We start from the raw sequence: 71285 nt of genomic DNA, 5'->3' as shown, positions 1-71285 counted from the left end.
CAACTAAAATCGTTGAGGGCAAAGACAAAGACACTTCTACTTTCATAAGACTTTTCCGCGGATCTGAAATGGATGTAATCATGTGGAAAACTAAGGTTGACTTGGAAACATAAAGATTTTCTCAAAGGAATTTCTTACTGCTGGCTGGCTGTATTTATTGACTACTTTTTTCCCCCTGCACGTTACATTCAGACTCCAGAGTTGTTTGTAATTGCACAGCACAGATGAAAACTACTGCTTGCCTTGGTGTCACCTTGAAGGGTTTTTTAGATAGTCCAAACCTGTTATTGTATAAAATCTGGCATGATGTGGTGTCTGAACATAGCCCACCAGCCTGGATGTTTAGGGAGCTGTGTTAGACTCATGTCTGGGGAGAAAGACGATGGGTGGCCCTCTGCTCAATCCACCGTGCAACCTGCAGAGGGCTTGTGCCCAAAGTAACAGGGTGTGACATAAGCAACAGGGAGTGATGTAAGCAAGCATAGCTACAAAGACTAAGATTAATGTTTCCTGCTGAAAATGTGTTGCTTCATGACTCCCTATGAAAGGACCTGGAAAACACTGAAGCTTAATCCCAATGATATGCATCCCACTGCAGCTAACGCTGTCCAATTATTCAAGCTACCAGCGTGTTTTTTCTCGTGGGCAGCTCTCCGTGCCTTTACCATTCCCTAATCTTCTTTTCCCTAAATCCTGTTCTAAACAACTACTTAAGAGAGAAAGCGGTACCAGGTAAAGCAGGATTTAAATACTGATCTTCTCAATGAGCTGAGACTCAGGAAAATGAAGTTATCTCACAAATATGAAAGTCACTAAGGCTTAGCTTACTTCTGCTGAATAGGATTAAGAAGAATTTGACAACCTGCTGATGTTTTGCCTAAGGCTTTCCTCCCCACACAGTACCCTGGACGATTGTCTGATGTAGGGAACTGCAGAAACCTATTGAAGAAATGCAAGAGTACTCTGAGTTTGAAGTTTTAAAATAAATATATGACTGGGGAGTAAGTGACTCATAGATCTCGTGTATAAAAAACACTGAATATTTCTCAGTGACGGAAAAACTTTGTGATGTGGTGAAAACTTGTTATTCAAGAAGAGACTCTTTAAACAGTGGTTTTATCATCCTTAGGGCACAACAGTCCAAATACTCTTCCCACACCTTCACAAGACATGTGCAGTTTGCCCTTGAGAACTTACCTGGAAAAATACATGCACCTTCCAGTATCTGATGGGAGTCTTACATGTGCAGGCAGGGCTGGCTGATAAAAGCCTCAGATGTACCAGGAAGGCTGGCAGATTGCTGCCACAGCATTTTCTTTCCGGGGAAGTGAAGGGTTTTTTTTCCAAATGCAGCAGGTGCCTTGCTAAGAAAAGCAATTCAAGATGTGCCAAAGCCCTGACATAAATTGATGATGAAAAATAGTTTGTAGCTGGATAGCTTCATCTTTGGTGAGTGTAACTGCTCTGGAAGCCATGTCACTGCTAAGATTGACCAGCTGTGAATTTAAAAAAAAAAGGAAAGAAAAAATTTTTAAAAAGTACCTTACCATTTATCTTCCCCGGCAAAACAGGATTTATCATGCTATGTGCAACAAAAGAGCGAGCACTTCTTGCCTTCACAGAAGGAGATGTGCAATTCTGCCATGTGCTGATGCATTCTGCCATTCAGCTTATATTTCTCAATATGGGTTATTCTGTGTTATCATAAACTGGGTTTGAAAAGCATACAAAACCAATCAAAGCACTACAATAAATCTGACCTTTCTTATAGCTTTCTTTAGAATATGTTTTTTGGAAGAAATGTGACTGTTTTCTGATTCCATCATTCCATAGTACCTGCACAGAATATTTCTGCTATTAGTGTTGCCAGCTGATGGGTTTACCTGCATCTTTCAACATTCAGTAACTTCTTTAAGTCCCATGGGAGACAGAATCTTTCATTTAAAATCTGAGTTTATGGCTTGGCTAACTTAGGGAAAAAACCAGCCAAACAAACAACAAAACCTGAAAATGTGTAATGGAAAAGAAGTAACACCTAATTTATTGATTCAATGTACATACATATCAAATTAGCTATATGAGCTCATGGTTGGTTGCTGGGTTTTTTTAATGTTGGGGATTGATACACTGAATTTCTTCATATATATTTATTTATTTATTGTATGCCTTATCAGATCTTGGTGTTGATGGGCTGACTAACTATGTCTATGCTAATATCAGTTGTGTGATATCTCCAACTAAAGAGGAGACCCAGTCTCTTTGTACCATCAGGAGACTGTTAATTTCTGCTGACCCAAACCTGTGAAGACATGTAAGACCGTGGCAGGGTTTGCAAGGACAAGAACAGTATTTACAGACCAGTTGATTTTTGGAAAAAAATGGACTAGCTTCCGAGCACACCAGCTCTCCCAAGGTTGTCATTGATTTTCAGTCTTTTATGTACACAGGACTGCAGGTGCATCAGCCCTGTGAGCTACTGCCCATTAGACAAAAGCCACATGTGGTCGCCCCCTGCCGAAAATCACCCAAACTCTAACAGCAGTCCCAAAACTTGTGGTTTTGTCAGTTTGTCCAGGAGTTCTGCAGGCTGTAGCGAGCTCCTGGTGAGCTGGGTTGCTCACTTCTACTTGGAGGGCTTCCCATCAGGCATTAGGGCTGGACATGGCACTGGCTCATTCACAGGAAATTACATGTTAGCTCCCAGACCTGGATAGGTTCCTGGCAATGGGCCATGTGGTCATCCTGAACAACTCTGATGCCAGCACTACCGGAAGCATTGGCCACCTGTATTATTGCCATGGTAGTCACGACTCTGGCCTTTTGTCCCCTCCTGGCTTTCCCAGATCACACTTGCAGTGCGAGCTGTGCATGGCATCTCACTCCCATCACCCATCGCTCTGAGGCATTGCAACCTCTGCTGCAGAATGAGGTCTCCTGAGGACAGGTCCCAGATCCAGGGGCAGGATCAGTGAGCAGGTAATAGAAAGATGGTGAGCAGACAAGATAACCTTCCCAAGGACCTCTAATCTTATGGACCCATTTTCCAAGGAACCTTAAAGTTACTAGTGATACAGCAATACTTTTCTGATATCATCATAATGACAGATTCAAAAGGATTTCTCACCCTCATACATTGTGCATATATACGCATGCACAAATAGCTGGGTGGATTATTTGGAAAACACTTCCCAGTCTCTTTAAACTTGGCCTTCTGTTCCTACATGAAAACTAAAACTACAGGGCCCAGGCTACATCTTTCTAATTTTGTCCAGTAAGGGAACAGAAATTTTTGAATTTTAGAGACAAACTGTGACAGAGCACTCAGAAAACAGAAAAAAATAAACCCACAACTATTCACCAGTAGCCTGCTTCCTTGCTTCTGTCACTGTCCCCTAAAATGAGATGCCTTTAAAATAAATTCAATTTCAATAATATAGTTTGGTTTCTTTCCATTTACTTCTGGGTCTCCAGAGTATTCTGAATTTCCCTGCATCTAGGAGGGTGAAAAACACACTGTTCAGACAGAAGTTATATGTGTAATTTCTTCTCTTCTGACAGAGTTTTGAAAAAAAAAACAAACTTCAAAACTAAGAAAGAAAATACACAAATTTATGAAACATTCTGCAGCTTGAAACAAGTTCACAGTTAGCTGTACTGCAGCCACTAAAAAAAGGCAGCAGATCTTTAGGAAGTCCAATGATGCTGTTAGACTGATGACTTAGGCAGAAAAAGAAGGTTTTGTTTTTTCACGGTAAACAAGATGTATGTTATTGTCAAACTGACATAGCAAAAGCAAAGGAAAGGCACTAGAGAAAGGGCCTGGTTCACTGTGACTGAATTATAAAATACCTAGACAGGGAAAGGCCTCTAAGAACATGTGAATAACAGCCACCATGCTGAGTGAGGGCTGCCTAATCCAGGCAGAGAACACACATACAAAAGTGAATTGAGTGCGATTTCCTTTGGAAATTATTGATGTGGTTAGTTTTAAAAGTCCTGCAAATCGAAGGATCTAAACTCAAGAGGGTCCTACAAACCCCCATCTCTGCCTTCATTTTACACGCTAGTACTACTGAGCATCTATCACACTCAGTATCACCGACTTGGAATTAAACAGTTTGTAGCTAAGAGCAACAGATTTCAGCAGCATTTTTAGGAAGAAACATTTTCCTAAAAATAGCAGAGGCCCAAAGATCTTAACCAGTAATTTTCAACTCCCCTTCTTGGCTCCAAAATGTGGTTCATACACAGCAGAACATCATCAGGGAGATAGGCTGAGACAGTTGGCTTCCACAATGCCCTACAGCTTTTCAACTAGGTCATCAGTCTTAAAAGGAGGCCTTGCTGTGCCAAGTTAGGGGTAGAAAGTAATTTAGCCTGGGTTTCCCATTTCAAACTGTGCCAGATATAGAGATTCTAGATTCCTTGCTACTTGTTTTCTGGCATGAGCCAGAAATTATTTGACTCTAGGAAAAGAACTGATCTTTGACTGGATGGATGAGACCTGGGTAAAAATCAGGTAAACCTGAGCTGCATGGGACTTCTTCCACTCCTTGCCTACTTTGAGTTGCCTCCAACCACACTCAGTTACTCTTCTCTCTGTGTGCTGGCTTTTGTGGGTGCCATCCCTATGAGCCTACCTTTGCCTCCTATTCTTTGCTCCTAGCACTCTCAGTTGCCTTGTAAAAGAAGGAGACCTGAGATAAGACACTACATGCTCCAGGCAGCTGGAATTAGAGTCCCTGGATCCTGCTGGGACACACGTTGGTCACCCTGTGTGCTGGTTTTGGTTGAGATAGAGTTAATTTTCTTCACAGTGGCTGGTATGAGGTTCTTGTTTTGGATTTGTGCTGCACACAGAGTTGATAATATAGAGGTGTTTTTGTTATTGCTGAGCAGTGCTTACACAGAGCCGAGGCCTCTTCTGCTTCTTTTACTGCCATGCTGGCAAGGAAGTTGGGGGTGCATGGTAGTCTGGAAGAAGACACAGCTGGGCCAGGTCTCCAAAAGGCTATTCCATAGCATATGACATCGAGCTCAGTATATGAAGTGGGAGGGGAAGTTTGGAATGATGCCGTTTGTCTTCCCAAGTAACTGTTATACGTGATGCGGCATGCTCTCCTGGAGATGGCTGAACACTCCCTGCCCATGGGAAGCAGTGAATTAATTCCCTGTTTTTCTTTGCTTGTGTGTGTGGCTTTTACTTTCCCTATTAAACTGTCTTTAGCTCAACCCACAAGTTCTCTGGCTTTTACTCTTCCAATTCTCTCCCTGATCCTATTGGTGGGGGAATGAGTGAGTGGGCTGTGTGGTGCCTGGCTATTGGCTGGGGTTAAACCACAAGACCCTGCCGAGGTGTGCACTTGCATTTCTGTGTACATCAGTTCCTGCTTTGCAACTTGGGGCCTATTTCTCCTTTTGCTCAGTGTGACCCCATGAGCCTTCTTAGCTCAATCCAGCTGCCCCAGAATACTTGTAAAATTCCAGTTTCAAAATTTTTTTAGATCAGCATGACCCTGGAAAATTGTATTTTTTTTAATTTTTTTTTTTTTTTTAGAAAAGCATCTTTTTATTGCATTGCATAACAGGTAGAGAATTTGGTTGCATTACAAAATGCCTGGGTTGGGCCACTTGCATTTTGCTGCAAAAGTGGCTCAGAGTAGAGGGAGAATGTCCAAAAAGCTGAGATCAGAAATCAGCAGGTCTTGTTTTAACAAGCCAGTTGTATGCATTACAGGCTTTTTGCTGAGTGTACAGGCAGCAACAAAGAAAAAACTTCAGTGCTCAGGTGGTGTAACAACTTCATGCTCTTCTTTGGTGGCTCATGTCTGACAACTCAGGATGAGCTCACCTGAGAAACAAATGGGACACCTTTGGCTGTCTTCATGAATGTCTTAACAACAAGTTTTCCCACCCTCATCTGGACAAAAACCAAACCACTGCATCTGATGCAACATACCTCTTCAAGATCAGGATTTTCTGTATGTGACCTCAATTCTACGATTTTGTTAGAGGTCTAACTAACGCCATAATTAATAGCTAAGGTCTTGATGGGTGCTGTCATTAAAACTGTTGGACTTTTGTAGTGATGTATACTGATGATTGGAGAAGCTCTCCAGTCTCTGCTGGTGCCATCACAGATAATGAGAAGTCTACTTTTACCTGTTACTATTAATATTTATACATCTTCCAACTCTGTAACAAGCCCAAGAGTAATGCAAGTAGATTCTGTTTCCAAGTATCATTGCATTTACCATGTAAGCAAACGTTTTGGTTTCTGCTTTTTGTATTCAGACACTGCCCTAGGGACCTTCCAGTCTCCTGAGACAGAGCAACAAGGGAGAGGAACCTTTACAAGTTTTTAGATGGATTTTCCTTCAGTTTCTAATGTATCCTGTCAAATCTGCATCTGTTTTGTATCTTATCGTAGAAGTACAGGCAAATAGCTGGAAAGAACTTTGAGAAGTCATTCGCCCTGAAGGGATGAGCACTAACATCACATGTCTGATGGATGTTCTTGACAACTTGCAAGCAGCTATTTCCCTATCTCTCTGAGATTTTTTTTCTAACGAGAATAATCTTTCGTGCCTCACTTTAAATCTATGTTTTCTTGTTCTGTCTTCACCAAATATTCGTTCCTTTATTATTTACAGCAGCTGCCTGACTATTTCAGATAATAATAAATAATAAATATGCCCTAGTTTTCTCATCTTTGTTTAACAACCTCACTTCTTCACAGCCCAAGTCTTTCAGGTGCCTGATCTTTCCTCTTGCCTTTTTCTGATCTGCCTCTGACAAACACAGTAAGATGGGTTTCTCTAAACTCGCTGCTTCTTCAATGCTTAGCACACTACTCAGTAATGACCAACAAAAAAACCTTCAGTATGACTCTGTGGCTGGTCCTTCTGCAGAAACTAGTTTAAAATATTCTTTTATTCTGAGATATATAAAAGCAGCTTATGAGGGTAACTACAGTGTTTGGCTTTGTTTTCTTAGTCATCCTTCTGGCAGAAATACAACAGCATTTGTGCATAAGCAGCTCCAAAATCTTCCATGTACAGACCTGCAAGTAGGAGGAAAGGCCTATGATCCATGTATGTGTAGAAAGAGAGGCAGGTTCTTTGTGAGTAAATTGAGCAGAATTTGGCAAGATGGCTTTCTGAATGAGGCATTAATGATCCTAACCAGAGAGATTTAGAGGTAGCAGCACATGGACACAGAGGGTGCTGCTTTGAAGCTGTATGGACAGAGTACTGCCTACTGAGAACTCAGCAGACATGACAATTTTTTCCAGTGTGATTTATCTGCTGCCAGAACACAGGGCTAACTTCGTTGCACTGTGGAGGTTTTAGATGCTGTTTTCACTGAATAAACTTTTACGAAGTGTGAAGCTGCAAGTGACACAGTAGGTTTGCATCTAGCGCTGTTATCAGGATCAAGAGGCTATTATGCACACACAGTGTGAAGCAATCTTTACAGTCAGAACTGTCTGAATCATAGAAAATTACAGCTGGAAAGGGCTTCTGCAGATCAACCATTCTACCTCCCACCTAGACACTGGATAAACTCTACCTACAACTTTCCTGGCAGATATTTGTCTTATGTCTTGGTAAAAGTCTCCCATGATAAAGCTTTTCACAGATTTCCTCAGGCAATTTATTCCAGTGTTTAACTACACTCATTCATTTTCCTAATGTGTAATTTAGACAGAACTTATCTTTAGAGAAGAAAGTAGTATGATCAGAGAAAGGTAATGTTTTATTTATCTCTAGTACAACTGCCATAAGAGAGTGACACACATAAATATCTTGAAAGCATGAACCCAAAGAGACCTGTGTATATACATTTGTGTACCTGAGCATAACAGCAGCAAACCTGACAGGGAGTTATGCAAATTAGGTGGCTGTAAGTGCTGAAGTCTAACATTTTACTTAAGTTCCTCCCTCTCTGGGCCATTTATGTTCGAGCCAATGCTATGAAGTGATGTTTTCCTCCATGCAGGTTTCAGAGCTCTGAGTCTTCACCCAGAGCCTCTCCTTTGGCATCAGATGCAGAGCTCATTCTCCTTCTTCAAAACAGATTGGCAGGAGGAACAAACTCTCTTTATAAATCACTCTGTAGTGGAGCCCTCATGCAAGATGAGGAAAATTGGTTCAATGTCCTCTTTTGCCTAGTGAATGCAGGCTCATAATTTGCACTGTGGTACCTTGCCTGCAGATTGTTCACAGTTTTCCTCTTTTGCAATGCCCTGCTTGATGTGAAAAAGAGTTTCATTGCACAGGAAAGCAAGACTGTGACTTTTATTCTTGCAATTAGCTCCTTATGTCAAAGCTTGGAACAGTCGGTTTGGGTCTGGTCACGAGGATTGCATAAATATTTTATGCAATATTTGTTTCATGCAAAATGCATACACAAACTTTGGCTGAAAGAGCAAGCATGACTCTCCACCCCTAACTGCTTTCCTCGGGAATCGTGCTTACTTTCTGTGACTCACTGTGCATTTAACTTTTCCACACAGTGAAACAAGTTCAGCAGGTGAAGCAGAGCCTTCCCTGCCCTCAGTTACACACCCTTTGGAAGGTGAGTAATGGTGGTTTGAATCTTTTCCCACAAAGAGAAGAACAAACCCTGTTTCACACTTCTTGATGGTTGCTGCAGAACATTTAACATTTTGCCTCCATTTTGAAGGAAAGCAGCAGCTTCCATTGGGCTTTATGCGGATCCAAATTTGAGAGCTCAGCATGACCTTACCCACAAGGCAGGCAGGGGAGTGTCTGGAGGGATACAGAAAAGAGAGGGCAGGGGCTGAGCTACACATGGCCATCCCAGTGGGCCCAGAAATGGATCTGCAGAATGGAGGTCATGGCAGAAACCTGCCTCCCTTTATGATGAAATACTAATGAACAAAGATCTGGAGTTAAATTTAAATTGTCCTCCTAAGAACATGCAAGAAAACTATAAATCTGGAAACTCCTTGTGTCCTGGTGCCATGAGCTATCTCCCAAATGAAACTCAGTCCTATTACACAAATAATGTGTTAAGGGATGTTGACTCCTTTTTAAGTTTTTAAATTGCATCTTAGAGAACAGGGAACCAATTAATTAACATAACCTTCTTACTATTATTCATCAAAGAAATTGTATCTAATTATGGTAGTTTACTACAAACTTTTCCCCAGGGAGTTTCAGACTGCTGTATTGCTAGGTGTGCTCCTGGTCGACAGCAAGTTGAATATGAGTCAGCAGTGCCCTGGCAGCCAGGAGGGCCAACCATGTCCTGGGAGGCATCAGGCAAAGCATCGTCAGCTGGTCGAGGGAGAGGATTGTCCCACTCTGCTCTGCACTGGTGTGGCCTCACCTGGAAATATTTTGTGCAGTTTTGGCCATCGAAATATAAGAAAGGTATTAAGCTCTTAGAGGGTGTCCAAAGGAGGGCTACGAAGATGGTGAAGGGCCTTGAGGGGAAGTTGTATGAGGAGTGGCTGAGGTCACTTGGTCTGTTCAGCCTGGAGAAGAGGAGACTGAGGGGAGACCTCATCAGAGTCTACAATTTCCTTGTGAGGGGAAGAGGAGAAGCAGACACTGATCTCTTCTCTGTGGTGACAGGACCCAAGGGCATGTCAAGGGAGGTTTAGGTTGGATATTAGAAGAGATTCTTCATCCAGAGGGTGGTTGGGTTCTGGAACAGGCTCCTCAGGGAAGTGGTCACAGCACCAAGCCTGACAGAGTTCAAGAATTATTTGGACAATACTCTTGGGCAGCTGGTGAGACTCTTGGGGGTGGTCGTGTGCAGGGCCAGGAGTTGCACGTGATGATCCTTGTGGGTCCCTTCCAACTCAGCATATTCTGTGACACTGTGAAAATAAGGATGCACATTTCTAATTCAGCCATTCAGGAGTATTGTAGTGCCTAATTCTCACAGATTTTCTTATCTCTGTTGTTTCAATTTCAGTTGTCATTAAGTTAATTCTGTAAATTACTTAACAACCATTAGAGAGAATCTGATATTGACATCAGCTTGCATGAAAGTTGCCAAAATAAGGAGAATACACAATTAAGAGGTGAAGAAAAAGGCTGACTGGCAAAGCAAAACAACAGACCTTGGAAAAGGTAGATTTGACTAAATTCAGGTACTGCATCACTAAAATTTCATGGGAAGTTGATGAGAGGGAAGGTTAAGCTAAGGAGGATGGCTGTCACTCAAAAAGGAACAATAGGAAGGACAGATATAGAAATATTGAGCCAGGACACAGGCAGCCTGCCTCTCTGTCATTTCACCTCTGTCCTCAAATGCAAGAGAAAAAAAAATGGAAAGGAGGTCATATTCTTAGTTACAGGAAAAGAAGAATGAACTTGAGCAATTAGGGACAGGATACAAAAGACCAAGGCATAAGAAAAATGGCAAATAACAAGGAATTTCGCTAAAAACAGCCTTAGTAAGGGAAGAACCAGGCAAGAAGGTGGCCCCTGCTTCATTTGCAAAACAGCTTGATGTGGAGAAGGTCAAAACATTCAGTTCTTTCTTTTGTTTAGCTTTCTATAAAAAGTTCAATGATAAGCATCTCTGTAATAATTAATAGTTCAGAAAGTGTAAAATTTCAGCCTGGAGTAGATGAAGGATGGGATAGGGAGATCTTGGAAGGTAAAATTCTTAGATGTTTGATGTTTCAGCATGCCTGATAAATTGTCCAGTATAATATTAAAGTCAGGCTGAAGAAACATCGGTGGAGAATATATAGGAGGGGAACAAGAGTTCAGTGAAAACACCCGCCTTAGTGGAGAGGGAAAGAATTGGAGAGGAGATAGGGAATAACGGGCCCTACCAACAACAATTGAAAAACTAATTTTAAGTATCTGAGTGTTGAAAAAAATTCTGGCCAAGATAGATGTCAAGAGCAAATTATGTAATTTCAACTGTATATTCTTTTTCAAAAGGATAATTGGTCTTATGGTTAGGGAAGAAGTAATACACCATCCGTCCTGACTTTAATGGGGGTTCTGACACTCCCTTTCAATGCTCTTACAGGGGTGTTAAGGAAGCACAGATAGGATGAAATCAGAAGAAAAGCACAAGAAAACTATTTCTCCATGATTCATTGTCAAAATGGAAGGACTAGTTTTTCTATTCATCTGTACCTTTTATCTTCATTTCTAACAGCTGTAATCATAATTAAATTCCAGCATTGCTGTTGTGGTTCATGTTAAAGTTTCTTGCTTTGCAGTGGCATGGCTAAGACACCTAATAGTCTCTGGTGCTGTTAATTAAATGATGAACATTCATTGCAGGGAGTATAAAAAAGGTGTTTGTTGTAGGAGACTGAATGTTAAACAGAAATACAGGCACTTATCAGGAGAAGCAGTAGCAACGTGGAGAAAATAATTTCAACAAGTGAACATAACAAAAGAGCACTTCATCAGATACAGTTGTTGAAAAAAAATGTCAGTGTTGCCTCCTCAGCCTCAACATGTGCACTGGTGCCTGCTGGGATGGAGGGCTCTGCTCCAGGAACACCCTCCAGCCTTTGTATGTCCTGATGTGAACAGCCGTAAAAGTATACTCCATGGTGTCATTGGGACTACAAGTGAACCTGCAGGTAAGTACATGACAAAATGTTTTGCTGAATGTACATGAAGCTGTAAAAATCAATAACATCCCACCACAGACAGGATCACATAGGACGTTCAAGCAAAGGAAGATACACCTGCATTAATCAAATGGCTTGTCATCCACTGAAGATGTTTGAGAACATGCTGCTCTCTTACTTCAGATCTGTGGTGTTGCAGGGTCAGGCTGCTGAGCACACAGCTACCGGCCAGCTGCTGCTGAAGAAGCAGATGGTGATCTGAACACTTGTCCTCTCAGAAGCTGGGGAAAAAGGGATTGTTCGCCATTATCACCTGCTCCTCTCTGGCATGTTGTTGGTTTTTCACTGCTAAAAGTGACTGCTCAGGGGTGTAAAGTATTTCAGTGGTGATGAGCAGAAAATATTTGACACCAGGTGTCCTAAGCCTAGCCATGACAAAGCAAATCGATGGGTACAAGTTTAATTAGCATTTATCAAGTTAAAGTTGAAAAATTTAAACTTATCATACATGAGTTTAAACATGAGTTTATACAGGAATTTTAGCTTTTCCAAACCGGGGATTTTTTAAATGTATGTGGACACTGGCAAGGTAATAAATATGTATAATATAGATGTATGGATTTTGATGGAATACCATAACATTTTGTCATGATTCTACCAGGAGTCATTTCTGTGGCTCCTAAATATGACAGCATGAAATCAGTGGAGTTACACATAGAACTACTTTTCCCATCTAGATTTCCTCATCTACATTCAGTCACCTAATTAGCTCAAATTGCATCAACTACAATCTGGTTTAACATGACAAAGTACCTGCTGTATGTCTCTTCAGGCCCACCTACGTACCTGCTGTAAATGTTTCTGCTTTAAAAAGCCAGTGAACTAAGAGCCAAAATTAAACTAACCCGAGCAATTTCTGTTGCATGCAGCTTCACTTTACCCAAACATCTTCCCTCTAGTGGAAAGCTGTTGCAAAGTGTCCTCTCTACCATTAGCTTGCAAGATCTCTGTCACCGTAAGACAGACACCCCCTTAGATGCCCTTTTCAAAACTAAATGCGTTCTGTCTTTAATGGTGTTGCAGTCTGAGTTCATTAAGTTCATGCTGCCTCTGAAGTTGTTGACGGAAGACATTGCAACAGGGAGGGTGGGAGTGGATTTACATTTGCTGCACTGTGTATGGAAATGCTAGGGATAAATTTCACAGACTGTAATGGAAGAATCACACATCCAAGATGCTGCCTCTGTGTGACATCATGCAAATGTTGGAAGATATGAAGCAAGTGGAGGGAAAAAAAGCCTTCAAATGAAACAAATTTTTAATGAGCATGCTCAAGTTAAGATGAATAGAGTAGAAAAATCTAACATTTTATTTTATTTGCTGTTTACACTATCTCACCAGCTGTAATTTGATTTGGGGGTTTTTATTGTAACTGATACCACCTTTAGAAAATCATTAGTCTCTTTGCACATTAAAACCATTAGTCAGTTTTTCCTTCTTACTTATCTTCTGTTCCATCTTCTATGCAGATGGTGTCTTTTCTTGTGAAGGTTAAGCCAATGTAATATCTTTAAAGATTTGTGGAAAAACTGACTGATTGCTTCTTTTCCTAGATGTTTTGCCGAAACAAAATGATTTTTTAAATAGATGCAAATACGTGCTTTCCAGAGAGAGCACTCTAAGAGCTTTGTTATGGATTACATCAGATCTGCAGGGCTCTGTGTAGTTCAGACTCTTCTGGAGCAGAGCCATGCATGGAGTTGGAAGTAGCTGAGGTTAGTGTTCATTTCAAATACATTAAGGGAGATACTTTTATGGTCCTATTTTTTTTAAACTTCTAGAAGTTGTGTCACTCTGAAAAGGAAGAGAGGAGGGTATTCTAGCCTAAAGAAATCAGCACTCCAGTGAAGAACATGTGTACCTGAGAGAGGGAATGGGGTCATGATTTCTGTCTCTGCTTCCCAGCCTTTGTACATTTTGTCTGTCAATCTTTCATTTAAAATGAAAAAACCTAGACAATCAACTCTCTATTCTGGATTCCCAAGGAGACATAATCCACTTGACTTCAGTTGAAATGCAGTGAGGATTGCAATGAAAACTTTAGGAAGAAGAAATAAACACTAGTAACAGAGTCTGCTGAACTGGAGGAACTAACTTGAGTATAGAGTTGGGCTGACATTTCCTAAAATCTCAAGTATTAGGCTTAGTAGTTGGCAGGTACACAAGAGGCAGAAAGAAATGGTTTGACAGAGTCTACTAGTTATTAATTTCCCATGATATTTAAATAAGAGATAGGAGAAATTAACAGAACTGGAGTGCACACTAGTGGAAAACATTTTCTCTCTTAATTGATCCAGCTGACTGCACAGCAGTGTTTTTCAGTGTTAGCTACACAAATGACTGTTGATGGGAATCATTATGTCTGGGTTTGCACTTCCTTTCAGTGGAAACTGCAATTAATATCTAAGTGCCTACAGAAGTAGAGCTTTTAACCTCACCCTGCTATGACGGTTTGTCATTATGAATTCCATTTCAACATAGTGAGCTGAACAAGGTGCACAGATGAAGTGAGATATAATTTACTTTTACACAGCTAATACATTGCTAATTACAACTAAATAAATATTGAAACAGGAATTTCTAATAACATTAACCATGATTCTCTTTTAAATGTGTTTTGCTGGAGAACTGTTGAGAACTGTAACCACAATTTCAAGTATAATCAAGCAGAAATAAAGGGTGCTTTTACTATTTTTAGCTTTTGGTAGTGAGGTGAAAATAATGAGTATTTTTTATGTTTGCCTACAATAGGTCAACATAAACATCCAGTAAAGTGGAGGTTTCTGCCATTAACAATAAAGGCATCCTGATGAACTTTTATACCTGAATTTATTTTTTTTTTATTCTGGAAAAACTATAGAAAATTGAAAATCCCTACAGAGGCTTTCTATATAACTATATAGAGGAAAAGAATGACCTTTCTAAAACTAGAGACATTCCCTGCAGGTACTAATATAAGCTGGTGCCAAACAACAACCTGCTGTCCCTGCTGCTGTTGGTCTACTCTGGCCAAGCCCCTCTCCTACCTTCCAGAAGATCCCACACCTCAGCATTCCCCAGGTCAACACATCTATCTGGGACTCTCTTTCTGCAGCTATTTGTCCTCGGCCAAGGACCCCACTGCCAGAAACAGCATTTGGAGCTTTTCTCTTGTCCAAAGGGAATTTGAAACTGAGGACAGCAGAACGAAGGAGAGTGTAGCTGTCTTGCAACACCATAGAGAAGTCATAGTAGAAAAGAGTTTTGTATCATGCCGATCCATACTAGAGTAACTTGATCATTTTAAGTGACCCCAATCTGTATGGAAATGGCATTGCAGACAGTTCACAACATTTTGTTACTTCCTATTAGGAAGCAGAATACTTTGGGGCCTGCCCAACAGGCTGTGCAGATGTGCTCAGCAGTGTCCTTACACTGGAAATGTTCTGGATGTTATGCTCTAGCAGGGCATTTCTAGACATATTGCAGGCAGGGCAGGAAAGTCTTTTCGTGAGAATAGTGTTGAGGCAAATCTTAACCAGCCACATTTTGATAAAGAGAGTTCCTTTTGTCAGTAACGAGTTCGTACTTAATCTTTAGGCTGTTACTTTCCTAGGCAAGGTCATAAATACAAATAAACTTTTTATAGCATGCAGCAGACACTCATGAAATATTGAAATAAGGGGATGAGTTACCTACCCATGCTTGAACAGGTTCTGAAAAATATAGTCTCAATATGCTATACAGCTAGGAACAGTGCAGACACAGCTGATAAAGTTCCTTCATATCATCACAACACATTTGGAGGCAAAATATTGAGCTTGTGTTCTCTTTGGAAAATAACACAGTTGCATCTCAAAGATCATAAAGACCTGCTCATTTGTGTCTGGTTTGTTGTCCCAGGGCTGTTGTACCTGTGTACAGATTAATACATCCTTGTCCAGAAGATTATCTGGTAGGTCTAAAAAAAGTCTTCTAAAAAGCCATGTCCTAAATAGCAAAAATCTAGGGGAAGTGACTAAAGCCTTAAATGTAGTATAGTCTGAAAACTTGTATAGCTTTTAACTTATTTTAGAATTCAGATTTTTTTTCTTGTGATAGATACCACAATCTTCAACATACTTTGAAAAGAAGGGAATGTTAATGCTGCTGGCACAAGTCCTTCTCAAGTCACAGAAACACACAGCTGAAGTCCTCAAAAAATTGTGGTATAATTATTCTGAATAGTTCTCAGCTCTCAGTTATTGTATCCAACAATAACTACTGGGAGCAGGAGGAGGATGGAAGGGAGGTGTGGAAAAGAGAACGTTCTCTAAAGAAAAGGAACCCTGAGTCCCCCGTTGTTTCCCTGGCTCCGGCTGCCATCTAGTGTTCTGCCGGGCACGGTGAGGGGCGCGGCTCTTCAGGAGTTTGTGCATCTTAGAGATAGACCTCTGCCTACGTCCACGGGCAGGGTAAAATAGCGCGGAACCATCTCTCCGAAGGACAGGCAGCAGCAGAGGAAGATGGAACCCAGTAAGCTGAGGAAAGCTATGAAATTAGTTTTCAAGTCTTTGCGGTAGAATCACTTCTGAATTAGTGCTTCACATGGTTGTAAACGTGGTCTCTGCTGAGCTAAGGAGAGACAAAACCTAAACCTTAATCTTCCACTGCATAAAAAGGGGCAGTGGAAGTTGGTTTCTCTTCTTCCTTATTGCTGTGGCACAGCCATTGCTGTTGTATTTTGGGCTTCTTTTCCTTCCATTTAAATGAGAGTACAGAAGGCCTGATTCCCAACTAATGCAACTTTGGTACAGGGAGAGTCACCTCAGTGTAAAAATCATAACTGTGACTGTGCAAAGCAGGAGTGTTGCACACGATATATGAATTCAAGCTAATGTACCAGTCACCAACATAGGCTATAAGCTTTTCGAACAGGATGTACACTCACCATTATTTTTAGCATCTTAATAGCTTGAATTGTGCTAGGAAATTAGTTCTGGTCTACTGTGGGAGATCTAATCCATTCTCCTTCTCAAACAGGCAAGAGTTTGTAGCTCTTTCATACAGTGCCATAATGTGCTCTCAGCTGAGCACAGTCCTCCAGTTTGTTTGTTCTGGATGCTGAACATGGCTTTGAAGTGCGTCAGATTTTCTTTGCCCTGTTGTTGTAGCAGGCAGACAGCAGATAGTGGGCACTGAGGACATTTCAGAAGCTCCTGCTGATCTTTGAGAAGCTGCAGATCTTTGTGCGAGGATTGTCCAAATTGGAGAGTGATGTGACAGACTACATTCACTGTCAGTTTTGGTACTGGACAAGTGATAATCCAGATTGAATGGATTATGGTGTTCGAGAGATCTGGCTGACACTCTTGTGATGTTACATCACTGACAACATCCTTCTGATGCTTCGAGTTTGTGCAAATAAAGGCAGTCATGCCAGCTGCTATAGATCCAAAACCAATGTGGTGCTGAAAGGTCGCCTGCCAGCACTTTAGCAACAGGATCAGACTTGTGAAGGAAGCAATTACCTCACTCACAGGCAGTCAATAGAGCTGAATTAGCAGCTGGCTTTGAGAGGATGGGAAAAAGCTCAGGAAAAGAAAGATCTCCTGTACTGAAAATGCTTCATACCAAGGCCACAGGACAACATTTTATATCTAGTCAGAATGTCTAGTTCACACCTAGATATTAGACTATGCAGAATTAAACCATACCTTTGGGTCCTAATACCATGGGTATTAGGAGGAATAGGGGGATGTGGGGGCAGAGGAGGGATTTTCTGCAGGGCTGCTTAAGAGGGCTCGACAAGAACCTGAAGCCTTTTATGACATTGTCTTTGGCAATATTTCATGCTGGGAAAAGCTCTGAAGGATTGAATATATTGGAATAGCCTGCTCTGCAGGCAGACCAAAGCTCTGCAGATCGTCATAGAAAACAGTCACAAACTGTCATCAAATCAATAAATGGAGAGCACCAGTGATGGATGATAGTCAGGATGGTAGACTAAGATTACCTCCTCTCTTTCATACCTCAAATATAGTTTATAATATAGGTTATATATAATATAGGTTTATAGTCAAATTCTCTAAGTAAAGGCCAAGGGACTGGTGAAATTTGCCCATATGGTCCTTTAATTTCCATAGTATTTATTGGATTTTTTCACTTGCTCCAGTTGCTGACTCTGTCTACTTGGTCTTCTTCTTGCACCTGTAAGTTTTGAGTGTTCTTCACTCAGAGTTGAGGTTCAGATCATTGTGGAATTCGCCAGCTGAAGTCCCGAGTTGTCCACTGAAAAGCTATGCAAGACAGCTTCCTGTACACTGGACTGTTATGTCTTCATGAGAAGCATTCATGATCTTAATTTGACACTCTGTCTGTTCAATTTGTGGTAACTGGTTTTCCTTCCCAATTGTCTCATTGCCCAGCAAAAGCTATCTTGTAAATACATAATTTTATCTTAGATTTTTTTTAAAAAAAATTTAAGATGATTAACTCTGCCACTCCATATTTCAAAGCAACAAACCCACACATTTAGTTTTGAACATTCAGAGACTACTTCATACATAAACTCTCAAAAGCATTTTGATTACACAGCAATCATGACTTCTGTTTTACTACAAAAACTTGTCAAAATTACAGTCTAGCACAGAAACAAAATGCCTTTGAAGTTAAATAATTACATTTCAACGTCCTTTCACATGATGAAAGAAGCAGCCACTTATTAAATGAAGCGGTATCTGAGAAGATAATAATAATAATAATGGCCAATCTTCACGAATGAACAAAGATTTTGGGAAAGGTCTTTTACCTTTCCAGCCTGCGCAATGGATTTTTTAGGTGAGACACAGCCTGCGCTGAACTGAGCCCACCCTTTAATCCTAAGGTTCATCTGCCGGGGCCAAGCAAGCTTGGACAATGGCAGTGAGGTCCTCAGGACGTAGGTTTGTTTAGAGTGACCTTCTCATAGATGGATGGCCTCACAGGGCTAACGAACTCCATCTGCCCGGGGGACTGGGATTCGAACCTGGGTTGCAGCAGTGAGAGTCCCGCATGCTAACCACTAGGCCACCAGGGGTCCCCATCTGAGAAGATAATACTTAGCAAAGTGGCAAACTGGGATTTCTGATACTCCTAAAAGGGTGACTGAAATGAAAAAGAAAACAGTGATAAAAGCTGCCATTTAGAGTAAAAAAACCCCAATCAGGCTGGTCTCCAACACAAATAGAATGAGAGGGCCAAGATAAGAAACTCATATAAATTTTTCCTCAAATAGCATTATTAGGAAAGCTAACAGTGAGAAAGCTACATGCTTCAACCAGCTGATGGACCTCCAAAACAAATAACTGGCAAGATAATCCATAAAGTTTGAGTCTGAAGTTGGAGATGATTCATGCATCATGATCTCCTCGGAAGGGGTCTTCACTCAAAACCCCAACTGCAGGTGGATACACATAACCCCACATCCAAAGGCACAATGGTTTATGATCTATGCACATCAGAGGCCAAGAAGAAAAGAGCGTTCCAATCAGATGAAGTTTGAGGCCCACAAATCCAGCTTTTTGGGACGCAGCATTGCAGTCTGATGAACGCTAAGAAAGGAAGCACACCAGAAGCCACTGCTGCTAAAGTGTATTTATTTCTAACATGTTCTCCCATCTCAAGTATTTTTTAGACGTCTCCATTTCACAGACAAAGTTATGCAGAATTTGTTATATAAAAGCCACAGAAATGTTACAGAAGACATAATTCTCAAAAATAATGATGATCCCACATTGTTTACAGCAATAAAGTTACAATGAAATGCTCAAAAGATTTCCATCCTTGTCAATGGGAATTTAAAAAGTAAAATTCATGTAAGTCTGGCTTTTTGACAAGACCTTTAAACAGCAGGCTGACCTCATTAACAATAATCATCTGGCATTAGACACAACTTAATATTAAGTACTTCTGCAAAATCTGTGAAAACCAACTGATATAAAAGACTAAAATTTATAATAAGCAATCTGTTGAAATTTCAATAGAGTACATCATTTTCCAAAATAAAAAGTGGGACAACAGTACTAAAAGTCAGGTTTTCCAAAGCATTGCTGTGTCTTGACTAACCAACCAATGAGACAACTTTTTGACACAAAAAAAAAAGTCTAAAAATCGTTTTAAGTTACATCTTTAAATTAAAGTGCATTAATTATTTGAACAGTGCACTGATGCCTTTAACAATCTTAAACACAAAAATTCAAAGAACGAGTATAGTTTTCAAAGTTTGGAACAACTGAGATCAAGAATTAAATCACTAATATTTCTTAGATTTATAAAGAGTTTAGGTTTAGATACGTATCTTCTTTTGTGTCTGTACACTCTACAACACAACAGAAACCCAGTCCTGGTTGGTCACTGTTTTTGTAACTTACAGATAATTATGTAAAAAATATGGACTATAGGCTTATTTTTTTGCCATCTGAGTTACTGAAAACTCTCTTGGATTTAATGAGTCCTTAGACTTTGAAACATACTGATCCATGAAGAAACTCAAGCAAAATAAACAAAATGCAAATCATACTTCATCTTCATTTAGAGTAAGAACATTTGGTGATAGAAGGTGTGCTCAGAACTTCTGTGAGATGCACGTATTTTCTGGCACAATCTCTCTTACTTTTGCAACTGTAATAGATTTGCAAGTGTACTGGCCATGTACGAGGCTAAAGAAGAGATTGTGTTTATCTACCATAAGAAAGGGAGAATGATGCCTACAAAACCAATGACAGGTAAGTAATGAAGTCTTTAAACTGGAGCCAAAATGACAAGCAACTAACAAATTGGGAAATGTGTGGACTACCTCTAAAAAAACTGCAACAAAGTAAGGAAATGGATACAGTGAAGATCAGACAAAGACTGGATAAACAGTAATGCCTTCATCTTTTGGGTTCAAGATCAGATGTGAGGTTGTGGTGTAAGGACAGTGACTTTTTGTTTTGTCACTCACAGAACTAGAGATCTTTATTTATCTATACATCAAAGAGTCTCTTGCTATGTCTTCCAGCGTAGTATAAAACTTGAAAATACTAGTTGCATATATTTGCTTCTTTTTCTTGATTTTTATCTAATTGTGATGTTACATAAAACAGTCAACAGTTAAAGCTTACTCAGAATGTTGTTCCAATCTCAAAGCTCTACTTAGCAGTCACACCAGTACTGAAAGACTACCATCTATTCAAGGTGTAAAACAAGCACCACGTGAGAATATGAGACAACATTAGATAATGACATTTCAGGTGTAGCTTTGGTATTCAGTTAGCTGCATCATCTCTTCTCAGAGGAATTACTTGAAGTGCTTTGGCTATTCTCTCTCCTATAGCTCTACTACTTGCTGCAATTATTCTTCGAGACATCAAATCAAATGGTCCACCTAGAAACCAAAGCAAACAAAGAAACCAGCTTATATACGGAGAAAATTAAAAGTTGGTAAGAAAATAAGCATTGAAAAAAAATCAAGTGTAAATTATACATTATAATTTAGGACTAAGTTTTGACTCCGGATAAAAATGCATTCAACACAACAGGTGTCTTGTATGAGCTACATTTAAATTCTCTTCACTGTATATTTACTGCCTCTTCTCACTCTTCACGTGTGCAGCCAAGGGATTAAAGGCTGTCTTGTAGCTTAAAACATACAATTGTCCCTCTCTTTGTCTATTAATGGGATGGGAACTCTGTTCAGTAGTGGTAGCTTGAAAAGAGGATTGAAAAGAAATCTTTGCCTTCTCGTTTCAGCTATATTTTGTTCCCAATTAGCCATTTAAAAGGACAAGAGAGTATTGTGCAGGCCCGTGTATCTACCTGTTACATCCAGCAGTACTCCACCAGCTTCAGTAATGATGATTCCAGCTCCTGCCATATCCCAGCAGTGAATCCCCATTTCATAATAGGCATCAGCTCCACCTGTTGCCACAAGGCACATGTTCACAGCTGCTGTACCAACAGCTCTAATCCTAAAGGAGATGTAGTTGTTGTTTTAACTGAGAACAGTTTATAAAAAAGCTACAATGTCTGTGTACACTGCACAGAGAACACAGAAGTGTCATAAGCAAAGTGAACTGACGTAGATAAAGTGTGATGGAATGCTGCAGTGAAACTTGTAAAGAAATGGGAATTTCTTTAAGTAGCTTGAAGAGTTCTCCAAATATAGCAAATTTCCAGAAATTGTATTTACAAATTCTGTTAGTCAATTTTGTTTTAAACTTATCTTAAACGATTTCTTAACCTCAAACATATTATGGAAGATAATCTACACATGAAACAGTAACAGATATTCTACTCTGCTCTTTGAATACAAGAATTCAAGTAGAGCATACACTACTCAGAGCTGAAAAATCAGTTATTTCAGTTTCTCTGGTGATGGTCAGTAAACATCTCTGACTTATAAAACCCTATAACAGTTAACCCAAAAAATAAATTAAACAGCATAAATTTTGTCTGGATAACTTCATCAAACTCTTGTGTCATACATTTCAGTTTCTTTTGGAAATGTGGATGCACTTACTAAGTGTGGCTTGTACAAATAAATGCAGTTATTTCAATTATCAGTAAAATGTACATTAAATTGTAACTGGTGGTAGCTGAGTTACTGCAAAAAGTGACTTTAATCAACTCCAATCTCAAATTACTGTTTACCAATAAAATGCCAAAGCCGAACTGACAACACACCTAAAATGTGTTCCCTACTTACAACTTCGCATATATTCTTTAATGACATCGGAAGACTTCTGGAGGTAGAAAAAAATCTGCATGTTAAGTGAATCCCAAGAATCTCAGCATAAAACTACAAACCCTTTTAGTTCAGAAACATGAATACAGTTGAGTAACAAAAAACTATCTGCTGAAACCTCCTTTAACTGTAAAATGGTTTGTGGAAATGTAGGCTTTGGCTTATCTGGAGGAGAGGAAGCAGGGAATGTAGCCAAAATCAGAGCAGTATATAGACAATTCCAAGTGCTTGGACAAATAAAAAAAATTGTACAGCTTTGAAAGATGAAAGGGAGATGTACTTCTGTCTCCTGATATATATAAAAAAAACCCCAAAATTTTCATTACTATGAGGAAATATAATAATGTTCCATCCAAGTTTTACTCTTTGTGTGTTTCCAGGGGGGAAAAATGGCACAAAATTATATTTCAATTTTTTAACTTTAAATACAGTACTTTGTAGTCCTACAAACCCAAACATGCTTCGCTTCTCAATATGGATTGTTAGGTTCTCTTACATATGTCCCAGCTTGAAAAAGTTAAACACAATTAGTTTCTCTGCAGAAGCCACTAGACAGAAACATTTAAATTATGTTTCACATTTAAGGTGTCTAATATAATGCAACTAATCTTTCCTAAAAATGATCATATTTACAACATTAATCACTGTCAGTATATATAAATATATATAAAAATAGGAAGTATCTTACCCATGAATAGGAATACTGAGAAGTCTTTCCATGTTAGAAAGAATTATTTTTATAGTCTCTGGGTCACGATTTGACCCCAATTCTGTTACTAAAAGGGATTTTGTAATGTCTGGAAAAGAAACAAAACCTCACTCTTCCAATAGCACAACTTAAATAATAATAGTAACTAGCAGAGTTTACTTAATTGCTTTCTGGCAAGACTGAATAAAAGGTATCTTAATAAAATATTACACATATTAGACATATAAAAATCTGTTCTTACTTGGAAAATGGCAGGAAAAAATAAAATACAAGGAACAAAGCATGATCTGGTGCATATACATTCAAATGTGCATATACAGTAATCAATGCCATTAGTAAATAAAATTCTATTGCTATAAAAATTAACACAATCCTGAGATCTTTAAAGGTCCCATTTGAAGTGTGGATTTTACTTTACATGGGTTGTAAGCATAGAAGTGTGCTACTGACTTCAACCACTAGGTCGCACCTGGGAGAAGTTGAATTGTTTGGCAGATTTGTTACAGACTCTAAAGAACCATCACAGACAGATTACAGACTCGCAGGGAATTAAAAACAAAGAAACAAACTAACAAAGCTCCAACACCGACACCTGGGGAACAAAATCTTCCATTGTTGAGTCCTGATTTTGCACAGATCATGTTATATGTATCAAAGAGAACACAGAAGCTGTTTCTCAAAACTCAACAGCCCATGGGCAAAGAAAGTCTTGCAAAACAAAACTATGAGCTAAGAAACAGCAATATATTCAGGTGTAAAACTGTTGCTATCTTATTTGCCATATGGCAATTACCAGAAATGAGCTACTCAGTTCAGCTTACCTTCTTGGCCCGATACTTGAAGTTTCTGACCATTGCAAAATGCACCTTTTCCTTTTCTGGCAGTATACATCTTGTCTTCTATACAACTATACACAATTCCAAACTCCATCTGCAAGGAAAAATAAAAATACCTTGAGGGCTTTTTCCCTTCCTTCCTATTTACTGTGAAATCACAGAACTTAGTTGTAACTAGCAACAAGCAATTAATTTGAGTTTGATTAGATATTAAATAAAAAAAGTATACCTTTTTGTTTACAACAAAGCCAATTGAAACTGCCACAAATGGAAACCTACAAAACAAAACATTTCACTAATTTATAGTGAGATACTACACTTCTTCAATTACAACGCTTAATCTTAATATGTAAAAGTTAAATGTAATCTATACTTCAAAAAGAAACTTGGACTATAAAGAAAACAGTTTTCTGGAATTTGCACAATTTAGCTGAAAATAGACCCAACACCACTGATTACCATTTAAAGCACAAACTTTTCCATCCACTGAAACTATCCCTGTTACAGCTGTTACTAGCTCAGGGACTGTTGTTTTACAACCTCAGAATACAAACAAGCCTCTGTGCTACTGACCTTTCTCAGAAGGAACAAGCTGGCCAAAATGGTTCCAAAAGCAAGTTACCTCTCCCCCCACCTCCCTTTTCTCCATCAATGCCATGAAAAAGTCAGATATCAGAGGGTGCAGGAAGAGTACAGACAGTGGGGATATATAGGATGCAGTGGGCCGCATCTCAGTCTAAGTTTCAAACATTTGCTTTTATTACTATCTGCAAATAATACAGACTTTTAAGCCTGTAAATCCAGCAGAATGGATTATTTTCTTAGTGCTTTTTGAACACGTTATTTAGCAGGAATCAGCAGCTGTTTAAAAGCCATGGGGCACATAGCAGCAATCATTTCAAAACTGGAATCAAGTAAACTCCGAAAAGCTCACTGGGGCCAAAATCCATCTTGTTTCAAAGACTATTCCTATAAGGAACAGGCTGTCAGCATTACACTGAAAGTCCCCTCCCCATCCTAATGTAAAATACTGCTGACAGTTACTGGTGGTATTCTGCTTTCTCTTACAGTAGAGGCTCCTAGACCTCAATGGATTTAAGATTTCCTAGAAATCATCACTTGGAGCTGTTATTGCCTCTCTGAAGATGCTGTAACTCCTAATTCTGAGTCCTGTACCTTTACTGTTGAAATCTGCACACGTCTTTTTGGCATCTATGGCAAGACTGCTGACCCCCACTATACAGTATAGGCCTCTCATGGAACAACTGGTGTTGGTTACAGAGTGAGACTATTAAGACACCTACAGAAATACTAAAATGCTTATAAAAACTGCCCAAGGGCTCTCAATAAATGCAAACGGCAATCTGTAACTATAAACAAGTTCATAGTATCTCTTTAAAAGGAAATTAAAAGTTAAAAACAACCTTACTTTCATGGAACTGGAGAAAGAAAGAGAGTAATCAGTTGAGATTGCTAACAGAAAAAAAAATGAAAGGTGGACCTGTGTACGAAGTTGGTAGTTCCATCAATAGGGTCTATAATCCATGTGGGGTTATCTGTCAGAATGCTGCCCTCTCCAGCTGCAACAGATTCTTCCCCAATAAAGCTAAAGTAGCAAACACATTTAAAAGACAGAAAGAAATTGATTAAAAAGTCTGAATCACAACACTGTCCTTGACACTAAAATTCTTAAAAGTGAGTTGAAGCTTTTTGTACCACCAGTGATCATATGAAAAAAAAGATGAGAAATACACTATTTATCTGAAAAGCACCAACTACATCCAACCAAGCTTGCATCGATATTTGCGATGTCAAAGATAAGCACAATACGTGGGGAAAAGAATTTTGTGTTTCAATATACATTACTGGAATTTAGCATTCAAAACAGTGATGTTTAGTTTTAAAAGCATTACAAAACAGTAACATGGTGAAGGGAGGAAATCCAAACAAGAGCTGTTGAAGAAGACTGTGGAGTGCATGGTCAAACATAGTACTAAACCCAAGGGACACACAGGTACAATGCCACAGGAAATGAAATTTCACACTGTTGCTGCTCACAAAAGCATTTGTTCTGAATTGCAAAATTATTAGGATGAAGTGGGAGGAATTCTCTTCTACACCTTTTCCATGTTGTTACAATTTATCACACATTACTCATCCCATGAGAAGCTTGCACTAAACACATGCTTTCCTCCACAGATATGTAAAAAGAGAGGAAATAAATAAGGTCTCTTTAATATTGATTGTGAGTTTTATGATTAACTACAGAAGTGAAGATGACTAATCAGAAAGGAACAGCATGTTTCCAAAAAGCAGCAGATCTTCACAAAGAGATGAGAGACTGAGTAATTATTTAGGTGGATGAGTAATTCATTAGAAAGAGAAGTTTAACACCGTTATGACTAATGTGACACCAATTATCTAAAATAAAAAGCAGCTAAAATATTCTAAAATGCTTATCAAGGTCACAGAAACTGTTATTTCAAGGTCATTCCACAGGTCTGTACGCTTACAGTAATTTGCTTAGGTTACTGAACTTTTGCATAACTTCAGCTGTTCCAGTTCTACACATATTTCCTACATTCCACATATATAGCTACAATAACAAAATCTCCAAGAAATTGAAAGAAAAAAATAGCAAACCTACTTTAGGGAAACAGTACTAACCTTGAGCCATTATGTCAAAATAGGAAAGAAAGACCATGTAAGTGAAACACCTGTAATTCATCCTTCAAGAATAAATTCTTCAGGGTTGGGGGGGAGGAGTGGAAGAGAAAAGCAATGTAGAAAATCAGTATTTTGTATGACAGACTTTTAGTTATGCAGAATCAGAAGATCCTGCCTTCTTTTAGAGATGTTTAATGTTCTTGAACTGATGAGATTTGCCAAAGGCACACTCAGTTCCATGGGCCCCATCCAACACAGACAGCAAAGAAACACTAGTTTCAACAGCAGACAAAAAATGTGGGTTCTGGGTATCCTGGGGCCACCTTTGATTCTCCAACACAAATAAACAACAAGTTACTTAAAGCTGCCTCAACTGGAAGTGACTTTAAGCATTAAGTCTGGAGCAAGACTGAGCTCATGTCAGTAGACCTGCAGACACCTTGTTTTGTTACTACAGCCCTGGGCAAAACCTCAACCTACTACTACTCTAAAATACTTAATTTTATTGAAGGTATTTACTGAATGGTACAACTTTACAGCATGCCAATTGTAATGAAATTTTACCAAGCAAAATCATAAACTTTCAATTTTCTCCTTCCAGTCACCTCTCCCCTTCTGTCAAAAGCATACTCATAAGAAGCCATACCTGTGAGATGGATACTTTTCTTTTATCAAAGAAATAATGAAGTTTTCTACTTTTTGATCAGTTTCTGTCACCAAATCTACCGGTGAACTTTTAGTCATAACAGATATTTCTTCTTTGAGTGCTCCACGGATTATCTGTTAAAAAAATCCAACAAAATAAAAAAATCTTTCTCCATTAACAGTATGGAAAATATTAGTTTTCCCCCAAAAACTGAGAATAATTTTTACAGTTATTTTCTATACTGCACATACAAAACACAAAAGCAAGCAGTGACAAAACCTGGATTTAACCGCAGGAGCTAGGACTTAGCCTTGCATCTCCAGTCCCTACTCAGCACAAAGTTTTACATGACCTTAAAGCTAAGATCCAGGAAGATCCACTGGTATATGAAACCAGGGTCCATTTTGTTAGGACAAGTTTTAGATTTATAAATTTAAATACCAGAGTTGAATAAACACCTAATACTGAGCTCAAGTCAGCTATTTCTAGCCACACTCTGCATTTATGATCTTAAAACTATCAGAATCAGCTTAAGCAAGAATCCATGCCTCACAGCCCCCAGATTTTTTTTTACTATAACTCAGAAAGATTTTCTGAGGGAAGATTTTAATGAGGTCATTGCACAGACAATTTTCTGCAGATTCTGCAGCTCCAGGGGATAGAATTAGTACATGTACCATCTTGCCTGGCTGTCACAGCATTCAAATGTACCAAGCAGAATTACTAAGAACTGAACATTTGGTAAACACTCATGCTGAGGATCTGCCAAGATGTACAAACTGTTTCTTGTTCCAGGGCATCTTAGATCACAAATAGGCAAAGTACCATCACTGCAAGGGATGTATACTGCAAGCAAAGCAGTCTTCATGAAGAGAAACACAGAATCATGGAATGGCCTGGGTTGGAAGGGACCTTAAAGACCATCTAGTTCCAACCCCCCTGCCACGGACAGGGGCACCTTCCACTAGACCAGACTGCTCAGAGCTCCATCCAACCTGGCCTTGGACACTTCCAGGGATGGAGAGAACGCAGTATGGTATTGTCTCCCAACAAGAGGCCACTGTATAATGTTGATGTAGGCATTCACAAGAAAGACTGTCATCAGCTTTCAAGTGGTAAAATAAGGTAGATAGGAGCAGTTTAAGGGGGCAAATTGACATGATCTTTGTTTACCACGATTCTGATTTTTATTTTACTTTTAAAATCAAATTTAAGGAACAAAAGTTACTCTTTAGTCTTTAATCAGAAAACTGCAAAGTTGTTTTCTTAAATTAAACAAGTTACAAACATAAAAGACCAAGTTTGAACTTGTACATCATGAACGATTCTGCTAATTTATGTTTTTGACAAAACACTCTTTAGAAGAAATTTCTACATCAACCTCCTTCAAAAACCTACATACACACTAGACTCAATAAATAATGCTAATATTTATAAAGAGTTAATACATACCTCCCCAGCTTTCCTTGCTAAACCAACTGCATAATCCATACATTCTTGCCAGGGATCTGCCATCTTTTCTGAGGTAAACAGCCTAGCAAAAGGAAAGATTAACGCAAAAATTATTATGGCTAATTTTTTGATTTTATTTTCTTTACAAAATCCAACTTTCTTGCTGAGATACACCTAGCAATCGAGGAGACACCCGGCGAGCACGCCCCGCCACGCTCCGGGGCTGTGCGGTCCTGCGGGCTGCGCCCGTCCCGAGCGATGGCCGGACGCCGCAGCCCCCTCACGGCGCCCCGAAATGGCGGCCGCAGGCGGAGCAGGAGCCGCAGCCGCAGCAGGCCGGGACTCACCGCCCTTCCCCGCCGTCTCCGCTCCCGCCGAGGCGCAGGCGCCGGGACGAGCCCGCGGACCCGCCTCCTCCTCCCGCCGCCCGGCGCGGCCGCCGCGCCTGCGTGTGAGGGCTCGGGCGCCGCTGCTTCGGCGGCAGCGCTGTCAAAATGTACAGTGAAAGTGTTGAAATTAGCCTTTGATGTCGACTTCTTGTTAATAATTGGACGCGGCGGCGTGGAGATAACCGTAAATGCTCTCCCATGGAGCACGCGATTGGAGTTTATCTTAGATTCACAGAGTGGTTTGGGTTGGAAGGGGCTTTAAAAATCATGAACAACCCCCCTGCCACGGGCAGGGACATCTTCCACTAGATCAGGTTGCTCGAAGCCCCATCCAGCCTGGCCTTGGACACTTCCAGGGGTTGGGCATCCACAACTTCTCTGGACAAACTGTTCCAGTGCCTCAACATCCTCACGGAGGGTGAGTTCACAGGGTTCAAAGATTTTTGAAAATAATTTGCAGTTCAACTGGTACATTTCCAAGATTAATTAAAATCATATAGAGGAAAAAAGCTTTCCTTTCCAAGCCTGAAGCTTTCCTTTCCAAGCCTGACTGATACCACTTTCTTTTTTTTCACTTGTGGTGTTTTGACCCTATTTTCTGTAATCAAAGCAAAACACTAAGGGGTTGTCTTGTCTTCACAAATTGCAAGTGATGTAACTTACTGTCATATGTAAAACAATGATCTGCTGTAAACAGGACAAGGGTTGTAGTTTGCTTTATGCTTGAAATAATCGTAAAACATCTACGTCGCCAAAAGACAGAGTCTTACCCCATTTCCCTAATGGCAGTCCAACCACAGCTAGGTCCTTTCCACATCAGTGAAGATACAGTATCCACTGCCGGCAATGCTCTTGTGTCGGACAAGTCACTGTGCCATTTCACTTTTCTTCCTTCCCTTCTCATAAACAGCAATGGTGATATAAGCCTGCTTTTTAAAGGATGCGTAGTCACTGAAGAACTACGGAGATGATAAATTGTGTTTTTACTAATTATTTTGGAAGTCATTCTTTACGAGGTTGTATTAATAGCACACAGCCAGTTGAAAGAGGCACTTTGTTTCAGAGTTGGGTTTTATTGAGGGAAGCTGCCAAACATGCCTCAGTACAACCTATACAGGACTGCACAAGTATTATGGAAAACGGCTTCTTTGACATTGTTAATAGTATACTTAACATTACAGCAAGGGTTTTACAGGAGATTTCAAATTCTGCATTGATCCTAAAATCAGAAGTAAACAGGAATGCCTAATAAGTGAAAGAATTTCCCTAATCCAAACCACAGTTACCATTCCAGCTGAAACAAAATTTTGTATTTCATGTAAGAGGCTACTATGAGGACAGCTGAGCTGCAAGGAGATGTATTTTCAATTGACACCAGATAAACAAGATGAACAGAGGTGATCTATTGACAAAAAGTCTTCGGACTGATCAAACTCCAGAGCACATACTTTTCTAAACCAGACACAGAAATGGAAAACGCTAAAAATAAAAGTACGAGAGATTACTTCCTGCTTTCTTAGTGTGATATGTTGTTTCTTGTTTACTACAGCATTGCCCAGCTGATCTAATGGCTCTCGTATCCAAGCAGAATTGAGCTCTGAGTATTAAATACAACCAAACTGTTGTTTCCAAACTGTGTTCTGTATATTACAAATTTATGCCAGGCAACTTTGTAGCAGTGTTTGAACTGGAACAAGGCTGGGAGCTGCTACCAGCATGTTTGCAAAGCCTTGACCTTGTGCATTCTCTAAAACTACTGTACAGATAGAACAACCAAAAAGCTTGATATTGACCTATTTTAGTAGTTTGGCTGAAAATACTGTTTATTATAAAATCATTAAGTATTTCTTTTGACAAATTCCTCTTCTTGTTTAAGCAACTTTGCATACATTTTCTTTGTAACTACTAGAAGTGAGTTTAACATTTTATTTATTAACTTTGAAGTGAAACAATTCAGCACATTCTAAACACAGGCCTGTAAAATTAACAGCAGTTTCAAATGTCAAACATCTCCTCCAAAGTGTTTTATAATTTTTTTCAAATACAGTTGTTGAACTTTCCCTATGAAAATGTGCTAAGATAAGAAGCTGTAGAAAAAACAAAAAAAATATATATGCTAAGTAAAGATATGCTAGAGTCTAAACAGGTAAAATGTGAGCAATCCTAGCCTAGGCAAGATACTGAAGCTCTAGGAAAGTTTCTGCTTTTGTTCCTAGTATAATTGTTTAGGGTAGAGTTTTCACCTCTCCTCAATTATTTATCTGTCAGACTAGCTTAATTTGGTTTTGCTTCTCGGTTTCTGAAAACTAAGTGGAATTAGCTTCTATGTACAATCCCAGACACATTCCTGGAATAAGATGAATGTGAAAACTTTTTGGAGTCTTACCAACTGTGACTTGCCATGTTTGTATTGTCATTACAGGCTGCTAGCTTTTAGCAATTACTGGCGATTGATGAAAGCAACCATCCTGGTAAAACCTTGGAGGTCTCCCCAAAGATTTATTTGCTGTATCCCAAGTCTATCTTCCCTTTATCCAAAACAAATGTTATTTCAATTATTTTGCCTTCAACTGCTAAGGCAGAAAAATCAGGGGCAGAAGAAAGGGTGTAAGCAGAGAATGAAGATTTTCTGCTGAAAAAAAATGGCCCTGTTGTGTAGCAGCATTTTCCATTTGTTTGTTTAACAACAGTGGGGGGAGCAAGTGCTGTTTAGGGCTCTTCCCCAAATCACTGGTCCCACAATGATGGTTGGCCTCTTATTGCATATTCCATACCACAGCAGCCTAAGATGCAAAGAAAGATGAATGGAAAATTGCAGAGGAAAGGGAGGAAAAGAAATAACAAGAGAAAAGGGAACTGTTCCTCTTGTACTAGAAAGGAAGATAACAGCAGGAGAGACAGGCCAGAGAAATGCTCCTATAATTTCTGCTGCCAGGAAACAAACATTTCAAAAATATCCAGCCACCGAAAACCTTTCCTTGATGGAAACCAGAAACATCTTCCTTTTTATGACATTCATACCACATCCAGTAAAATAATTTATCAATTCCCAAGTCATGCTAAAACTACAGTAAAGAGTACCATAAAGCAAAATGAGAAACAAGTAACAGTGACATGATTACTGAGATCTTTTTGGGTTTTTATGCAAGTCAAATCAATACATAATAATCCTACAGATATTCCTAAATTGTTACAAAGGAACTATTGCTTGGTAGTAATGAAAACCACAACACTTTACAGCCAGTTGAATGTTCAAAGACCACATTACTGTTCTACCAATGGGGAGAGTACCTTTGAAAAAGATGCCAGGGAGACTCCCCTTACAGTGTGATTTTTTTTTAATTGCAGCTATGCCTAGAATGGGTGTGTCACACATGTCTGTTTGTCTTCAAACTGGTATAAATGAACCACAATCCAATGTGGACATCGTTTCCCTTTAGGCAAGCACATTCTGGAGGAAAACCTGGACACTTTTTCTCAGTTAGTGAATGTGGTAACTGAATGAGCTCAACCACCAAATCCAGATTTGGTGAATGCCCAAGTGACTGTGGTGAATTGTCTGTCTCCACTTGCACGTCTGACTCATACATCTCTCCGCCTCATGTGAGCTCTCCGAACTGAAACTCCATTTCTCACAGGACTACCAATATTCCCTAACCTTATGTCCTCTGCCCTCTTCATAGAATTTTTCCCCACTTCTGTGTATGTCCTGCAGTGGCAGGACAATGTCCTTGGGATGCATCATATGGGATGCCATGATATAGTAATTGGAGTTGGATCAGGGGTTGGACTTGATGATCTTGGAGGTCTCTTCCAACCCTACCTATTCTATGATTCTATGATTCTATATTGACATTTTTGAACAATGTAGACATTCATCTCCCTGTGGCCCAGTTACACCTCCAGGTGTCACTGAGTACATTCAGTCATGGTGCACGTAGAATCTGGAACATCCTTACAAACATGAGAATAGCACACGAAGATAGTCCCCTGAAAGAAAGTGCCCCATTGTCTGAAAAAGAAAGGTAGCTCTTCCCTTTTCAAACTTATTTAAAGGTGAGTCACGCTGATCTAGCAGTGAGTCAGGCTGCGGAAGACAGAGATTTCTACCCCTTGGTCTGAATACTGTGCTCTAATCACAAGCCACTAGGTCATTTCAGTAGCAATGGATCACACCTTCTATGCTGCAGCTGAAAATCTTGCTAAGCCTCTTTAGTATCCGATGAATAGGTTTGCTTCAGTAGTTCTTCCACTCTGCACAGCCCCACAGAGCAGGAGAAATACACTACAGCTTTGCAAATAAAGCTTAGGCTTGTGCTTTCCACTGCTCTGTTCACATCTGTTCATCCACTGTCATTTTCTTGGAGAATATTGACAGAATAGTTGTAAACAGGTGAAAGCAAATTGGGAGGATTAGTCTTGAAAGGATTCTAGTCCTCTAGCTTAAACAGAGATAGGCTCAAGGCCACCGGAGGATGAGTTTATGTTGCAACAGGTCTGTTCAGAAAGATAAAGCAAGGCTCCTTGGTTATACATCAGGACTTACAGTTAGAAGAGTGCTACTATTTGTGTGCCACATTATGTGGTTTTGTGTTTCAGCAATTCAAAACAGCTGTGACTGTGATAAAAATGATCTCATGGTTCTTACTTCCTATGTTCACTTTGAATTTTCAATCCAGCTTTGAAAGAGATCCAAAATCTGGAGTACATCAACTACTGATATTATGAACTACCTTCTTAATGAGCAACAAACAGGACACCAACAACTGAGAAAGTCATTAATTGTGTAGGTCATTCTTATTTACCCAGAGGTGTAACTTCTTTATGTACAATCACTGTAAATAACCACTTTAAAACTTAGTAAATCACCTTGCTGACTACTGAAGAGGATTTACCTACGGTTGGAAGTGCCCAGATGATATTCCAAGCTGTTAAATGCTACACTTCTAGTTAAATTATATTTCTTCCTCTCTGACCATATTTATTCCTCTTTTACACAGGAATTAGAAAAGGATAATTTCACGTTCTCTTTTTATTCCCCGCCTAATCACACAATGAGATTTGCAAACACAAGGAAGACATCTGTGTGGATTTACTCTTGCTTCAGAAAGCTTTCCTTCTAAACATCGTTAAGCTATTATGAGAAGAAAGTGTGGACCTATCATATGGACAGTGCTGGTTTTCAAACTCAATGAAATCTGTTCTTGTAGCCATAGAAAAGATGCTGCAATAGTGTAATGTGTTTCTTTCCTTCAAAGAACTGGTACACTGCAAGTTTACATTTACATTATTTATTAATACATACTGTCCCCACCATTTATAAAAAATAAATATAAAAATTAAGAAAACATTCTTGATATTTTACAGCTCAATAGAGCAAGAAGTTATTCTAGAATGTAAATATCTGTAATATCAGTTATTATAATAACTAATTTTCCTTTCAGGATTTTGTTCTTCTGTCAGTCAAGCAACTTAGAAATTGATGGGAACTGTGTCTTCAAAACTGAGGAGAGATTCTGGCACACCAGTGATTTTAAAAGAAAACTGGACTTGCTCAAATACCATGCTTCTGAAAAATCTTTTTTTTTTTGTGATAATTTACTAACTAAAGTATGACTCTGTATCTTCTATAAATAGAACATCATTATCAAGATATTCCAGAATTATATTTCCTCCATTGTACAGTGGATAGTCTTTATCAGATAGCCATGTTTCCAGTGTATGTTCAAATGGCAAGGCTTCTCCAGAGACAGTATGGCATAATCTCAATTTCTGTAAGACAAATAGCACAGAAATTAACATCAAGATTTGCCTATCCAAGATGAAAGACGTGGGGTGGAGGAGGGACAAAAGGCTAAAGAAAACTAAAATCAAAATGCAACAACCTGGAAAATATTAGTTATTACTGATTTACCTGGGATGTTGATTTGTTGTTGTCATTTTTAAGGCTTGCTAAGGAAGCTGCAAAATCTACTACTTTGCCAACACTCCACTTACTGCAAAAGAACATAGGTTTGCTTTTCTCTTTGTTCCCCTTTGGTAAAAATACTTGAAAATAAATTCTTTCTGTCTAGAAGAACATGAAAAATAAAACAAAATTATTCACAGAAGAAACACGTAATTCCAGTCATACACATCTAATAGTTCTTCAGCAAAAGACCTTAAACTTCAGCCCCAAAATTACTAACTGAAACTTGTTCTATTCCATCAGGACCATTTTACTGCAGAATATAAATGACTGAGAGACTGAGATCATCAAATACAATCCTCTCCTGCTGCAGGCAAATATATGATGGACTGCAAGTCTAAACGGTGAAGAGAACACCTTTCACCATGAGTCCCACAGCTACACTGTTATATACAGATAGACAGGAAAAGGTGTCTGCCCTGGGGAGAAAACAGTGAGCTTAAATAAGCAGTACTGGCTTTTGGCAGCAGTACAGTGTCTCAAACTGGAATGCAAAAGCAGTTAGAACAACTCCCTGAACAAGAATCCGGTCATAGTCAGCTAATCCTTTACCTGGTTTTCCTCCTTTTATGTACTAAACACTCTTCCTTCTAGACTGAAATATTTGTTTAAGAAATTTCAAGAGTAACCTATGAGAGAGAGATTTTGAACAGGACTGGGACAATCTCTTCTTCAGGTTTATTTCAAGAGAAGACATGGAGCAAGCACAACTGCTATATTCATCAGGTAGGACTGCCCTTGCTGAAGCCAAGCCAGACACTATCAAACAAGACAGAAGTCTCTTTTTAAAGGTTTTATTTATGCCTTCCCTAGAAACATATGGAACTACCCCAGTTATGTTCATAAAGCTGAGTCTGAATTTCAACCTGTGCATTTTCCTCAAAATTTGAGTGTGCTTGAGAAAATCTTCAACATCCATTAATATTACAAAGGGGCAAAGGAAGCAGGACCTGAATCTTGCTCAAATGTAAATGACCAGAACTTGTAGAACAGCCAACACAACAGCCCTCCTATTATGGACACATGCTACCATCAATCAACTGCTACCTGTGCCTCAGCACATTCCTAGTTCGTCCTCCAGTTCTAAGGATGACAAAATAGTTTCCCACAGTTCACAAGAACTTAATTCCCAAACCAGTTCATTCTACTGTTGCATCCCTGTAACTACAGGATATGCCTCCTGGAATTTCTCTGTCATATTCAAGAAAATACTGATCAATCAGGGACACAATGACTAACAGCTTCGCAGCATGGCCCTCCTGTTTTGAGCTGGTCAGTCTCCAGAGGGATAACGCTCATCAGGTCTGACATCAAAAGAAGTAATCATTGGCAAAAAGCTGATCTAAACAAAGAGGCCACAGAAATGATATTTCTAAGATAGGAGAATTTTCCTGAACATAGAATAAGAAAGGTCAGGAAGGATGCTCTGGTATCACATGGTCCAAAATCATGCTCAAATCAGGGGGAAATTTAAAGCTAGACCTGACTAAAAAGGTTGGTAAGAGGTTGCTCAAGTCAGATTCAATCAAGTCGTGAACATCCCAAAGATGTAGATTCCACAAATTTTCAGAACAGTTTGTTCCAAAGTCTGACCATCCTCACTGTGTGGTTTTTCTTCCTAATACCTTAATTGGAATTTCACACACATTGCAGCCTGTGCCCATTGCTCCTGTCCTTTTGCTGTGCACCTCTAAGAAAAATGTGTCAGTTCTCTACATAAGTGATGAGAGAACTAATATGCCTAACAGGCATTTCAGAAACCTCATATTTAAAAAATCTGTCATCAAAATAGAACAATCTGAGCAGAAAAAGGCTAAAAGGAGTCTAGGAAGCAATATAAATAGAGAGGTGCTAAAGGTTAACAGGCTTAATTTATCAGTGTTAGAATTATTGCTGTTCTAGATGATTAAACAATTAATATCCAAATGAAAAAACTGCTGGTAAGAGAAATTATCATACAGTAATTTGTGGTACACTATTTAGTTTACTGACTTTGGAATTAGGAAGCAACTTTAAATTTTTTCTTATATAAATTGAGAGTGGTTTTTAAAATTATGTTCCACAATATTTGAAATTACTCACTTTCCCTCTAGCCCATACTTATTATAGTGGTACTACTTGTGAAGAATGCTACCAGCAGGTCTTTGTATTATGACATCTTCCTAAACAGAGTTATGTGGTTTCTAAACAAGTATAAAGAAAGAAATTCATAAGAAGACTCGGCAATCAAATAGCCGTTGTTGCATTTTTTTTTAATAATTAAATTCCAGTGGTGACATGGTGGAAGGTGTCCCTGCCCATGCCAGTGTGTTGGAGCTAGATGATCTTTAAAGTCCCTTCGAACCCAAAGCATTCTATGATGAATATGAGTTATGACATATACTCTACTAGGATAAAACCTAATAATAATACCATCATATACGTTTTTAGTATTCTAAAAACCAGTATAACAGACTTAAACTTGGTGTGCTCCAACATAGCAATGTGGTGAAAAAGCAATTTAAACACAGTTGTTTTAAGAGGATGCATAGATACAGATCTAAAGTGAAACCCTTGATGAAAGAACCGAGGTGTTTCTAAACCCAACATAATCTTGGCAAGTGAAAATACTTGAACACCAGGTGTGACTGACCTTGATAGTGAAAAGCAATAAGGAATCCGTGAAAAATTACAAGAATCAAGGAAAGTAAAGGCTTCATGGTTTGCCTACCGAAAAACTATAGTTGCTAGTGAAGAAAGGAGAAAAGGAGGAAAAACTATCCACATCTCTACCTAGTACCCCTTCCATAAATGGAAACCCCTTTAAATCACAAAGATATCCTGACTTATCTCTCCTATTAGAGAGCAGTATCAGGGAAACTAGGCAAAGGGATCAGACTGGCGGAGGTACAAGTGGCCCTACTCTCTGCCACTTGAGGACTGAGTGCCATCCTTTAGGCCATAGTAAACAATAAATTAAAGACTGATTTCTTCATGGATAGTGGAGCACAACTATTCATTATTAAAGCAGAATCCTGTGCTGGAGCTATCCCACTGAAACGTCAGAAAATATTAGTAACTTGAGTAAATGGAGCTTTTTATTCAATTGCTAAGGTAAAATTAGAACTTCCTTTTGTGTCCCTCTGTTCCCCAAAAACAGCAAATGCAACCAGGAAACCTAAATAAGTTTGGTATGGATATTCTGGGGGCTGGATTTAGAGCAACACCAGCTGGGCTACCGAAACAACTGATGAAGAAACAATGCTAGGGCCCCAGATGGGAGGTCACCTTCTTGGGGGACCAAATGGACTGTGGGCAGTAAGTCAGTCCCCTGGTCCACTTGGCAAATTGATTATGTTGCACTTCCCCCCTGAACACCCAAGGGGTGGCGTTATATCCTTAGTGGCACTAAAATAACAAAGTTTTTCTTGCTGGAACGCTGATGGTTTTACTACTCTGGCAGGATTTGATCTATGGTTTGCTGACACTCCCACGCCCTCTGCTGTGCAGTCCAATAATGGCATTAATGAAAAAAAAAAAATTAAAAATCCAGGAATGGTGTGAATACCATGGAGTTGTCTGGGTCCAGTTCCACTTGTCCTACAGACCTCAAAGTAACGGTGCAGTTGAGAAGTGGAAAGGTCTACTAAAATGAGCTCTAGGGTAAAGTTACTTAGAGGAAAATGTGGTAAAGTCCTACTTAAATCTGTTTGATTCTTAAATAAGCAGACACCCACCAGATGCCTGGTAGAACAAGCTCATTTTCTTGCTCTCTAACCAATAAAATGCCTAAACCTCCCCCTGTCATCCCATCATTTTTCTCAGGGTGACAATGTTCTTATTAACTATCCTATGATGGTTAAAATATCTGTCACTTTACTAACTCCTTGAGTAAACAGCACATGGAAAACTTTCTAAGTGCAGACTCCCTTTAACTTTTGCTGATGTTTGGATAGCTCCTAAGAATGAGAAATTTCTTAATGTTTCAGGTAATGAACGATACTTGGTCAGATTCTTTAGCCTGAACAAACCTGGAGTGTGCCCAAGGAATCATGACTTCACCTTCATAGAACCCACAGCTGTAAAAAGATGGACACAATACCCACTGTACTTTACTGACCTTATTTGTTCCTCCATCCTCTCCATTTCAAGAATGGGATGATAATCGTGTCATTCAGTTTATGAAGTTCATTTCTCATATGGGTTTTTTACACATACAAATTGTATTGTTTACAACACCCTGACTCTTCAGATGCTAATTCTGGATGGGTAGCTGAACCTGCTCCTGAAACACCTTGGTACCAACCCAAGTTGAAGTACTCACTCCCCAACCCTCCAAATTATCAAACTCAAACTTCTAAGGCACATTCTTATGATAAGAACACATGGTGCACTGCAAATGCCCCAACATATAAATTCAGCCTGGGTGGGAAAACCAAGCAATTACATGTTTCCAGTCTAGACGATCACTCAAATATTAAAATAGCAAGCCAAGTATTTAGATTTGACCCAATGACCAAATCTGCAGAGGGTCCAGGTGATTAGGAACCACAAGCAGCTAAGATGTGCTATACAATTCTGTGCTATGCTACCTGCAAAATTGTGTTACAGTGATCCTAAAAATCATGTTCTACTCCAATAATAAAATTCTGATGATCATCAAATTCTGCTAAAATAATAAAGTTTTAATGCAACTTAGTGCTGTCATCATTCTGCCAAGGAAAAGAACCTGTCTGTCCCCACAGTGTTGGGTGACAGCCATGTAGCAGGAAAATACATTTCTACTATAAAATAAAAAAATTTGACCCAAACTCCACACAGACATCTTATAACACACATAAGACTAGTGAGATTGCTTTTGGGGACCAGGCTGAAATATATGTAAGTGATTGTGGGATTTAAAAATTAAATCCAAAACTGAACTGAGGGAACTAGATGACGATCAATAAATTTAGAAAATTTTCCATTTCCTTTGAGAATTCAATTATTGAAAACAAACATCACTGACCTGAGGCAAGGACTTGTCCCCACATGCGTGCATTTTCAGTTTCATTAATGCCACTTTTGCTGCAGTCTCACTGTTTTTTGCTCCTTTGCGTTTTTTGCTTTTTGCTTCCTCACTTTTTTTAGAATCTGAGAACAATATTATTCCTGTTAGTGTGATGATTCAGACTGTTCCCTGAACATATCTTAGAATTAGCCTATTTGGCCTCATTGTATCTCCAAGGTTCCCATCCCCTTCATGTCCCTTCATGTCCTCAAGGTCATCTACCAGATACTTCTATTCAAGAATATTTGGAATTGTTACTGTTCTAGCAGAACTCCTTTACACTGAAAAGTAGATGAACACTATCATGATGTACAGACAGGCTGCAAAAGTCAAATAGATATAAATTCAAAAATTTCAACAACTGTGGCCAGCACAGCATTCATATGACAACAGTTTCAGGTCCTCCTTTCTACACAATCTCACTGTCCAGTTGGGCAGTTTTGTTTATTCTCTTTCCCATCCTAGAACTTGTTTAAGATCTGCAAAACATAACATTATAGAGTCACTTTTTTTTTTTTGCCGTTTTGGTTTGTAGGTATAATCCTAACAGACTGGCATGCACACCCAATGCAATTGCATTATTTGCACATGAATCAATATGTAAATAATAATGACTAGGTACACTTCATTACACTATAGTATTTGTAGAATAAGAACTTCTGAAAGAAACCTGAGCCCTATTTAATCTTTAAAAATTCTCTTCATACTGTTGCCTCGTCTCAGCATAGATGAACAGTATTACATGTGACATGAGTTTAGGGCTATTTAACCAAGGAACTCCCATCTTTTTTTATTTGGTTGAACCTGACCCCTTCAAAGGAGGTCAGAAGTTCAAACAGTCTTCTGAAGAAAACTGCAGAATACATATCCTGCTGTACTTGCCTATAATATGTTTAACTAGCTGCTGGGTAGCAGCCATTCGAGGTTTTGGCGTGTCCAGCTTTTCACATTCATGGTCTGATTGATGGCGATGTCTGTAAATAACAGCATAAAACTTTTAATACCTTTTCCATACACTAATGAATGAGTATTGATGTTTAAGCACCCTGTTCCACTCACCTTAGACAAAAATGTTTTTCACAGTAGGGACATAAAACTGGCAAAAGCTCCTTTCCATTGCAGTCCTTGTATGAGCACGGGTAAGACTTGTGCTGATCAGGTTTCATAGAATTGTTTCTTATATTCACCTAGGCATTAGTACAAAATATTTTGTGTAAACAAACAGATACCACAGATACAAGTAACCACACATCTTTCCCAAAGAACTGCCCTAGCTCTCCATTCTATTCTCCTACTTTTGTCCTGGTTACGTTTAGCTCAGAGTTAGAAACAGAACCATCATTCTACTCAAACTCAATTTACTTCTGAGAGGCAGTAAAAGACTAGATTCATTTTTTTTTAAGCTTTTCACATTCACAGTTAAATAATGTATACTTATATATGTATTCATCTAGTCTGAAAACACACAGCTAATTTTAAGGCAGATTACCTCAGAACATCCATGAGCATCTCGGCTCCTGTGCTGAAGGCTTTGTGGAAAAAGAAGAGACATTTCAGGAAAAGAAAACCATATGTGAAAACATTCAAATATTTAAAGAGTGATCTGACTACTTTTATCATGGCAACACTTTAATTAGATAATGAATCTTCTACAAAGTTTGTTCTAACCTATGCATTTCACGTCTTGGATGACTGACTGATCATACTCTTCCTCAGTTTGTAAAACATTTAGTTCTTGGAACTTACGCCTCAAGAAAACAAACCACTTCAAGAGAATAAAGACATTAGTATGCTTAACAATTCAGCTCAAAGCAACTCGAGTTTGTCCATTTTAATGGATTTTCAATCACCATCCACAACAGCAGAAATCCCTTGAGGGCTTACGATGTTTTAGAAGTGAAATTTGCCCTCAGTCTACCTGAGTTTAACTCAGTTGCCCTCTGCCTATCTGAAGTGTAAACCAAAGTGCAGGCCCCAATTTCAACCTTGGAAGAAACTTCAGATTTTTTTCTGGAACTAAAAATACCCAGCCACCTCCTTTTATGACAAGGTTACTCATCGAGTTGACCTTGGGAAGCCCACAGATGTGGTGTTTTGCATTTCAGCAAAGCTTTTGACACTGTCTCTCACAGTGTCTTTCTGGACAAAACAACCCGCACGCAGTTAGGCAAATCCATAATATGATGGGTGGCTGATGGTTTGGGTTCAAAGAGTTATAATAAATGCAATTGCATCAGGCTGGTGGCCAGTCACCAGCACAGTTCCCCAGAGCCTAATTTTAGGGCCAGTGCTCTTTAATTTTTTATAAATGATCTGGAGACACGTTAAGCTTACCAACAATACTAAACTAGGAATAGCTGTGGAGCCCTGGAGGGTGAAGTCTCATAGAAGATTCTGGATAAACTAGAGACCTGGGCAGTCACCAACCGTATGAAATTTAACAAGAGCAAGTGCAGGATTCTTCACCTGGGATGAGGTAATCCTGGTTATACATACAAACTGGGGGATGAGAGGCTGGAAAGCAGCCCTGCAGAAAGAGATCTCTGGGTTTGGGTCAATGGCAAGTTGAATATGAGCCAACAATGTGCCCGGCAGCCAAGAGGGCCAACCATGTTCTGTGGAACACCAAGCACAGCATTGCTAGATGGCTGAGGGAGGCGACTATCCCAACTGTACAGTGCACTTGTGTGGCCTCACCTTCAGTACTGTGGGCAGTTCTGGGTGCCACAATATAGGAAGGATGTCAGATTATTAGAGTGTGTTTAGAGAGTGACTAAGATGGTGAAAGGCCTCAAGGGCCTGACTTAGGAGGAAAACTGAGGTCACTTAGTTTGTTCACCTTGGAAAAGACCAGACTGAGGGTGACCTCATCACAGCCTACAGATTCCTCAAGAAGGGCAGCAGAGAAGAAGGTGCTGAGCTCCTCTGGTGACCGGTACCGACATGAGGAAATGGAAAGAAGCTGCATCATGGGAAGTTCAGGTTGAACACTAGGAAAAGGTTCTTCACCGAGAGGGTGGTTGGGCACTGGAACAGGGTCCCCAGGGAAGTGGTGACAGCACCAAACCTGTCAAAGTTCAAGGAGTGTCTGAATGACACTGGTTTAGTTTTAGTCCTGTGCGGAGCAGGGAGTTGGACTTGTTGATTCTTATAGGTTCCTTACAATTTGAGGTACTCAAACTTACCAAAAGACACCTGAACAGCCATCACATATAAAGGGAAGAAAATCTGAAACAGAGAGATTTGTTTTCAGTTAGACAACACGGTTTTGTTTTGCTAGTAGTTTCTAGCTTAATTTTCACATGATTAACTTTTGCTTACCTATATCATAGGGTAGGTATCTTTACAAGGATATTTAGCAACTGCATCTACACTTTACCTAAAAGTGTCTTTTGTGACAGTTACACTGTTAACTCCCCTAATCAATAGAACGGAAAAACATATGAGTAGGTAAATTATACTTACATACATTCCAGAAGCTGGAATTAGGCTTTAAATTAAATTTTTTTTTAAAATATCAAACTATGACATTGGAACATTTGGCTAGCCATCAAACTTACCAGTTAGTTATTCTAAAAATGTAATTTATTGTGAGACTACTTAGAATACTATTTTCTGACGTAGGACAATTTACATTTTTTATTTTACAGGTTGCCAACTGGTGGAGATGGCTCTTTGAAAGGGATAGCATCTTCTCCATTTGACAAGGCATGATGATCCTGCCCCTTCTTCTCTAGCTTTTATATCATATCATACATACCATCCTTGTTATTTAAATTGCACTTATGTACACACCCCCTGGGACCCCTGGTGGCTTAGTGGTTAGCATGCAGGACTCTCACTGCTGCGACCCTGGTTCGATTGCCCGGTCCCCCTGGCAGATGGAGCTCGTTAGCCCTGTGAGGCCATCCATCTATGAGAAGGTCACTCTAAACAAACCTACGTCCTGAGGACCTCACTGCCATTGTCCAAGCTTGCTTGGCCCCGGCAGATGAACCTTAGGATTAAAGGGTGGGCTCAGTTCAGCGCATGCTGTGTCTCACCTAAAAAATCCATTGCGCAGGCTGGAAAGGTAAAAGACCTTTCCCAAAATCTTCGTTCGCGAAGACTGGCCATTATATATTATTATTACGTACACAACCCCTGCCTACTGCATCAGTTCTTAGAGATAAAATCACTTTGTTGTCCACTGAATTCAACCACATCACCAACGGCAGCAAATGCCCTCTACTCTACCCCATTACTCCGTGTCTCCATCCTTCAGATTTGATGTTAAGGGACCACCACGCAACTGGATTACAGAGGTCATGTCACGACGATCTCAGTCACTTCATCCCTAAGATCGAGTGGTCCCATCAGAAAGCTTTCGGTATAGGGGGTTTTGCTGCCTCTTTCTGAGAGATTACATTTTCAGTGACACTTTCCGAGATCACCGAAGGCAAGCAAGGAGGAGGACCGGGAAAGCAGGATATTAACCACCAAGGGATACAGCCGAGACGACAGGCACTGGGCCGCGCAGGGCTGCAGCAGCACGGAGGACTCCCCGAGCGGGGGGAACCACCACACAACCCCCGCACCGCCCCGGCTCACCATCCCCGCCTCCACCGCGTCCTCCCTTACCGAGCTGGCGGCAGTCGGACACCCCGCAGTGCTGCCCCAGCTCCAGCTCCGCCATGGCCGCGGGACGCAGGAGGCGGGCGAGGACGTGGAGAAGAGGCTGCGACGGGCGGGGCCGCGCTGGGGAGGGGCCGGCGGGACCCGCCCCGGGGCGGGGGATGGTGAGAGTCTGCCCGTCCGCTCGGAGCTGGAACCTCTCCCGCGCCGGGTTGAGCTGGCCTCGCAGGCTGGGGAGGTACCGGAGCGCCGGCAGGAGCGGCTGCCGCGCCGGGCTCGGCGGAATCTGCGCTGACCAGGCCGTGTCGGCGCTTCAGACTTCAGTGAGCCCAGAGCCGCGGCTGGTGCTCCTTGGGCTATTACAGGGGAAAACATGTCTTGTGTCTTACTTCTGTGGCTGTTTGCGTCGTCGCTCGGCTCAGGGCCTCTTCCCGAAGCGGATGGGAGGCAGCCCGGCATTCCGAGGCGCTTCTTGCATCCTGTGACCTGCGGTGTCCTTAGCGGCGCACCCGCCACTTTTGTAAAAAGCCACATTCCTTCAAAATTCAGTGTTATTTTCCCAGCCTTGACAGGCGTGCACGCCTGTGCCTTAGTGCGCTGCCCTCCCAAAACACAGCTTCCTGCCGCATGTGTCCAGTTCTGGGCCCCTCAGAACAAGAGAGACATGGAGCTCCTAGAGCCGATCCAGTGGAGAGCTACAAAGGTGATCAAGGGACTTGAGCATCTCTCTTACGAGTAAAGGCTGAGAGAGTTAGGCTGAGGAAGAACTCTACTGTGCAGGTGACCGAGCACTGGAACAAGTTGCCCAGAGAGGTTGTGGAGTCTCCCTCGCTGGAGATATTCAAGAACTGTCTGGACACAATCCTGTGCTCTAAGATGACTCTGCTTGAGCAGGGAGGTTGGACCAGATGCCCCACTGTGTTCCCTTCTAACCTTACCATTCCGTGATTCTGTGACGCGGGGAAAAAATGGGGAGGGAAACACAAACTCAGTAGCCGCCTCCGCAGCGCGGGCACCACCCGCCCGGCCCGGGTCCCTACGGCTGCCCCGCGGAGCTCCCCGGCTCCTCCTGCCCTGCCCGAAGGTGGCGGAGGGCAGCGGCAGCTCGGCCTCCTCGGGGCCGCCCCCGGGACCGCCCCGCCGCCAGGTGCGGTGCCGCCAGCCCTGGGCATAGGAAGTGCTGTCACGGCTTGTGCCGGCCAGGGAAGTTTCTGCAGGACTGGCCGGGCCGGGCCGGGCCGGCTAGACCTTTCCGTCGGCGGGCGCCGAACCGGGACCGCCGCCATGAGCAAGATCTCCAGGTTTTTCAAGGGGGGCAGCTCGGCCGCCTCCAAGGGCCGCGGAGGGCCTTCGCCGCAGGAGGCTCTGGCCCGGCTGCGGGAGACAGAGGAGATGCTCAGCAAGAAGCAGGAGTACCTGGAGACGCGGATCGAGCGGGAGCTGGCGGTAGCCCGACAGCACGGCACCAAGAACAGGCGAGGTGAGTGCGGGCCGGACCCCAGTGCCCTCCGCCCCCGCCGGGCTTGCGAGGCTTTAAATCCCAGGGCTGGAGCGCCTCTGGGTCCTGGGGTCTGTTCGGAAGGGGGACTCGGGTCTCGCCGAGGCTGTGGCAGGGCCGGGTCAGCTGACTCCGCCGGTGTGCAGTGTGAGTCGGCTGTGGGCTCCCAGCAAGTATCAACACACGCGAGGCGGGATGGTCTTTGGCATCTATTAATGTTTAGTGTACTGTGGATTCATTATGGTGAGGTGGTAATAGAATGCTTTATTCCTCACTGATTTACTGTCTGTGGCTCCCTGTGCAATACACGTGCTTTGCACCACAGTGGATGCGTGTGTCGGCTGGATACCTGGAACCCAAAATACTGCTGTTCAGTGTGGGGAGGGGATCACAGCTTGGAGATTTAGTATTGGTTGGGCGGGTGGAAAAGGAGCTGAAGGACGTGAGGATCTCCTGTATTCATGAATAAATGCATATTATCCCCACCGGTGGCAACTGAGGAAAAAAGTGATTCAGTGATTTGCCTCAAATCACATAGGATGTACATGATACAACCAAAAAATGAATGATAGTTTAGAGCATTAGTGACTACTGGTGTTAGCTGCAAAGGAGAGATACTAAGGGGTAATAAGGTCTGGCTCCTCCATATACCAGTGTTGTCATCTCTGGGAAGTAAATGATGGTAGTCAGTGTCTTGGGGTTATAAAAGGCTTTGAGAAACAAATTAATTACTTCCTGAAGTCAACTAGAGGCCTGTTTGTCTACTCTGAGATGTATTTTTCTTTAAATGCTTTGAAACAAAAGAAAACTTAGAATTAAAGGTTTCTGATGTAACGACAAGATAGCTTTTTGTCTGTTCTTTCTGTTATTTAATAATTTAAAAAATAATGCCATGTAACTTAGAACTTGTGAGGAGCTGCATGTTAGAAGTTTTTTGGTTAGCCCTATAATGTATTTGTAATACTTTAGCGTTTAGTAACTATTAGCAAAAGGCCGTTTAACTTAACTAACTTTTAGTTAGAAAGGATTTAAAATCATGGGTCAAGATGGGACAGGTTTGAAGGTACAGTTAGAGGGAGTAAAGCCAGTTGAGCATCACATCTAAGCCAGCTACTCTGCAGCATGGGAGCTGTCAGAGTTGTCACAGTCCCACAGTTTTCTACTCCACTGGCTTCAGCTGGAGTGTCTCTGTGCTGTTGCAGTGAGCTAGTTCAGGAAGGTGATCCAATTGGAAACTAATTTGCTATGGGACAAAGTGACCGGCTTGCTCCTGAGGCTGAGTTCATTGTGCAAAAGCCCAAGCTGCAGATCTGATGAAAAAAAAACAGGCTGGTCTTTTGACTGTAGAAATTCCTGGTTAAATCCAGACATTCTGCTCTGGAACTTCATCCCAAACCTGGACTATAAGCTGGCACATTTGCAGGAGGAAGAAATGCATCCTGCCTTACTCTTGCTCCCGTGCTGCTCCCTTCCTTTCCCTTAGCAGAGCTCCCTGAAGGGTATGTTTCAGAAAGCTGGATGCAGCTGTAAAATGTTGTGGGTTTTTTTGTCTGGATTATCTTTTTTGCTCAGGGTAGTTTAAGTCCTCCTTATCCAGTTGCCCTGGAATCTGCATGTGTACCTGTGAAGGAGAGGATGGTGCACAGGCAGGAATGAAAACTTGTTGGGAGAAGGTGGATCTGCTTCTCCTTTAACTCAGCTGGTTGATGCTGGTTTCAGGTGTTTGTTGGCCTTGTGCTTCAGGCATGCAGTGTTTGATATCTGAAGCTTTTCTTCCAAATTGTTGTTTCCACTTCTGTGCTTAATATGGAGTTCCCCTGGTTTTTAATCTATGAAATTGTTCATGGAGTGATGCTGCAAACTGGATTGTTGAGCTGATCATAGTTAAAAATAACTCCCTTTTATCTTGTCAGTTGCTCAGGCACCAACAGTTAAGGACAGTAAAGAGGCAGGAGTAGGGCATGAAGTGCAGTGTGGCAGTTTTTTCCATGCAAAAAGTGGTTCTAAAGCCAAAATGAGATAGTGTAAGTACAGTCAGAGGAGAAACAAGATAAACTAACCTTGCTCTGCCAAAGTGCTTGAATTTAGCAGGATAATGAGTGAACTGAAATCTCCAATAATATGTCTTCATTTGATGTGTCAATTGCTTTACAGTTTAATTGCTGTTGATTTACATATAACAGCATAATACATATGGTGTATTGTACTGTATAGTTCAGAGAAAATCTGTTCTAACCAGCATATGTGTGTATATAACATTATGTAAACATACACACAAATGAGAGAATGAAGGTTTTAATCTACATTGCCTTGTTAAAGTGAATGTTTCAAAGGGACCTCACAGGTAATTTTTAATGTGGGGGTGTTTTTTTTTCCTTAATTTTTAATTTTAATTTTGGTTTTAATTTTTCTTAATTGCATCTGTGGAGAAGCCTGAGGAAACTAAAATGGGGCTGTTCGAGACTGGAGTAAGATTTCTATCTAGAGATAGAAAATGTATCAAATTAGCATGATCTCATTTGATTTTTAGGTGCATGAGTCTGACTCAGAAAACCTAACACAAGAGAGAGCAGATTCAAGCACCAGCAATTTCTCATATGAGTTCATATGACTCTTGAATGGGTTCATGTGACATCAGTAGGCTTTACTTGATGTAAAAGCTGTAACGTGTTAGCTATGCAAATAGATGTGAAACATCACTTAAATACTTCTGGCTTTTCCTTTATGAAGTGAGTATCTCCACAGTTCCTGTACCTAGTCTGAAATTGGCTGTTAAATACATTTCCAGCATTCCCCATTAGTATCTTATTGTGGCTAGACAGCTTCAGGGTTTTTGAAACAACAGAGTTTGTTGGAATTTGTCCTGCAGAGGTTATGTGATGATAAGGAGTATTTTTTTCACACTTAACACTGCCTTTTAATCTCTTCACGTTTCACGCACACTTTTTGTGTGTGTTTTGTTTTGTTTTTTATCTCCTGCAGTACTTTTTGGGGTATCTCAGTTACAGCCAGTGCATAGCTGCCAACTCCATTGATGAACTGGCCTTTCTTCTCCATTATTTTGAAGGTCAGACAGAGAAAATTAAAGGACAGAAAGTTATACTGAATATTTGAAAACTCTATTTTAAAGGAAACATATTTTTCTGAAGTGCACTGGTGACTGTGAAAATAACATACATATGAATGTGTGTTGTTTCAGCCTGGAGTCTTTCACAGATACTAAAAAAAAAAAAAATCTAAATAAAAGGAATAAAGTTAAGAGAAGCCATCCAGAATAGAATTAAATTTCAACTGTAAAGAACCATATAGTACTACTGAGGACAAAACCTTTGAAGAAAACTGAAATAGCAAGGAAGCGTTCACAGGTAGATACTGTGTATTATGTTCAAGTGTTGTGTTCACGCAGTGCTTATGTAGCCGTGTAGCATTCCTTTTCAATGAGGTAGTTGTAACCAGGAGGCCACTGAAACCAAAGAACGGTGTGGCAGTTGTGTTATGGACAGGACAGTCATGCCTGTGGAAGGGTGCGGGACAGATTGGGAATGAGGGATTCTGGCAGGGAGGTAAGAGGAAGCCCTTAGTTGTGTTTTTGTTCTGCGAGTTGCAGGAACTGTTCTCTGATCTTCATGATCATGTTTCAAGTGTCTTGCCATGAACTGGAATACTTATAACTAGTTCAGTACCTTATTGGTCTTGAATTCAGTTGTAACTGTGTGTAGCTTCCTCCACAAGGTTTTAAGGATTATGGATACTGGCAGTGAACTTAATGGGGGTCCTATTATTTTTATGGCCTCATCAGCATTGCCTTTGGTTGTCCCTGGTGTAAGGGAGATCAGAAGTTGCAATCCATCGATCCCTTGCAGGACTGAAGTGGAGGTTTGTGAGCTGTATCCAAGAATGAGATCCAGCATTTTCACGATGGTGTTACATCTTCTGAAAAAACACTCGTTTCCTTCTTCCTGGGAATTTTAAGGATTACTGGACAATCCATTTATTTCTACTTCAGAAGATAAGATTATTGGTGCTTCCTGTACTCATGGGTGTTGGTGGTGGGCTTGGCAGGTAAAGGTGTTGTTACCATTGTGCTCTCTTTTCATTGTGATCTGTCATGAAACCATGAGAAGGGTACCACAGCTCTTCCTATTTCACTACTTTTGACCTTTCCTTTTGAAACCTGGATACTCAGTGTGGCTAGGATTACTATTGCCCAGCTGGCCATTTCTTCTTCTTTAATAAAGTATCAGCATACTAGTGATATTGGAAAAATGCCCTTCCATATGTTAATAATAGTAGTTCATTCAGATGCATACTTAAACTAACATAATAGTCTTTTGTTGTTCCAGGCACTTATCTTGACTATAAAATAGAAGCTCACATTAAAAGCAGTTTTTCCTAATCTATGAGCTGTATCCTGCTTGCTGGACTCAGAAGTACAGGGAATGTGCTAAAGCCCAGCCAACGGTTATCCGTTATGAAATGCAGGAGTTGAATCAGCTTCTTTGGAGCACAACCGAAAAAGTATATGATACTGCTTTTTTTTTCTTTTTTTTCCTGGAGAAGACCTCCACCTCTTCCTGCTTCAGTTGCTGTTAATTACACTTGTTTCCTCAGACTCTGCTCCTGCTGGAACCCATCCTTCCTGGGCTGTCTTCCTTTCTGAGATCTTTGGAATGGGTAGCACCATTTTTCAGTGCCATTCTTAGACCTTCATCGAAGTAAGTTTGTGTTCTGTGCTCAATTCGTTATTTTTTGAGAGATATGCTCTTCTGCAGTTTGGTAATTATAATGCAGTAGCATTATAATGCAGAAGCATTTTAATCCTGTAAGAGTTGCACAGAAAATTTAAAATGCTTGTAATGTGCAGTAGAAAAGCACTAAAAGTTCATGATACTCTGTAAAACACAGAGAAATAGATTTCAAATAACAAGGAAATACTCATAAATTGTCTAGGAGCTACTATAACAAACTACTGTGCAATAAAGGGCATTCATTTAATACAAATCAGGAAAATCATGTAGTGTGGTGTGGGAATTTATTATGCCTTGGTTGATAATAAAGAAGGATGAATTAATTTCCTCTGAAGTGATTTATTCTGTACGTTACTGGTAAAACTAAAGAAAATGAAGGTAATATGTTGCACTACAATAATGAGGAAAAGGTGTTTATGAATAGGTGAAGTCAAGGACTTTAGCTTCTCCTGTGGTTTCTTAATTTGGGTGTGGTTTAATTAAATGATCTTCAGAATTTTAAAAACAACTGCTTTGTGTGTCACTGCGGAAATCCATTTTCTCTCTGAGCGGCCAATAAAAACAGCACCATTGCAGAGTCCTATTTCTGAGTAATGCTGACTGGAAATACTGCCCTGTGGTAGATGCTTATTCCAATTGAAGCCTTTCTGCATTAGCTGGTTAGTGCTCCTCTGTCCACAGGGCTTTAGGGTCCTCTCTGGCACAGCTCGTGTTAGGTACAGTTTCAGAGTTTTATATTTGTCTGTAATCTCTAGCTTCCTAGGAAGAATCCAGGATCAAATTTGATTCAAGGAAAGCTACCAATAATAAGCATAAATAAATAGGTAAAGATTGTTTGGGATTAAGTAAAAATGATTTATTTTGGAATTGCCAGTGAGAATTTTACAATTCTCACATTTGCCATTTGCAAGACATCATCTGGTGGTCAAGCATCTTCTGTGGAATATGCATGATCTTTGGACCATCCCCCAAAACCTGGGAAAACCTTGAACTTGAATACTGTGATTAATCTGTTATGATTGCAGTTTGCTGTCCTGAAACATCTTACTGCATCTTAGCCTGTGTGAATGCCCGTCCTTGCACAGCTCCTGGTGTGCAGTTCTGACCTTGTTGATTCAAGCATTTGTCATCTAAGCACTAATTTTTCTAGTGTGTTCTTACACATCAAAAATCTATGCCCCCTCTTTGGAGAGATCCTAACTTCATTTGAAAAGTTGTGTATCCCAGTGTCAAGGTTCAGTATTATTGTACATGAGCAATTATTTGAAAGGATGGCAACAATAGTTGCTGCTGTTGGTTGAGTCTGAGGGGCTGCACGGCTGTTGCTTGCAGGCTCTGAACCTGATTAAAAAATTAAATGTAGAAGACAAGGGGAGGAATATGGGTGTAAATAGCATTGAAAAAACAATGTGTTAACTCAGTCTCCTGGTTTTGTTTGGTGGTTTTTTTGCCTGGCACATCTGTAGTTTGCAAGGGACAGTGGTCAGGAAATGCTTGTGGCGAGATTGTGTTCCACACCCTGAGGCCAAGAGAAAGTCCCAAGTTCTGGTAATGATTTACTCTGAGCAAAGTATGCTGCTCATAACTTAGCAAATATAAAAGACTAATCTCGATAATTTACAAAGATACTGGGGTGTAGCTGAATTTGACCGTGCCTTTGTCTACAAAGTTCTATATGTTTTCAAATTCTAAGGTTTAAAGATCATCTTCCTAAGTGATTGTAAGAAATAGATGCAGCTGAAAGCTGGAGAAATGTGAGTCCTCCTTTGATCCAACCCACCTGCCTGGTCGGGCCATTTGGGCTTTCCATTGCACTTCACAGTTACTGCTGTTGAGACAAAGTTTAGAAAGCAGCATTGCTGGAGGTGTGGTTATCATGATAGATCTTCTTATGCTGTCTTCTTTAGTTTTTGCTTATGTTTTGCAACTTCTTCTTTTCTCCTTTCCTGTGTTTTCTCCTTTCTGACTCTTCTCTCATGTTTTTCTCTTTCTTCCCCATTTTCTCTACTCTGCCTGTGTGCACAGGATGGAGTTCAAGATCTCCCGCAGTGGAGGAAGAAGCTGCTCTTCCCTGTGGTTCTAAAAGGAGTTAATCTAAAAAAGGCTTCCCAGCATGTTCATGCAACAGCATGTTGGTGATAAACAGGCTGCTGATGTGGTGTGGTCAAAGTTTGTCTCCCTGCTAGTAAGGTAGGAGGGTGAGAATTATAAATTCTGCAGGTCAGCTTGGTGCTGAACTACTTGGCCTTGCATTTTGCCATGAAAACACACAGTGCACTTTACCTCTTCCTATTCCAGCTGCCTTACAAGCACTGAAGAGGAAAAAGAGATATGAGAAACAGTTGAGTCAAATTGATGGGACGCTTTCGACCATTGAGTTCCAGAGAGAGGCATTGGAAAATTCCCACACGAACACAGAAGTGCTCAAGAATATGGGTTATGCTGCACAAGCTATGAAAAAAGTACATGAAAATATGTAAGTGCTTTCTAATAGCTTTCAAGTTGAGCTTACTGACCACTTTCAAGCTATTCCATCTCTGCAGACTGTTGTATCAAGTTACACAGTTTTTACTTCATTTTTGGTTCAGGCATCTAATGTCAGGAATGCTATTGGTGCTGCAGTGTTATATTTGGCAAAAAAATATCTTTTCTTAATGTCGAGTCTAGAAGGAAGTTCACTTAACTAGTGAGATCTGTGTGTTACCTGGGTTTTTTTTGTCTATCTTGGCAGTGGAGACTGGCCTCTGCCCTTGGTTTGTCCAGAAGAAAATTTAGTTATAGAAACTAAGTGAATTCTTTTCCTCAGAATCCATAGGCTAGATTGTGGGATTCAAAGTACTAGTTAGACCCCAATAAAAATATGACATGGACAAAAAAAATTACTCTCTTTTTTTTCTTTTATATGTCCTATGTTGTTTCAAGGGGTGTTTTCCTGCCTGAATAAACAGAGTTAAATCAGAAAGGTTTTTCTGGAAGAAGCAAACAGGAATTGAAACAATAATGAAGTTAACAATAAGGGGAAGTCTTTAAATGGGGTGCAGTTCTCTTAAGTTACCCTTGGTTCTGGTGAAAGCTTAACATCAAAAAAGATCCATGTAATCATAGAATAGATTGGGTTAGAAGTGACCTTTAAAGGTCATCTTGTCCAGACACCCTGCAGTGGACAGGGACATCCTCCACTAGATCATGTTGCTCAGAGTCTCTCCAATCTGACCTAGAATGTTTCCAGGGATGGAGCATCCACTCTGGGCAACCTGTGCCAGTGTTTCACCACCCTCACTGTAAAACACTTCTTCCATGTGTCAAGTCTAAATTGACCCTCTTTTAATTTAAAGCCATTACCCTCTATCCTATTGCAAAAGGCCCTGCAAAAATGTTTATCACTGTCTTTCTTACAAGCTCCCTTTTAAGTACTGAAAGGCCCAGAAAGGTGCTGACCTTGGGGAATCTGCCCAGGGGTGTGACTATTGCCTGGCAGAAGTCTGAGAAGCCCAGAGGGGGAGAGAGACACACTCTGCTGCAGTTTAAGTTTTGTTATAATCCCAGAGTGGAAGAAGTTGGATTGGCCAAAGCACACAGAAGCTTTTAGTGTAGGTGTTAAGGTCTGGGTGAGGAAAATTATTCCCTGTGAGTTCTGCTGTTTATACAGCCATGGGCATAAAAAGAAAATAGAGTCTCTTCCAGTGAGTCTCTTCTGTAGGATTTGAATGATATATCTTTAAAAATATGTTTCCATGTTATCTTTCCAGGGACTTGAACAAAATTGATGATTTGATGCAAGATATCACTGAACAGCAAGATGTTGCCCAAGAAATTTCAGATGCTATCTCAAACCGAGCCACCTTTGGTGATGAGTTTGATGAGGTTAGTACTTCAGGCCTGTGAGTTTTAGTTGTTAGATGACTCCACAGTTATTTGGTTAATGGTTGTGACTCCACAGTTATTGGTTGTGTATTGGTTGTGCAGTGGTTTGTTTCTTAAAAGGTGTGGATGTGAAATTCCTTGGTTCTATCTAGGACAAGTGTATTTTTTTATATAAATATAAAAATTAAATAAAAATATTAATATATAAAATATATACTAAAATATATATGTAAAATATAAAAACTACTTTTATTTATATATAAACTTTAAGAAAAGCATTTTTAACTACACTGCTGTAGTTGTTTTTCTCATTTGAACCATGGAAGGAGGAGATCACTAAAACATGTAATTTGTACTACTCTAAGTGGACACTGAAGCATATAATTTTTTGTGGTCCAAATAGATATCCGTTTGACTAAGTGCAGTTCCTGTGCCGTGAACAGGCTGCTGTTCACAATTCTGAATATTTGGACCATTTTTTTGTGGTCATTTTTGGTGCTGGGAGATGCAGGTCCTTTCCTTTTTTTCCAGATTTTCTACAGAAATAGATGCATTACATGGAAGTAATACCCATTGGAGGCAATAAGGTTTCTTCCTTGAGCTCTTTTCTTCTGAAATGCCCACAAGACATTTAGGACCTTCTGAAAATTTGTTGCAGTAACTTTCATCCAGTGCCCCTGGATTAGGTTTTGTGTATCTAAGCACATTATTACTTATTTCTGATCCAGCTGTGGCCAAGGACTCAAGGGTCAAGGGTACTCAAAATTCTTGTGATATGTGAAATGCAGAACTGGGGATCAGGTTCAGTATCACAAAAGTTTGGTATTGTTTTTCAATTTTGTTGATTTGGGATCATCAGGGATCATTTGAAGAATGTCCTGAATAATCAAACAATTCACTCTATCCCGAACTAATTTGTTCCTGTATACCCAAATGGACAACAAAGAAAAATATAAATGTGATATCGTACATATTTGCTTGACTGGAAGGAAGGGGAGGTTTCATTCAATAGTTATAATTTGTTGAAAATAGGAATAATTCTTTGTATTTTGTTCCCATTATCTGCTTTCCTGTTTTTCCACTTTGAATGTAAATAGACTTTCCAAGAAACATGTGCATTACTGGCACAAGGAATGGGATTTGGCCTGTATAAACTGGGCTTCAAACAATTGAAAAACATACTGCCATTCCATGCAACTGTACAGTGTCTTACTTTTCATCAGTGCTTAACTTTTGGGGGCCTAGCCTTAGTAAGCATGTTTTAGATTGATCTGAAAGTTCCAAAGAGATACTAGTCTAAGTTGACGTACATGGTTCCTATTCTAAGCCACTGGCACATGGGACATCTTTGTACCAGCACCTGCTTTTGCATAGGAGCCTAATACTTATAGCACTTGGGCAGTTAATGGAAAATCTGGTTTGCAGGCCACTGCAGCTTGAGAGTGCTAGAATCAATGACTTAATTGCTCAGTTATGAGGTGATTTGTGTTGGAGGATGATATTAAATTTTATTTTTTTGGAGGATGTTTTGACCACACACTTGGATGCATTTTCTCTTTGCTCATGTGCCTTGGGTGTAAGGGCGTCATGGAAGCATGTGATTTCTAGTGCTCTAGACAGGCACAGAAACATAAGGGTTCTTTCTCCCTGCGTTGACACAGCGTATGTCATGAAGAATGCAAAAAAGCTCTGTCCTGCTTGAGTAGAATGCTCTCTGGGAGAGGTGATCCTTGCCTGGAGTCCTGTTTCTGATAATCAAATGTGAAATAGACACCACCCAGTGGAGAAAGCCTGGAAACTTCAAGTACACATGGTATCTTCCCCTGCTCTTGCAGAGGCCTAGGTTCAAGAGGAGAAAGGGGATTTGTTGTAGCTATTGTGATGCACCACAGCCTACTTGTAGAGCAATTTTTGAGTTATGGGAAATTAGTAGCTAAGTCTACTTTCGAGGATGAATAGAACTTAAAACTAGAGTCTCGACTTTGAGAGCAAATGTTCTAGCCTCTACATTATTATGTTAAAGGTGTAGGCTCATGATCATTGTTTTGTTCACATCTTTTTTAAAGAATGCTTGTCATGACTGACACTTCCTCTTAATTGTTTTCTTGTTCAGTGGAGGTTGGAAAGGACTGATTTGGCATGGAATGGAGTTAGATGACCATCTAGAATTTTTCAGAAATACCTGTTGCCATTGACTTTACAACAGCTTGGACACTAACTTTTTAAGAAGCTTGTATTCACAGCACTGACTGAGGCGCTTAAAGTACAGGCAGATTTGCACCTCAGCTAAATGCTTAAGTAAAACAGGGGTCCCCAACTTGCACATTTCCTTGAGAGATCAGCTGTGAATTGAACATCATCAGGTGTAGACTTGATGCTGAAACTTTTAGGTCATATCCAAGGATTTGCACTGTAAACTAGGGCAGGTAGGCAAACTGTAGCCATTTTTTTGGCCGTAAATTATAAAACCATGAGAAAGTAAATCTAGGTAGGAAGGCCAGTGATGGCTATGCAACTATCATTTTAACTTCTGCATTTAACTTCTGCAAAGTATAAATGTGTAGGCAAAGCCTATTTCACTACCTAGTAGCTCTTCGCTATACAGACATGTTTTCCTCAGCCACTTTTGCCCATTGTTTCTTTTTAAACCATTTTATCAATGTGGCAAAGGTCCATTTCTCTACAAATAGTGTAACATTTAGCTTCCTTTCTTTGGGAAACTCCAGCCAAGGAGTAGGTTCTTTGCTTTTTTAAGAAGTGTACAGCTTTTTTATTTTTAGCATTGTACAAGTGGATTAGATCATCTGTCGAAATCAGCTTCTGCAGCTGAAACCCCAAGAGTGTTGTGTGCTTCAAGAGTGAATAGCAGGACCCAGAGGACAGTTCTGATTCCAGTGCTGCTTTGAAATTATATATAATCCTGGACTTGTGTTATAAGGCTGAAGCATAATGTTTAATGGCAGTCTACCTTATAACCAGTGGAAGCTGTTTGCTTTTTAAAATGGGAGAAATATCATGTTAAAATTAGAATCCATTGAAGAGTACAGTGTCTAGATTTGGAACAAACCGAAGGACAGCAGAGAAGCTTTTTCCCCACTGTGTTTGCCTTTTCTACAAGTACTGTACTGCTGTCAGTTTTGTTTCTAATTTTGTTCTTTGTCCTGTTTCTAACTTCCATGGTCCTTCTTTCGATGTTCAATTAAGGTTTATCGTTATTGCCCATATTTAGTAAAAATTATACTTTTAATATACTGAGTTTTGATATGTGTTTTCAGGTGTAAATTGTTTCTTCAGCAGTGCTTTGCTTCATGATATTTCAATGTGCCCTTGGCTCAGATCCCTGTCAGTACAATGAATTTGTAAGTAATGTTTTCCTTGAATTTAGGATGAGTTGATGGCAGAGTTAGAAGAACTGGAGCAAGAAGAACTGAACAAGGGAATGAGAGATGTCAGGTTGCCAAGTGTTCCATCCACATCGCTGCCTTCTCGCCCTGGTAAACTGCCTGCTTGCCATTTTACATTTCTCATTATTAAATCATGCTGTGAGAAAGGGGAGAGGAAGAGAGAGTTTCAGATATGTATTTAACTCTGTTTTAACTTTTTAAGTGTTATAAATTCCTTTTCTTACCTTTGTATCTGTTTAACAGAAAAAGCAGAGTGTAAATCTGTTTTTCTCTATGAAAGCATTTAGGGCTAAATTCTCTGTAGATTTGGGGAGACAAACTCAGGGAACTTGACCTTGCAGATGTACTGATGAATCTCCAACTGAAATGTAGTGAGATTATTGAGGAATGGGAAGACTTTTTTTTTTGCAATTAAATCCTTAGTCTCTTTTAATTAGAGTCTGACCTAGATTCAAAATGTTAGCGTCACAAAGATCCAGCTTTGTGGGGTAGTGGTTTGATATTTGCCACTGGTGTTTTAATTAGAAATGAAGGAGGCAGCAGGAAGCACATATTTAAAGAAATATTTTCATTACTTTGCTTTATTTCTACTGAACAGGCTTATTCCTGTATTAAGCTGTAGTCTTATTTTTCTCTAGTTCTGCCTTGTTCATTTTCAATTAAGCCAGAGTCACACAACTTTTACTCCACCTTTCACCATATCCCTGTTGTCCTCTATCAGCTGAAAGATTTGCTGTGTACTGAGGCTAGTAAAAGAATATAAATATTTCATGGTGAGGGCAGCACACACGTGACACAGGTTGTTTATGGTGTGTTCTGCTGCAGAACAGGTTACCTAGACCAGGTTGACTCATAGACTATTACATGTGTTTTGGCAGATGGCATTTAAATCCTGAGATGTAGTTTCAAACATTCAGACAGATTGTGGCCTTATCTACAGAAGTCAACTGCAGAACAGCTAGTAAAAAAAAATTAAAAAATTTAGAAGAGCAGTGGAAATTGCACTCTGGTCAATTATGGCTTGTTCATGCATTGTCTTCCAGCTATGGCAGTTGACATTTTTATTAAATCCAGGCTATCTCCATGTACTTCTCACTATCTTAATTTTCTGCTTCATCTGTCTGTATGGTTACTTCAGGCAAAATTATCTGGTTACAGTTATATAGTTTAAGGCCTTGCAAAACTGGCTTATGTTTTCTGAAACTCGGTGCTTACTGTTATACAGCAACAGCAAAATCAGTACAGTTAATGGATCTATAATGCTTCTAATTAGAGATGCATGTTACCCTCCTGATCATGAAGATGAGGAAACTGTGAATGGAGCAAGGCACAGTGACCTTCCCCAGTCACACAGTGAGCCAGTGGCATTTGCAGAATGAGGACAGGACTTGTGGTCTCCTGCATCCTTTTCCTGAAGGTGGTAGCTGCAGTCCCACCCCCCCATCCCCCAACACGGTGGCTCCTGACCCTGTGGCTGCTGCAGGCAGGAGCCAGCTGGCTGCTGTAAACTTGAGGGTGATGCACCCAGCAACAGTGTTCCACTGGCGTTGGGAGAGGTGCCAGTCCTGACGCACACAACCCACACACAGCCTGAGATTGAACCTGGGCTGCAGGGCATCTAGTTTGTAGGTCAGCAAATGAAGACTACTTGGGCAAGGTTTTAGTTTGGTGAATGCAGATGTGTGATAGGACATTTGGGTGCAAAGGGAGAAAGTCTGTGTGGGAGCTGATACAGAGCTGGGGATTGCTGATGCCGTGAACACAGTAGTTAACTGATGTCACCTGAGCATAGTAAGTTCAGGAATTTCTTTGTCCCTTTTAATAAATGACACCTCCCTTTAAAATGGGATGAGTTCATCTGGACTTGCATACACAGAACCTTTCAGCCCTATTTGGAAAGGTAGCAGGATGTGCAGCTGGCCGGGGTAGGTCACTTCTGCCTGTTTACATGTTGGTGAGAGAACTGGCAGCATTCTTGTGGGCACTTTCTGTCTGTGACAGCTTTTAGAGATTAAATGTATTTTCTGCAGGAGTCTTTCAGTAGGAATTACATCAGACCTGTATTTTTAACCTCAGGGTTATGTGTGAGATAATGGTAAGACAAAATAGTCACATCTCTCGTGAGCTTCATTCCTGTATTATCCACGTTCAACTTGCTACTCAGTAAATTGATCTGAGATCTTCAAACTGAAAAGCACTATGCAAGTCCTCATGCTAACAGATAAAATGGTTCTGACTGTTACATTAGTTGATGGTTATTGTCTCTTTCTCTGCAGCATCAACCAGGAGGAGAGCAGAGGATGAAGATGAAATGAAGAAGCTGGCTGCCTGGGCTTCATAAGAGCATGGTCTTTTTATAACACTGTGCATTACAGTGCAAGTGTAAAGAGCTGCAATGCTGTTTTATAACCTTACTGATTTAGTGTGGTTGCACTTCATACAGGTTGGGTGTTTTATGGCTGATCTTACTAACAATGCTGTTACTGCCATATTACAAAACTAGTTTAAAAAACAGCAAACAAAAATTGCAATAGTTTCCAAAACCTCCAAGCATCAAATTTTTTTCAGCATCGGTCAGAGATTTGTTTTCTTATTAGTAAGAGTTTTTATTATTTTTTATTTATATTTTACCATATCTTCTGGTTTGTAAAACCTATGTGCCTCACTTATGCACAGATCTGGATTCATTGTTGAAATGAGAAAGTTGAGTAAGTCATCAGTGTCCTATACTAAAGGGTTATTTGATTCAGACTATTTGAATATTAGCTGTTTTCAGCTTTATACATGCCCTGACTTGCAAGTTCCTTTGAGCCCAAGAGCTAATAGCTGTTCTTTTGGGCATGAAGATTTAAACATCTGCCTGGAGCAACTTATAGTGTCCTAGATATTAAGAGGAGACTTTTCTGTAGATTTTCTGAAGTGGGATAGGTTATTTGTTTTGTTTTAACTTTGGCAAAAATATCCCATGTACTTCTCTAGGTCAGCTTGAATTGCATTTTGAACTATTTCCAACTTGGCTGTAGAACTACAGTGATTGAAGAAAATGAAATGTCCAAGTTCATACAGATCCCTGCCAAACAAAACTGATTTTCACTAACCCTGTCAAAAATCCAGAAGAGATTTCTGTCTATTTTTCCTCTACCTTGTCTTTCTAGGGTGAGTCTTTACTTTGTATGATAATACTTATCCTCAAAGGAATTAGTAACACATTTTTAATGATGTAATTTCAAAATAGTTCTAATTTCTGAGCATTCGGGTCTTTTCTCTTACTCAGTTTATGAATGGAAGTAATACCAGTGCACTGCATTTGAAATGCCTTTTTAACCCTGGTTAAAAGTTCTGGATTACTTGTAAAGCTGATGAGTTATTGCCCAAGTGATAGTTTTTTAGCCTAAGGAACAAATGCCACTCTTAAATGCCAAACTACCACATATATGAGAAATCACTGTTCAAATGCCAGCCAAAAATTAAATAGGCTGCTTTGTACTTAGAAAGTTTATTAAATAAGACTGAAGCTCTATGCTAATAGCCTGCTGTCAGTCACAATGAAATACTAAAACACTGGAGTTCCTAGGGGTGTAGGAAGCAGTCCTTGATCTAGATTTCTTATTTTCAAATGAATTTAAATTTTACTGATGATTGAACCACTTGGGGAATAGTGGGACACTTGGTTTCTGTAGATCTGTAGCAAAAGAAGACTGACCCCTTCTCCTGTGGACTTTAGCCTGTGATTTGTTGGGTGTTTAGCTTTGGCAGGCTACAATAATCTTCAATGCGGTGGATTTTGGGTTAAACATAAGGAAATGTGTGTTTCTGGACATGGCATACTCAGAACCTTTCAAGATGAGTTCCGTGGATGAAACCCAAAATGTATCAACCCTGTGGAGAGATTCAGTTTGTCAGGACTTTCATTATCTGAGGTGGAATTGCTTTTGGTTTGTATCCATATGAAAGGTGAATCAAGCCTTGCCACTTTACTTCGGATAAATTTCCTACTGGAAAAAATTAGGTGTGTGAATTCTGTCCTAAATTTTGGAGTACCAGGAAAATTGTCTGGTTTTTTGTGAGTAAAGAAAATCTGGAACTATTAAATTTTTGTTTTAAAAACAAAACAGAAAAAGAAGGAAAGAAAGAAAGAACTGCCGTAAATTTAAAAATACATTTTGAACTTTCAGCAGGAAACCAAACACTAACAAAATGTTACTGGTTTTAATGCTTGATTAAATTCAGGATGAGATGATCCTGAAAGCAGGATTATTTTACAAAATAACAAATATTCTGAGTTATTTCAAATCCATTTGCTAATTTTTCTGGCTTGAATCCTGTTTTTAAGGTGTGCAGTCTATGCAAGTCTCTGAATTGGGTACAGAATGTATTAGCATGCACTGGTTGCGTCACCGTGCAAGGCTGGCCATGTGCTTGTGGACACTTGTGGTATTGCTAAATACGAGGCTGTGCCAACATAGTCCCATGGTTACTTGGAAAAGCTGGCTTTTAGCATCTGTTCTTGGTCAAATTAGTAGCTTACCAATACTTGGCACTTATGTAGCACTTGGCATACTTGAAGCACTCTGCAACCTAACCAAAAGAGGTCTGTTAAGCCTCCAGTTTGAAACTAAAGTGACTTTCAGTCTGCTTTGGAAAATGTGGACCTGTTGTTTTTGTGTGATCATTTTCCCTGTGAATACTCTTCATGGGAGAGAAAAAGTCCTAGGGAAGGTCTTCTCCTTTACAAGCCAACATCTGACTGCTGATCTCCAACAATGTTTTGGCCAAATGTTGATCCTGGGAGGCTTCAGGTGTCTTCAGCTTATTGATCTCAGACCAGACACTTGAGGAACAACATTTATGAAAGGTGAAGAAATGAAATTGGTCATTTGCATGAGCTGCTCTGCAAGTCTGTGTGTAGAGGCTGGTTATTCTGTAGGACAGACTCATACCATACAGGCTAGGACATGTGTGGTTGGTAAAGCTATACTCAGAAACATTGTAGTGATGTACACAAAACAAAATTCACCAGGGACCACCAGAACTGAAGTGCTCGTTGCTATATTTCTTTGGGAGACTGATTTTCTTCAAAGGCAGAGGGGTTCTAGGGATTTAATTCAGCTGAGGGAGTGGCTCTTTCCTCTGTAAATTGAGATAACACTGGGACAAATGGCCCTTTATTATTTCGAACATATGTCTCACTTCATGTCAAGATGGTATTTGTTCAGTATGTAAGCAGTCGAGAGTGAATAGTGTCAACATGTTACTGTAAATGTATTCTCTATTAACTGGAACATATTTTACAAGAGGACTGTGGCAGCAGATGGTGTACAATAGCTGACTTCCTTTCTTGTTCCTTATTTATTTTGAAAATGTTTACTTCTCTTAACAGGCTTGGACATTTTTAACCTGGATAGCTTTAAAAAGGTGAAAATATATTAATAAAAAGTGAAAATAATTAATATATACATGTAGCAAATAAATAGTGTCATGTTTGTGTTACATGGTTGCATTAAATTTCTTTTCCTATCAGGCAAAAGTCTAAGTACCCTCCTTACACTGTCATTAGGATACAGTGCTCTTTAGAGGATATGAGAATATTCAGAAACATTTTTTTTTTATGTATTGATCTTTCATCAGAATTCAAGAATTCAAGAATTTTTCCAAGGTGACTTGGTTGATAAAAACAACCAACCAATAAAAAAACCCCACCCCAGTGTATGCTGTGGTGTTTGGGCTGCATTCATTCACACTTAACAGTTGTGTTGTGAGAGATCCTTTTATTTTAATGTGCCCAAAATACCTCCCTCTCCCCACCTCTGATCCAAACATCTTATCATTTTTCAGAAATACATGTGTTTCATTTTCCAGGCCTTAGTTGAAAGGAAGAATGACTTTTAAAGGAAGAATGTCTTTTAAACATGAAAAAAGAAAAAAATACAATAGGCAAATATGAAGTGACACAGAAAATACATTTTTTCATGCATCTCATTAGAATCTGGGACCCCTGGTGGCCTAGTGGTTAGCATGCGGGACTCTCACTGCTGCGACCCTGGTTCGATTCCTCTGTCCCCCGGGCAGATGGAGCCCGTTAGCCCTGTGAGGCCATCCATCTATGAGAAGGTCACTCTAAACAAACCTACGTCCTGAGGACCTCACTGCCATTGTCCAAGCTCGCTTGGCCCCGGCAGATGAACCTTAGGATTAAAGGGTGGGCTCAGTTCAGCGCAGGCTCTGTCTCACCTAAAAAAAATCCATTGCGCAGGCTGGAAAGGTAAAAGACCTTTCCCCAAATCTTCGTTCGCGAGGACTGGCCATTATCATTAGAATCTCCTTAAAGTGTGTGTGCAGTGTCTCTCATTTTATATACACGCATTTATATTTATACATATGCATAAAGTGCTGGAGCAGTGATTTGGGACCACTGTTCATTGTCTGGTGAAAGATTTCAATTGCTTGGGCAGCTTGTGTTTGACTCTAAATCCCTAAGGTGTCACCAAATGTCCAGTGACTGTTGCAGCATGTACACATGCTGGCTGTGTATATGGCTGTAGGGGGTGGAAGAACGGGTTGGGCGTGCATAGGGAATATTTGCAATGAGAAAATATCAGAGTTTTTCATGATGTAGAGCTTATATTATTTTAATGATGTCATTTTTTTTTAGAAACATAAGGAGGAAGCTTTAGTCTCAGAAATTATTTAACAGCAGGGATTAGCTTGAACATCTTAAGAAATTACAAATACTATAATCTCACGTAGCTGCCCTATTTTCTCACATCTGTCCCCATTGCAGAGACTGGCAAGACCCACTGTCATAGCACTGTTCAGTCAGGTGTATATTGTAGGGAAATGTAGCTGGTTGATGTGACTTTGATCACAGTTTGTTTATTGTTTTGTTATCAACATGTAATTACCTGGCCATTGCTGAACTATACACTTGGGATCAATATCTGCAGATAAAGCCAGAAGATATAGTTATGAAATGTTAATGTGTGACTAGAAATTCCTGAACAACCTTGTATAGTGAGGATGGCTGTGTCTGGCAGGGTCACACTGGCCCCTCTGCTGCCCTCCTCTCCTGCACACTACACATCCTTGCGTTTTTATGTTTTGTTTGTGTGTCTGCTTAGGTGACTTTCCCTCCCTGCAACTACAGTCTTCTGGTAATTCCCCAGTTGCTGTGTAATACAGTTGATTGTTGTCTTCCTCTTTCCCAAGATCAGCTTCAGGCAAAAGCCGGTCCAGAGAGGCTGGGTGAGGGACAAGCCCAAACCCTTTACACCCGTGCGCTGCCTCGCCAGCAGTTGCTACCCAGGCTGTTTTTAAGGCCAGCAGGGCAGTGTTGGTATCCCCTCAGCTAGCTTTTTCAAACAGCAGGCAGCTGGTTCTCCTAGGATTGAATGGCAAGGTGTGTTAAGTCGAGGATCTGTGGTTTGTGAGCTAAATTTAATAAAATAGGTGGGAGGCCACTTGGTCTGAGCTGGTGGTCTGTTTCCATGGAGGTAATGAGTGTTGATACCTCCCACTGCTCTGACATCAGCATTCACAGATTTACTGTCTTAAGGGGCAAGGAGTGTTTTGTGGGTTCAAGCAGGATTTACATGGACAACCACCCCATCTCCATCCTGAGTTTAGCACTCTTTCATCAAAAAATAAAACATGCACTTCAGGAGGACACTGAACTGTGAACAGGGATTTCTCAGTCAAGTCTCAGCCCTTGTGAGGGTTCAGAGCATGTCTGTTGTGTGGTAATGTCAGCACTACCTCGGGTTAGGTGGGAACAGGGGGTACATGCCTATAGGGATGTACTGCAGCTGCTGGTTTTGAGGCTGTTGAGGATATTGATGTTTAGAATTAATCACACCGATTTACCAAGAAGTGGGCTTATTTGGCATAGGAAGCTCAGTGTGAACTGACAGCTTCCTATGGCTGGGTTCACAGCTTCAGAAGTTCATAGCAGAATATGGCTAGCAGACACCACCTCACACTTTTCAGGTTAAAATCTTCAGCTCCCAATGCTTTGCAAGCTGTCAGCACAATGTATCACTTCAGTTTACTGAGCTAGGGAAAAAAAATCCTCCTGCGTGAACCAAGAAGTTCTGGAAAAGGTCTGTAACAGCACTAATCTGAGAACGGATCTTATCTGTGTTGCATCAGGCACTTGTGGGTGAACACAAAGGGGTTTATTTTATAAAGAATTTTATTTTATAAAGAAGACAATAGGAGAAAATAATGATGAGGGAAAGTGATAACTAGTTAAGACATTAATTTATGTAGCCTGAGAATCTGTCTAGAGCACATATTGTGTCTGAATAAACTGAAATCTGAGCCAACAGCTGCTTCACCAGAGCAGAACAGAGAAACCTCTTTGTTGAGAGATCTTGTGCTCTGACCTTTGGACGATCATGAGTCTTGTGCAACTCACGTCATTTGAAAAGTGAAAGATGCTGGTCTTTCCGTGGCTTTCTAGATTCAGAACTGAAACATGTCTCAGAGGATGCCAGCAGTGAACTGCAGCATGCTGACAGGAGAAATAGATAAAAGTTATTATTTGCACATGTTCTGTTTCTCAGGTTAACTCACAGCAAGGTTGAATTTAATTTTTAATTGTTAATGCTCTTTCATAACACATTACTTTGCACATTAATTTTCCAACATTCCCAATTTATTTTTTAATTGCCCATTTAGGTAGGGACAACAAAGTCAGATCTGACTGGTGTTCTCCGCAGTTATGTCCACAAGGAACTCACTCTTCTGGTCTGCTTTTGTACACCTAAGCAGGAGCAATGCCTCTATAGGCACATCAGCATCTTACTGAATGGCTGATTTTTTTCAAAAGATTACACAGAATGAGACCCTTTTCTCATATGCTTCTTCCAGTGCAAGTTATTATTCCCTTGCCCATATATTGCACATACACACAAAAAATAAACTTCTCAGAGCAAGACTTTCTCTAAATGTACAAAGTGGCTGCCATAATAGGGTAGAGCTCTTCCCCCTTGCCTCTGCTCATCTATGTAACAGGCATATTTATACTGCAAAACGAGGGGAAAAGGGAGACCCCCATCACATCACAAAAAATCCATCTCATAACCTGGTTATCAGAAATGCTAAGAATATCTAGAAAAGGGCCACAGGAAATTTGGGAGGAGAGATGCTGTAGGTTTGCCACATGTTACAAGTGCTTCCTAAGCTACCTCCTATCTATCTATCGAACATGCAAAGCAATAATGAGATCTTGAAAGGTCAGTGTGCAACTTTCTCCCAGTAGGCGCTTGTCAGATGAGCAATGCTTGACAAACCCACATTAACTGCCAAACAGCAAGCAGCATTTCATAGTCATTCTCAACATTTCCATAAAACAGCTGTGGTTTTGTCTAGATGAAAAGCATTAATCCACAGGGGGTTCAGAGAGCAGAGGCTTGTTTCTCCACTATATGAATGCAAACCTCCTAGTGTTTTCAGTTTGAACTCACTGAGGAAAGGGATATTATAAAATCTAGCAGCAGCTAGTAATGTATCAGCAATGATATTTAGACCTACTTGAAACCCAGCTGAGATATCCCAAGACAAAGTTGCTGTATTATACAGGCAACAGTCTCACCAGATCAGCAAATCATCTAATTTAAACCTGCTGACAAGCTTACGGGATCAGCAGCAACGCTAGGACTGTACCAACTGATTGTGCTATTGGAGTGAATCATGTAATTGCTTTCTTCCTCAGTTTCCTTATTTGCAGAGCAGAAGGAAATACAATACCTATCTCTCAGATACAAAATGGGGACAAACTCTGTATTTGGAGGGCATGCTCGTGATCCTCAAGTCAAAGAAGTGCTGAGTATGAATCAGCAAGCCTTTAAGGTCTCCATGAAGAGCTTAAAAGGCATAAAAAGGGGAAGGTCTCAATGAAGATTGTGTTGAAAACCAGGAAAACAGGTTGGAGTACTGCTTCTGAAGGTTTAGCAAAGTGTTAAGGTGCAGAACCTGCCAACTTCCCTTAAGACAGATGAGACTCAGCCAGAGCTGGGAGTTGACCCCAGAATCCCATTTATTACACCAATGCTTTAGTCACATGAGCCTCAGCACCCACTGGCAGGAAGACCCAGACTGAGGGTTTCTGCACTGTGGGGGTGGATCTCTTCTCTGATGTCCCTGTCTCCCAAAGCTGAAGGGTTCAGCTCCGACTAGCAGGGACAGCACTTTTGAGGACTGAAATTATTATTCAAGTTCAGCATTCCCACTTCCAAGCCTCCTCCTCCAGAGCCATGCTGCCCTGCTTGCAGTTTGGGATCTTTACAAGCAATACCAGAATTCCAGCCTGGGCTGGATGCTCTGATATCCGTTATAAGACAGAAAAAGCACAAATCACACAAACAGGGAGGGACAGGAAGACTGTAAGGATCTGAGTTATACACAAGACAAATGCATTACAGGCTACTTTTCTCCCTTTTGGTTAGAGGTTAAAGGTATAGAAAGAGAAGATTTCCTAGTTGAGTTAGAACATCACTAGATCTCCTGAATTGCAATTTCAGTGTCAGGCACTGTTCTGTTGCAGAAAGACTTCATGTTAAAAATTTTAATTCTCTGTCACATCAGGCTTTCTGATTTATCCAGCTGAAGAGAATGACATTTGAGGACTCAGTCATTTACAAAGCTCCTTCAGCTGTCCTGTTACTTCTACATGATAGTGAAAAACACTTTCTCGGAAACATCCCGCCCATGCACATCCTGCATTCTGGGCAGCCCAAGTGTAACTCTGCCTGACCCTTGTTAAACAGGATCCTTCAACACCAGTATCACTTTATTTTCATGATGCTGGTTAAAACTGCAGTCCAGGGCTTTAAAATGTGCCCACCAGAAGAGAAAGGATGCTTTGTATGTGACATGGGGTCATGCTAGACATGTCTCATGACAGCCTTTTCCTGACTCTGGAACTACCACCAGAGTGGTTCAGAATTCATCAACTCAAGGAGAAATTTCAAGAACAACATTTTGTACTCCAGCTTAAAGCTCAAGCTATCCAACTGGAGAATGATATGTAACAGCAGGATATATATGGCCAACAGTCACTAGTACTCTGAGATGACATAAATTTGTATCTATTACAAGATAAGAATACATTATTCTTTTAGAGTTTAGTGTGAAGGAATGCATTTTTCCTACCTCTCCACTCCTCCAAATCTGTGCAGTTGCATCAGAAACAAAAGGTAAGTCAAACTTTGGAAGGAGATCAAAAACACTGAACAAAAGCCCTCAGCTCAGTGTTTTTCCTGCAATGCAAAACCTGAGAAGGACCAAATACAAAAGGTTGCCCTTTGAAACAAGACTGGGATAAAGGTTAGTGCAGCAAGGGGTGGCAAAGAAACACTAGTGCTATGGGAGAACAAACCTTATAAAGAGGTTCCTGAATGGGTTATGATAACATAGAACCTACACCACTCACAACACAGAAACCAACATGTAGTGGAAATGCGATTCTGGTCAGCAAATGAGTGAATGAATTTTCACTTTCAAAGGGGAAATATGCTCAAGTGTAAACTATGGACAAGAAAATCCCCTTTCTCCTCTGCCTTTTCCATTCTCTTTCATCTTTCCTCTGGAGGTTAAGATCCTATGCAGAACAACAACTGCATTGGTCAGTACATTGACTGCTCAGCCAGAGTACAAACTGTTTAAAAGAGACATCTTTTGGAGGTGGCTGCATTATCAGTTCTCCAGATTCGAATAAACATGGATATGAGCATACAGTTCAGTTACCCTAGCATCCCTTAAAGCACGTCCTGTATTTTATAGGAAAATACCTAGTTTTGAATGCTGGACCTGTATAGTAAACTGAATGTTCTGATCTCTGGCACAAAGACTTTACTGAAATATAGAAAGGAATGATAGGAAGAAAGACTCCTAAGACCTGGTGTTCCATAAATGGAGTGTTTCCTACAGGATTCTTCCCTTCTTTGGTTATCTGTGGCCTTGGAGTATTTATTTATCTGACATTTCTTGAAAAAACTGATTGCGGCAGCAACTTCAGAGCATAACTCCTCCAAATTCCTCCCCCAGTGTGTAATAGAACCTGCTATAACAGGAAAAAAACCTCTACAAACAAAATCACATAAGATTTCCTATAGAAAGTTCTACTAGAAATGAAGGATTTTTTTCTGGCAGGACAATTGCTGCTGCTCCATAGCTACATTTCAACAAAGGAATAGGAACCACTGAGAGAAAAAAAATCAAATTATGTAGTGCTCTAACAAGATGCAGAGAGTAAAACCAGTTTGGGACAGATATACCTAGAACAGGAGCTTTCCCTGTCCTTTTTCTCTGCAACTCTAACACCCCAACCCCCTCCCCCAACACAGTTAACACACAGAGGTGAGCAAACAGCCCACTGGGAAGTGCACCATGTAGGCTGCCCTCTCCTACCACTGGCTGGTGCAGTTTCATTCCCTTCCTCAACCTGGTTCAATGGCACTGTTGTACTCACAGTAACTAAGGGTCGTCACAGTGGGAAAAGTATGGAGTGGGAGTTTTATAAGGACTCATTCTTGATTCAATACTAGTCAGCATCTTAACTGATTTAGGAGTATACAAATCAAAAGCAGGGAAGGGGTGTGGGCAGATTGCAAAGGCTTTGGAGGATAAAAAAGTCCTTCAGGATTATTAAAAGATGTATTATTAAAGAAAATCAACCCCCCTGGAATATTAACTTGGGTACAATGTATTAAAATCTAAAACTAAGGGGAAAAAAACCCCATTGTAAATCTGTGGCTGAACTATTAAGGCAATCACCTACAACAGAAAAGAACAAAGTTACTAGTTGCAAATCTTGTATTAGTTCACTCTGCTACAATTCCAATGTTCCTCTGCACAACCTACAGAACACAGAATTCTACTGTCAAATTCTTATAAATGAAATAGTTGAAACTTGGCTTCTTCCGTACTAAAATTGCAGCAGTGAGTAAAAAGAGAAGGAAATGGGTGGGAAATAGTGCCAGAATAGAAGCAAGCGCACAAAAAAAAAAATTCAGTATGGGACAGACTTGGAATCCACCTTGATCAAGATGTTCAAGGCCACCTTAACAGGCACCTCAAATTCTCCATGTCCCTTA

General features: G+C 40.2%; 3 protein-coding genes across 4 annotated transcripts; 1 reads left to right on the top strand and 2 right to left on the bottom strand.

Moving 5' to 3' along the window:
- Positions 1-19222: 19222 nt before the first annotated feature.
- Positions 19223-28984, bottom strand: IMPA1 (inositol monophosphatase 1). Of its 2 annotated transcripts, XM_027686799.1 has the most exons (8): positions 28678-28979; positions 27226-27359; positions 25414-25518; positions 24142-24187; positions 23898-24006; positions 23056-23164; positions 21440-21591; positions 19223-21008 (listed from the first exon to the last, which is right to left on the bottom strand). In XM_027686799.1, exons 1-8 carry the CDS (start codon positions 28738-28740, stop codon positions 20890-20892), a joined length of 837 nt encoding a protein of 278 aa, XP_027542600.1. In that variant the 5' UTR covers positions 28741-28979; the 3' UTR covers positions 19223-20889. The 2 variants fall into 2 exon arrangements, with proteins under 2 accessions (XP_027542600.1, XP_027542689.1); XM_027686888.1 differs by lacking the exons at positions 19223-21008; positions 23056-23164 and having other exon boundaries at positions 21453-21591; positions 28678-28984.
- A 3940-nt stretch (positions 28985-32924) lies between these two features.
- Positions 32925-44788, bottom strand: ZFAND1 (zinc finger AN1-type containing 1). The gene is made up of 8 exons (XM_027687009.1): positions 44684-44788; positions 43249-43291; positions 41553-41592; positions 41123-41250; positions 40946-41037; positions 40022-40146; positions 34981-35136; positions 32925-34838 (listed from the first exon to the last, which is right to left on the bottom strand). The coding sequence occupies exons 1-8, from the start codon at positions 44736-44738 to the stop codon at positions 34668-34670; spliced, it is 810 nt and encodes a 269-aa protein (XP_027542810.1). The 5' UTR covers positions 44739-44788; the 3' UTR covers positions 32925-34667.
- Positions 44789-45862: 1074 nt separating this feature from the next.
- CHMP4C (charged multivesicular body protein 4C) lies at positions 45863-60632 on the top strand. Its single transcript, XM_027686666.1, has 5 exons — positions 45863-46157; positions 53222-53399; positions 54673-54787; positions 58173-58281; positions 60468-60632. The coding sequence occupies exons 1-5, from the start codon at positions 45962-45964 to the stop codon at positions 60530-60532; spliced, it is 663 nt and encodes a 220-aa protein (XP_027542467.1). The 5' UTR covers positions 45863-45961; the 3' UTR covers positions 60533-60632.
- Positions 60633-71285: the final 10653 nt, after the last annotated feature.

Source organism: Neopelma chrysocephalum, unplaced genomic scaffold (assembly GCF_003984885.1).
Source record: "Neopelma chrysocephalum unplaced genomic scaffold, ASM398488v2 Primary Assembly neopelma1_22, whole genome shotgun sequence".
NCBI classification, from domain to species: Eukaryota; Metazoa; Chordata; class Aves; order Passeriformes; family Pipridae; genus Neopelma; species Neopelma chrysocephalum.
This window is presented reverse-complemented; position numbering and strand designations above follow the sequence as displayed.

What these genes read in the sequence shown, in the direction of transcription:
- ZFAND1 (XM_027687009.1), bottom strand. Translation starts at nt 44,738, where the DNA reads ATGGCGGAGCTGGAGCTGGGGCAGCACTGCGGGGTGTCCGACTGCCGC. An exon ending in GGCTGTTCAGGTGTCTTTTG is followed by an intron (nt 41,593 to 43,248) that starts GTAAGTTTGAGT and finishes TTTTCCACAAAG; the next exon opens with CCTTCAGCACAGGAGCCGAG. An exon ending in GAAAAACATTTTTGTCTAAG is followed by an intron (nt 41,038 to 41,122) that starts GTGAGTGGAACA and finishes TGTTATTTACAG; the next exon opens with ACATCGCCATCAATCAGACC.
- CHMP4C (XM_027686666.1), top strand. Translation starts at nt 45,962, where the DNA reads ATGAGCAAGATCTCCAGGTTTTTCAAGGGGGGCAGCTCGGCCGCCTCC. An exon ending in CGGCACCAAGAACAGGCGAG is followed by an intron (nt 46,158 to 53,221) that starts GTGAGTGCGGGC and finishes TTCCTATTCCAG; the next exon opens with CTGCCTTACAAGCACTGAAG. An exon ending in AAAAAAGTACATGAAAATAT is followed by an intron (nt 53,400 to 54,672) that starts GTAAGTGCTTTC and finishes TTATCTTTCCAG; the next exon opens with GGACTTGAACAAAATTGATG.
- IMPA1 (XM_027686799.1), bottom strand. Translation starts at nt 28,740, where the DNA reads ATGGCAGATCCCTGGCAAGAATGTATGGATTATGCAGTTGGTTTAGCA. An exon ending in TAGCAAGGAAAGCTGGGGAG is followed by an intron (nt 27,360 to 28,677) that starts GTATGTATTAAC and finishes TTTTTTTAACAG; the next exon opens with ATAATCCGTGGAGCACTCAA. An exon ending in CTCAGTATTCCTATTCATGG is followed by an intron (nt 21,592 to 23,055) that starts GTAAGATACTTC and finishes CATCTCCTTTAG; the next exon opens with GATTAGAGCTGTTGGTACAG.